Source organism: Furipterus horrens, unplaced genomic scaffold (genome assembly GCF_987537825.1).
Source record: "Furipterus horrens unplaced genomic scaffold, mFurHor1.1.pri manual_scaffold_9, whole genome shotgun sequence".
Classification (NCBI taxonomy): Eukaryota; Metazoa; Chordata; class Mammalia; order Chiroptera; family Furipteridae; genus Furipterus; species Furipterus horrens.
Genome location: NW_028327179.1, coordinates 97,404,605 through 97,476,693, shown reverse-complemented (window position 1 = coordinate 97,476,693; position 72,089 = coordinate 97,404,605).

The window sequence follows — 72,089 nt, the reverse complement described above, 5'->3', positions numbered from 1 at the left end:
GTAGGAAACTGGCTCAACCTTGGCCTTGGGAAGAGACATTCACTAGGAATTTTTCATTGACAGTTTACTCAAAAGAATATTTAAAAATAGAAATGTCTGTGTATCTTGAGTTAGAAAAATCACTGCTCACTGACAAATAAAGACTCAAGAGTAAAACCAAGCGTCAGAATTGAAGAATTATAGATAATACTTTTGGTGGGCGGGACTACACAACAGTCACAATTCAAAGTATTGCTTATTGCTAGTTATTATTATAATGTTGATATTACAGTCATTAATATTGAATAAAAGAGTGGTATATACAGTATACATACATGACTACTCAAACAATCATGAGTGTCAAAATACTGACATAGGCAATGACATGAATGATCTCACAGACATGCTGGGTAGAAGTGTCTGACGGACATGTGCTTACAAGGATGAATGCAAGGGTTTTACTTCAATATGCAATTCTTTTTCTTCCTTAATAACTTATGGAGTCAGGTGAGAGAGAAATGGATCACAGTGAAGAAAGCTAGACTTGCATGACAGCTGGAAAAACACAGATGGACCATTGGAAAAGGTGGATATAGAAACAATGGCTGATTAACATCCTTTTCCTATTTAACCTCAAACTAAGAACCCAAATAAAGCCAACTGCAACCTCTACCTTTTACCTGCGATATTATTGAGATTCTTTTAACACTGAAGGTCAAATGGCCCTCGATTTCTGAATAAATGTTCAACAATATTAATCAGAGTTCTCAACTATATTCAAAATTTAAACAAGCAGTTTTTACTTCTGGGAAATCTATCATTTTGCTCTATTTGTGAATAAAGATTTACCCACAAAAGTGATTCTCAACACATTATTTATATAGTGGAAAACAGAACAGGTAAGTTTCAAATAAGAGTGAAATGCTACATAAATTACTGTGTATCTAACTGATAGAATAATGCACACCAGTTAAATAGCTTTTAATAACCATTTTAATAGCACATTAAAATGTTTATGGTATGGTAATTAAGAGGGAAAAGCATAAAATTGACATCGAATTCTTATTTAACCTCACACATTTTCTGAACCAAGTTTTGTCTCAAATGAGTTTCAATAAAATCTGAAGCATGCCCTAAACTAGATAAAAAAATTAAAAAGGTACATGAAAATATATGGAAACCTCTACTTGAAATTACCGTGCTTAGTTTCATTTTTATCTTCACCCATTTAAGTTTTGTATAAAAATCTAACCACCAAATCTTATAAATGAATTATAATATTTCATTCAACCTTAAAACTATAACTCAGTATTTAAAGACATTATTTTAAAGTCAGTAAATTAGGAATTTTTGCACTATTAAGTACTTTTAGTGCCAAAACTAATTCTATCAGGATATATAGTATTTAAGATCAAGTAATTCTTAGAAATTAATAATTAACTATACTAAAATGGAAATAATAATAATAGTATTAATTCTCATCCGTGTCCTGTATTTCTACTTCCACCTCTTTTGTCTGAGCCTTATTATAAAAACTGTAAGGGGCGTGAGACTTTTTCCTGACATGCAAGCTGAAAAGTAAGCCTTCAGCAGTTTCACAGATGCCAGCCAATGCCATGACACGCCTGGGTCAGGGACACAGGGCTCCATCACCCACATTTACATTTGCATTGTTCCCCTGGTGACACACAGCAGCCGGAGTGAATGCTGCGTTGCCAGTGGGCTTTCATCGTAGCTGAGGAAGCCCCAGCCTCGGGAACTCCAGTTTGTTGTCATGGGCTGCAGGGAAGTCTGCTCAGCCCCCGCCTTGGAAGAGGCTGTTATCTTTATTATACAGGGCAGTACCCAAACCCAACTTCTTCTGCTCCGAAGAAAAATGCTATCGCTACCTCCCAAAGATGGTGCCATAGAAACATCCTTGACAAGATGACCCAGAACAAAAATGCCAGACAAATGCAACTTCAAGAAGAAAAGCATTATTATGGTTCAACCAAAATAGTGCAGAAAAATCAGGGATTTTTAAATATAATCAATAGAGTGTGAACGAGAATCAATGTACTATTAAATTTTATAAAAATAATAATTTGTGAAGGGGAGAATATGCTGAACATTATTGTGCCTCAGCTTCTATTAGGAGCAGAAAAGTGTTACCAATACATTTCTTTATCAAGAAGTCTTATGTTTAGATTTTTTTGGAGGTAATCACGCGAGGTACTAAGTGGCCATGAAAACTGCTTTAGATGCGATTTTCTAAGGACATGCCTGCAACTGATGCAGGACGCTCAGGCAGAGAAAAGAGCCTAATGCAGGTGCCTCCCCCAAAATATAATCAATTTGGGAACTGTGATAACTGATCCAACTTAAAAAAAAAAAAAAAAAAAAAAAGACAAAGGGAAAAAATACACCTACCCAAATCCTTAAAAGAGAAGACTAAAAGCCATCTTCTTCTTTTTCTTTTTGTAAATTATTTTTAAAAACCTTTTTTTATTGTTGTTCTATCACAGTTATTCCAATTATTTCTCCGGCCCCCTGCCCCCCCCCCCCCTTAGAGGCCCCTAAAAGCCATCTCTGATCCAGCCTTTCCCGATTCTCGAACATGGAGGTGACTTCTTTCTCACTGACAGCCATGGCGGTTTCCCCCTCTTGTTCCATCACGGCTTCTACTTGGAGTCTCATTTTTTATCAACGAAGCATCTCTCACAACAGACCAGAGGCTCAAAATTTTGGGGGCGCCGGGCGCAGGTGAGACCAGTCCCCCTTGGCCGCGCCCGCGTGCTGAGAGTGGCTGTGAACCCCACAGCGGTCACTGACCTAACATGATGTAGACCTCAGAGTGATGGACGTAAGAAAGAAAACATAGATAAATAAAAACAGAAGATTAAAAAGAAAACTAAAGGGAAGGGAGGAAGTCACATGGGAGTAAACGGAGCAGGTAGGCACCCACTCAAGTGCTTCTTAAAAATCATTGTCCTGGTCCCTCGAGACCACGGCTCTGTGGTTACAATCTGATGGTCATTGGCAAGGTCCCCAGAGCCACCTCCACCTTGGTCGTACACACACACCTGGAGCGACTGTGAGATAAAGCAATGAACTTGGTAACATCAGAGGCGTCCGAAAAGGACTTCTTAACAAATGATGAAAAATATGACTATTGTCCCCACACACAGTGGGTGAGTGGGTAAGTAAGGGGAGGTCCTCAGGCTAAAAAGGAGTGGGAGGAGGCTACTTAGGACTTTCCTGTGGACCAGTCCCCCAAGTTTTCTCATAAATAATATAATAATATAAATAATACAAGCCAATTGAGAGAGAAGCAAAATTTCTGATGGTCTGATGGAACCTCAGCAGAAGCAGACTTAATATTTACATTATAGTCTAGTACATATTTGCATACTTATGTAAATTGCGTTTAGATAACATTTAACTCGTCGTCGTCGGCAGCCGTCCGTCTCAAGAGACGATGGTGTAACTTCTTAAGAATCTATCTGCACCGCCGAGAATGGCTGTGCAGTCCGACTCGGGAGTGACACGGTATCTGTCTCCTCCCGTGTTGAATCGACATCTTGCGATGACGCTGGAGTGTCCTCTCCAGTGAAGCTGAAGCTACAGAGCCTGGGCAGGGTGATATGGAGGGTCTGCTCTTGCCCATGCAGCAGACCCCCCCTCTCTTCGCAGCTGAAGGGTCCAAGGGAAAGATGGAGTCAATACAGCTTGGCTTCAGGTGCGCCGCAGGAGTTGCCGGTGTTGACTACAACGTCAAACCGCCTTAGGGACTCCGGCTCCGGATTTTCTGTCGGGGGTTTACTCCCTTAGCCTTTCCCCTGAAGAGGTATGCCGCAAGGCAGCGGAGGTTTTTTGGAGTCAGAGTTTTCCTTCTATAACTATATATTATAAAATATAATAGATAATAAATATTTTATAATGTAAGCAAGGAAAAATCTATTGTCTTTTTGTCTGGGTTTTTTTTTGTTTTTTTGTTTTAAATAATTTATTTATTTGTTTATTTTTAGAGAGAGGGAAAAGGAAAAAGAGAGGGAGAGAAACATCACTGTGTGGTTGCCTTTCACTTGTGCCCCCAACTGGGGACCTGACATGCAACCTAGTCATGTGGCCTGACTGGGAATCAAACCAGCGATACTTGGCTCGCAGGACAATGCTCAATCCACTGAGCCACAGAAGCCAGGCCTTCCTCTGGGTTTTAATTGTACTTTTCTAAGCCTACCTTAGATACTATTTATACTGCACTGTAATTTACTCACATCTGGTCTTCCTGTATCTATTTAAGTTTCTCTAGAAAGTAAGATGCAGTCAAGCACACTGCCTTAAAAATTAGTCAAGTCCTCTGTTTAAAACCATTCTCTCCCCTTCAGTTAATATTAAATAGCTGCTTAACTTCTGAGAATTAACATGTTCAAATATAAAAGTTCAATATTTGCCGAGATAAATAAAAGTTGCAAAGCACATAATTTCGCACTCAATAGGTGCTACAAACAAAATATAATTTAAATAGCCATGGAAGTATATGGTACTTAGGCATAAAGCTGAAGACCAGGGTAACCCTGTATGAAAAAAAAAGTATAAAATCTAAAACATGAATAAGGTCCTAAGTAAATGGAGAGACAGCGTGTTCATAAACAGAAAAGCCAACATTATACTATATGTCCTCAAGTAATATTAAATTTGATCTTATTCCAGTAAAATCTCAAAAGGATTTTTTGTTGAGCATCACAAAGTAATGCTAAAATTTAATTGGAAGTTTAAATAAAATACCTGAAAGAGGAAGAAAAAAGCAGGAGGTAGGAGTATTGCCTTGCCATATTATATATTAAGAATTTTTACAAAGCCATGGTATTACTGATACAGGAAAAGACACCAAAACAGTGTGGAGAGCCCCAAAGCACACACATGCATAGAACATAGAAACCTAATTACATACCCACCTACCAGTGCAGGTACTGGCACCAATATATGTTGATCCCTCAATTGCTTGTAAATACAGAAAAATAAAGGTAAATAAATCCCCATCTCACACCACATAGCAGTCCCCTTCAACCTGGCATATGTAAACAGTAGGAGCGTAAGTACTGCTCCATCTTATGGAAACACAAATAGTTCAAACAGAAAAAAGTTCTAGATCATTAAAGTCAATGTCTATTCTTTCATAAAGATTCTGTGCCTGAGAATACATTTGCAGTAAAGGCATCATTTATGCTCCCCCTCCCTCTTTTTTTTTTTTTTTTTTGCTTTAATGTACAAGTCCTGGAGGAAAATCCTGTGGTACGAAGGGGAAGGGAGGAGAAAGAGAGGAAGAGGAGGAGAGGAGGGGACCAGGGAGAATAAATGAGAATCTAATAAATGCTGATGGTGTAGCCCTTTGTTTTATCCAGACCACAAAACCATGCTATGGATATATTTATCTTAGAGTTGGAATTTAGAAGTTCAATGATTGCCAAGGGGAAGCTTATTAACACGTTTATGTTACTTTCTAACAGAAACTAAATCTCATTTGGCTGATTTGACAAGGATTGACTTTGACTATTAGGTTATATGACCATCATTTCCCAAAAGCGAAATGAGTTCAACTATGGCTCCATGATTGTCACTCAAATATATTTAAAACATGAGCTAAGGTGATTGCTGGGGTTGAGGAGGGCGGTATAAGGAGGAATAAATGGTCATGGGAAAAATACAATTAAAAAAAGAAAAAAAAAGCATAAGATAAGACAAAAGCATTATTAAGACCAACATTGCACTGACAGGATATGTTGAAATTATTTCTGCTTTTATTTTATTCTAACACATGTGTAGTATATCAGGTTAAATAGGTTGCCTTTTGATTGAGAATGAATTAAAAGAAATAATAGTCTTTTGAAAAGTCTTAGTAAAGTCTTTTAGGTATAATTTCTAGAACCCGAATATGTGATTGATTTACATGACTAAGTAACAAATCTTTTTGAAATTTGGGTCATTTCCAATTCCTTGCTATCAATAAAACTGAAGGAGAAGTAATCAAGCTGTCAGCTGATAGAACATTAAAAATAGGTTTTATGAGAAAGCACTATGTTATTTGGAATATAATTTTAAAAGCATTTTAAAAACTAAGAAACAATGCTATCACAAAGCTTTTATTGTTTGTACCTCTTCATTTAAACACACATATTTTCTTATCATTTGCATCTATAATGAAGTAAAATCGAAAAAGTTCTCATCCTAGCAGTACGTAATAATCATCCAGGCGTACATGAACTCATTAAAAAACAAAAGCTTCCTCCATATTGTGAACAATCATTTCAAACTCATTTTTACTGCTTATCTTGAATTACGCAGAAAAAAATAAGCAAAGGTATATTTTCTTGATCCTTTTTGTACTCACACCTCACACTAAGTCAAGGAAAATGCAAACATTGTGTTCTGTGGCCTTACATTCATTTGTGTTTATAGCATCATGGGAAGCAAGGAGAAGTATCACAGGGGGAAAAACTAAGGCCATGTGCTATTTTTCAACTGTGTGTGAGTGATGCTGTAACGGGGTACAGAGCATGGGTCCCCTGAAAACAGGGAACAACCCTCAAATCCTGCCTTTCCGGCAGGATGGGAGGCAGTGGGAGGGGATGGTGCAGCATTGAAGACACAGTGCATAACAAAAGGCAAGTTAATAGCTGTGCCTTCCAGAAGGCAAGAGGGCTGTGGCCCAGGGCAAATTATGTAGTGACTCAGGGAATGTGCAGTGACTCCTGACAAAGCTGGAGAGGGGGGTGGGGAAGCTTCCTCCTGTGTCACTGGGGACTCTCGCCCTGACTAAAGATGGCAACCAAAAGAGGGTCGAAGATGCTGGGGAACCGACAAAAATGGCGGCCACGATGCACCATAGGAAGGGCCAGATATGAGATCACGAAGGCAGTTCCTGACCGAGCATTTAAATTAGGGCAGCCGAAGGTCCAGAGGAGAGCATCATGGGGTCTGCAGTAAGAAAGCAGGTCCCCCAGAAGGTGTGGAAGTCAGTAAGCCTGCCTGAAGAAGACAACGGCAAAGCTAGCGGCACTGCTGGGGACCTGCCAGGCCACCCGAAGACGTAAGAAATGCTCATGGCTAAACTGTGATGGGAATGCTAAGCCGCAGACTTCTGCTTTTCTGAAAGATGCAACCTCCGACTAGCGTATGCTAAAACTGGCCTGGTTTGGCAGGGGAGGCAGGACTGTGTGTTTTGGGAGGTCTTTAAAGAAAGCGGGACTTAATGGCAGAAATCCGCCCTTCTTCTAAAGCTGTATAACCTTTAAATAAACAACCCCTTTCCTTTTTCACCAAACTCCCGCCTTGGGAGTCATGTTTCTTGGCGGCAGACAAGCGAACTCCACAGCTGTTTCAGAACAGCACTTGGGGAGTTCCATAACAATGTCATCAAGGTATCATCAGCAAAGGTTGTTTCTGACTTCAATCCCCCTTCCCAAGGAGAGCACCTGGCAACGATCTACTAATAAGACACCTGTGAGAAACTCCTGGAACATGGAGGTGAGGCGGAAGCACCCGCCTGGGACCACAGAGACAGAGAAAAAAATACGTGAGAAGGGAAAAACTTGGACTCAGAGATGTACAATTGGCAGGCAGTGTGTAGTGATGTGGGGGGATGGCCATCTACAAGCCGAGGAGACAGCCTAGGGACACATCCCTCCCTGCCAGCCCTCAGGAGGCACCAACCTGCCAACACCTTCATCTCAGGCTGCTGGCCTCCAGGATTGTGAGGCCATGCACTTCTATTGTGCAAGCCAAAACCAAAACAAAACACACATATATTGTGTACACGAGTGTTTATATTATCTAGTTAACATCTCTATATGTGAGTTATATTATTTTAAAATATTCAATCTCTCACTGAATATTTATTTTGAATCAAGAGTGTAAGGGAGAAGAAAATAAAACAAAGATGCCCTATTCATCCTGCATGGGTTCAAGGACACCCGCTATCAGCATTGTGAGTTCACCAACACTGGCAGGATGGCTCTAACCCTTCCATGCCACAGGAGGACACTTGAGCAAATGGAATTAGCCATCAAAGGCTGAGAGAAATCTTTAGCTCATTACTCCATAATTTTTATAGAATAGTTGTACGTGGCTTAGCTAGCATTTAAGTTATTCAAAGGGGGGGAAGTGGGGAAAGACGGGGAAGGGTCTGGTCATGGCACTAATGTAAATGACCTGTGGATATGGACAACGGGGTGGGGACTGACTGTGGGAGGGTGGAGAGCTGGGTGGGGCAGGGGAGAGCAATGGGGAAAGATGGCACAGCTGTAATAGAACAATGAAAAAATGGGAAAAAAAGTTATTCAAAGGATTTAAATCACCTTTATATGATCTCTAGAGAACAAACATTATATCCTGTTATCTGCATGCATCCACATTAAGTAAAAAATTCTGTATCTAATTGGAGGAAAAAAAGTATTTTGATTATTCATATTACCATTTTCAAACTTTGTATAGCCACCCACTATAAATAGCTATAAATACTTTGTAAATTCTGACTGCAACTTTTCTCCTTTTTTCTAAGCCTGGATCAAATTTCCAGGACATATGGCATTTTAGGGTGCCTATTTAAGCACAGATTTTAATCTACATTTGGTACAAATAAAAGCGCTTTCCCACAAACTCCCTAAAAAATCCCTAATGATAATATGTATTATGTGTAGCTAAACTCGACAGTGTTTCTGTGGCTGTTATATAAAAGGTAGTTGTTATGCCATTCTTCAGATTTCAAAAAGCTCCTTAGAAGTTTATTTCGAATACCTCTGATTCTTCCTAACTGCTTGAGCATTGGTGCAGAGAGAGTTCTCTTCTCTTCAAACAACTCCAACATTGATTTTGAAATAAAAGGTTCCCTATAGGATTCAGAAGGTTTTACAGTGACCCAGTGTGAAGCAATAAACCTGAACTTTTAGGAATTGGTTTTATAACCTTGAAGTTGTCTGAGACATGCTCGCTTGTAACCTTGGTTTATGGACCCTGTTGACATAAAGCATTCAATTTGTTTCACCTTTTTTCTTTAGGTGACCAAGCTGACTCACCCTGAGAAACATGTTCGTCCAATTTAGTTGGATCCTATTGTGCCCAATACTCACAGGTCAACACACACAAGCAAACGCCTTTTAAATAACTGTGCCCTGACATCCAGACAGTTCCTCTTGGCCTCAGTGGCTTGAACAACTTAAGCACATAGGAAAATAATTACACAGGGGAACAATTTTTAACGTAATTCCTATTAAGTTCGATTTTTCAGCTGTTTTAGACTCAAGTAGCCATGCTGATTTCAAAACTGCAGTTAGTTTTCTTCCACCACGTCAAGTTTTTTTCTGTACAGCTTATCTTAATGCAACCATTCTAGGCTGGATAGAGCCTGTATCGAGGGAAGCACTAGTGCTCTCCTATTGGCTGAGAGCAAACCTCCCTAGAGTGCGGAGGGGGATGACCTTGGAGACCAGCGACAGGTTCATGCTTATCTAGGCTATTCAGTTACACATGAGACAGTGTGGTGAGAGGTTGTGTGCCGCTCTATAGAATGAATTATATTCCGAAGTGCAGTCTGAGTTCTTGTCTGTATACAAGGAGTTAGCAGAATTTATTTTTTTATTTATATCCATACTTATTTCCTTTCCTTCAGATCATGTCTGCCTCTGCTATTTCTTGTCATAAGTGCCTAAACAACCCTGATTCGTTTTGTTCTATCTGTGGCAGTTTCACCATTCCCAAAGGACAAACATTAGCACATTTGTCAGGCAAGCCTATTTTGCATATTTTAAAGTAAAACTTGGTGATAAGATAAGTCTTGGGCCCCTCACAAGGTGTGCAAGCAGTGTATGAAGAGTTTACAGATGTGGACAAAGGGAACACATGATAAATTGCCATTTGGTATACCTATGGTTTGGCGAGAGCCCAGAGATCATTCAAGTGACTGTTACTTTTATACAGTGAAAACATCAGGGTATAACAAGAAAAATAAATATAAAATAGAGTATCCTAGTCTACCATCAGCTACATGCCCCATGCCTCATCAGCTGAAATCCCAGTGCCAGTTTTCATTGAACTACCCTCTTTCACAAAACAGGAGTATGATGAAGAACTAAGTGACAGCAACGATGAAGATTTTGAAATTGAAGATGACTCAGTTCATAAGGGATTTCATCAGCATGAGTTGAATGATTTGGCATGAGATCTGGGACTATTCAAAAAGGCTTCACAACGCCTAGCATCAAGACTGCACGAGAAAAACTTGCTTGAAAAAGGAGCGAAGGCATCCTACTTTCAATCAAGAAAAAGTGCATTTATGCACTACTTTTGAAGTGATGGTGGCTTTGTGTATTCCCATAACATACATGGTTTAATGGAGGAATTGGGAATTCCAATCTATAATGCAACTGAATTGTGACTGTTCATCAATGGCTCAAAGTGGAGCTTGATGTACGTCCTCCTCCACAATGGCCATTTATTTGGTGCAGTCCCAATTGGCCATTCAGTTTGTTTTCGTGAAGAATATGAAGACATAAAGAGAGTCATTGATTTGTTGCAATATCACAAGCACAATTGGATCATCTGTGTTGACCTTAAAATGGTCTGCTTCCTTCTTGGTCAGCAATGCAAATATACCAAGTATCCCTGTTTTCTGTGTATGTGGGACAGCAGAGCTCATGAGAAACTTTGGGTGGAGTCAAACTGGCCTCCCAGATCTGACCTCAAATGTGGTGATCCAGACATTCTACATGAGCCACCTGTTGACAGAAAGAACATTATATTTCCAACTCTGCACATAAAACTGGGTCTCATGAAGCAATTTGTTAAAGCTTTGCCAACTGAAGGAGATTGTTTCAAGTATCTCATTTTGGCATTTCCTAGCCTGTCGTTTGAAAAGATAAAATACCTTAATATGTATGTTTGGTAGCAGAACTTGTACTACTTGTACACAATTTGACTTATAGTAACAATATATAGCCTTATATGAATAAAATAACTCTTAATAAACAGTATATTCAGGAAATTTTTCTTTATTTCCCTTTGTGTGTACATTTTACATAATATTTTGGAAAACGGAGGGTATCCTGTACCTTAAAAAGTTCACATGATAGAGAAAAACTGGGGTCATTTTTTTGATTCAGATACCAAAATTAGTCAAAAACAAGGGTCAAAAATTGTGTTCCCCGGTGTATCTAAACAATTGTCAAGAATATTATTAGCATTAAATTCATAGCTTCCGGCCAAGACGGAGGCCTAGACAGACATGATGCATCTCCCTCCACAACTAAGAAGGACTACAACTACCTCAAAACTAGAGACAACCAGAAGTTCCAGAAAATTGAGCTGCGTGGAAGTCCAGAAAACAAAGATATAAAGAAGAAATACTCACCCAGACAGGTAGGAGGGGCGGAGCTGGGGTGGAAAGGACTCGGTGTGGTGGCGGCAGTAGTGGTGGCAGCGGGAGGCTGCCAGAAAGCTCAGTCACACATTTTTAAAAGTCAGGAGGGACACCTGAGAAGCACTCCCAGCACCAGACCAGAAGATGCAGCTCATGGTCCCAGCACTGTGGAGAATAAAGCCTCATTGCTTCCAACTGTGCAGACCTGTGGGGGTTGGGGCAGAGGCAGTAACTGCCAGTCTCTCAGCAGAGTCTGCTTGTTTAAAGGGCTCCCATGATCCTAGAATGTCTGCAGACCCGCCCACTCTGGGAATGACAACCAGGGCAACAACTAGAGAGGAGCCAGTCCCATATGGAAGTGGGAGAAGTGCCTGGAAAAGGGGCAAGTGCTGGGCAAGCGGCATTGTTCCCTCTCGGAGCCCTCCCCCACATACAGTGCCACAACGTGGTGAAATGGGTCGCCCTGTACTGACAAGAAAACCTAAGGCTCCGCCCGTTACAATGTAACAGGTACAACAGCTCTACATAAGACACAGAGGCATCTTGAGCCTGTCAAGATGAGGAGACAGAGAAATATGGCCCAAAAGAGGGAACGGATCAAGGTTCCAGTGGCAGAACTAAGTGACCAGGAGATAGCCAACCTAACAGACACAGAGTTCAAAACACTGGTGATAAAGATGCTCACAGGCTTGACAGATATGCTTAAGTACTGCAAATGGATAAGGGAAGGAGTGAAGGCTATGCTAAATGAAACAAAGGAAAATCCACACAAAACTAACAGTGAAGGGAAGGAAACCAGGGTTCAAATCAATGATTTGGAACATAAGGAAAAAAAAAAACAGTCAACCAGTTAAGAATGAGGAAACAAGAATTAAAAATAATGAGGAGAGGCTTAGGAACCTCCAGGACAACTTTAAACATGCCAACATCCAAACCATAGGGGTGCCAGAAGGAAAAGAGGAAGAGCAAGACATTGAAAACTTATATGAGAAAATAATAAATGAAAACTCCCAATATTTGGTGAAGGAAGTAGACATACAAGTCCGGGAAGGACAGAGAGTCCCAAACAAGCTAGACCCAAAAAGGACCACACCAAGACACATCATAATTAAAATGCCAAAGATTAAAGATAAAAGCGAGAATCTTAAAAGTATCAAGAAAAAAGCAGAGCGTTACCTACAAAAAGGTGCCTATAGACTATCAGCTGATTTCTCAAAAGAAACTTTGCAGGCAAGAAGGGACTGAAAAAAGTATTCAAGGTGATGAAAAGCAAGGAATTTATTACTCTATCCAGCAAACAAACTCACAACTATCAACAACTGAATCTAAAAAATAAGAACTAAATCCAACTAAGCAAATCAGAATAGGAACAGAATCATAGGTATGGGGATCATTTGGAGGGTTATCAGCTGGGATTGGGGAGGGGGAGAAATGGGGAAATGGTGCAGAGATTAAGAAGCATAATTGGTAAGTACAAACTAGACAGGGGGAAGTTAAGAATAATATAGGAAAGTGTGAAGCCAAGGAACTTATATGCATGACCCATGGACATGGACTAAAGGGGGTGAGGTTGCTGGAGGGAAGGAGGGTACTGGGCAGAGGGGAGTAAAGTGGAAAAAAATTGAAACTACTGTAACAACATAATCAATAAAATATAAATTTTTTAAAAAAATTCATTGAGGAAAGTGTAACTATGAAACGTCCTTAAATATTTGCTAATATTGATATATTTTGTATTTAAATTATTTGTGCACTATTTGTGCCATGGTAGATAAAATTTATTTTAATGATAAAGGTTTTCTAAAAAGATGGTAAAAAAAAAAAAAAGTAATATTGCCCTCTACCATGGTCTTCACTTAATGCAAAATTTTATTTTAAAAACGTGATCATTTATAAAAATATCTAGTAACATCATTATATTAAACAAAAATATAATGAAATTGATAAAACAGGCATGTAAAACTTTATACATTTTCTCTACACAATATAGTATCAGTTAGAAAACATAATAAAAAAGATCTTTATTACATTATAAAAAGTTTGGGTGGTAGGCACACCATGCAATATACAGATCATGTATCATAAAAATGTACACTTGAAGCCTATATAATCTTATTAACCAATATCACTACCATAAATTTAATTTAAAAATAAATTATAATAAGATATTATCTTCATTTTTCTCAAAAAAGTAATAACTAAGAAAAATTAAAAAGCAGTGGGCAAGAACAAAAAGACCTGAATAGTTGGATGTGGTAAAATATTAGCTGTTTGTAATTAAAGTACATCTCCAACAAAATGTGTACCTATAAAAATAAAAAGTGAGTAATACCTCCCCCAAAAAAATGTTGCAAAGAAATATAAAAATATATTATAGGTAAGAAATTCTAGAAAAATACACTTAAAGACACAACATCATTCAGGATAAAGGAGAATCAAATGATAAGAGATCTCATTCTTGAGGACAATACAATTATCTCAAATAGAACAAAAATTGATACAAGCACTTTGACAAATTGTCAAATTCACCATCACACAGATTTCAGCACCAATTTCTTCAATTATAACTATACGCTCAACAAAAATATATTGAAGATAGGTAAGACCTGAACAACGTAATTAACAAGCTTTACCTACTAACCGCAGACAGGGCTCATTTCAGCTGCCCTCTCTATAGAAGGTGTATGTACCCCCAGCTGTTCTGACTGATGAAACGTAGGTTTCTATTGGTTCAATCAACGCAGCATTGGTTCTCAAATATTTGGCATATTAATATATAGAACACTGCACCCAATGTGCAAAGATTATATATCTACTAATAAATATACAGAAGATCTAAAAAATTATCACTTGTATTAGACTCTCAAATTTCATCACATTTCATAACATCCACTCACTAGTACCATCAGACCATGTTCTCTTACTACGATGCAATTAAATTAGTAATGAGTTTGAAAAGAAACATTGATAACTGTAAAAATAAAAATACACCTCTAGATGTGATACACACAAAGTGGAATATTATTCAGCAATAAAAAGAATGAATTCTTGCCATTTGGTACAGCATGGATGGACCTAGAGAGTATTATGCTAAGCGAAATAAGAGAAAGAGACTTGGTTTCCACTTATATAAGGAATCTAAAATAAAAAGAAATACATAAAATAGAAATAGACCATGGGTATATAAAACCAGCTGATGGTTGCCAAAAGGAAGCGGGGGTTAGAAGATGGGAATATTTTATAGCATTTTTAAAGTAATAAAAAATGAACACATCTAAATACCTTATCAATTCAAAAATAAATTAATGAAAATTTAATGAAAGAGCATTTTACATAAATGTGATAATTGCTGAATGAGGAAATCAGTCACAGAAAACACATGGAAGCAGCAGCCAACAGTCTTTGGAGATCAGATACAAATATCACTCATTCCAAAGGATGAGTGGAAACAGTTCAGGGAAAAGGGGGCTTGTATTTAAGACAAACATTGCATAATACCTTGCAAGATAATTGCTTTCTTTTTTTCTTACCTGTGTTTCCTGCTTTTTGTACATCCACAGGCAGTTACTCTATTGGGGCAGGTTATATTTTTAGGATTGAAATAAAAAGGAGTTTTTTGTTTGCTTGTTTTTATCTTTGACATTTGAAAAGAAGTTAGGGAAGCCCAATTTAAAAAAATAATTTTTTTTTAATAACTAGGTTTTAGATTCCATGACCTAGGCAGCTAAACATTCAAATGCATTCTTTTTCATTTTTTTAAGGCATATTCAAATGAAAAAATTCAATGCTCAGAAGACTTGTCACGTCTTTTTCTTTAAGCCATGACACAAATGGGAGACGTGGTGACCTGTCACTGAATTATCCAGAAGATGCCTAAGGCCTGGGCAAGTACAACACAAGGTATGTGGACCTTTACAACTGGATGTCTTAGCAAATACTGCTGACAAGACAAGAGAGGCCCACTCTTAAGGGACAGACACAGCAAGCCACAGCAGGTGCTTGGTGAGAAGACGAACCAGAGACTAGAGAGATGGAGGTACATCGGAGAGGCCACAACGAGCCTTGGTGACAACTGAGGACTCTACATCCCCTTCTAATGCTACAAGGTGATAAATATTTTCCCTCCAGTTTAGAGGGATTAAAAAAAGATTATTAAGAGGGGACATTATCTTAAATGCAACACTGATTGAGAAATTAATCTTAAGAGACTATTGTAACTTGAATGGCACAGTAACTTTCCTTTATTGAATTGAAATGAGAGCTTAGGAGCATGCTGATTACAATTATAAAAAAATAAGAAAATTGTAGTTCTACATGTCAGAGTAGTATTATGTAAATTTATAACACATGGTTCATGTAAAAAGTAAAAAGTCAATGTTTATGTGGAATCTGGCTATTTCAGTTTAACAGAATGTGGGATTTAGTTAACAAATGGGGAAAGAGAAGCTTAGGTAGGCTAATCAGAATATTATAAAATAAGAGATATGTGATGTTGCAGAGTGTGGATTTCATTCTTTGGATAATGTAAATATGATTGAGGATTTTTAAGTAGGGAAATCACTGCATTATTTCTGAAGTTTATTGAGATAATTTACATGAGCAAAATTCACTCCTTTTAGCATAGAGTTTTATGAGCTTGTTTCCAGTTTTTGTGATATAATAGATATAACTATAAACATATCTGTGAACATAAATTTCCACATCTCTTAATTAGACATCAAAGATTGGGATTGCTGGGTCATACGTCAATTATATGTTCATCGTAGCTGGCAATTGCCATTTTTCGTTCAAGCCAGTAATATATGAGTGCAGGGTGCACTGTATCCATGCTATGTAGGTGTGTTTTTGATTTGAGGTATTCTAAAGGCATGGAGAGGTACTTTATTATAGTTTTAATTTGCAGTTTCCTAATGAATAATGATATTGAGCACCCAACTTGTTCTTATTGTTCTTCCATATTTAGTTGGGATATTAGCATTATTAGTATAGATGCTATTATTATAAGCCATCCACATATCTCTTTGGTGAAGTATGTCCACATTGTGTATTTTATTGGGCTGTTTGTTTTTCTTATTTTTAGTGAAACATTTATGTTCCGGCTGCAAACCCTTTTTCATATTGGTCTTTAGCCTGTTACAGCCGTTTGGTAGTTTACAAATAGCTGAGAAATCCCAGCCCCCTACTTCCCTTCCTATATTCTTATGATTTGTTATAACTCTTATGAAGTTGTGTCTTGCAGAGAATCCGGCCTTTTTTCAGAGCTGTCTGTCCTGCAGAGAATCTGGCTGAGCAGCCGACTACGACCGAAGATAACCCCGTGAACCTTGTCCCTGTTGCTGCCCGATATCACATACAAACATACCTGCAGCTGCCCCACCCCTATTTCCTGCCTGGGTCGTCCCGCTGAAGGAAGAGACCCTATATAAACCCAACCCTAATTCCTTTCAGGGTCGGCGCCATTTTGGAGACTTGGTCTCGGCCCGGCCACCGGCAATAAACCTTTGCTTTCCTTACTCATTGCCTCAGAGTGATTAGTCTCGCATCTGGAGCTGTAACAAGCTGACATTGTCTCCCACTCTGTGACTTGTCTTTTCAGGTTATGTGTGTTTGAAAGATAAGCCTGGGTTCCATTTTTAGAATCAACTAGAATGGACAAGATTGGAGGCAGGAAGACTACGGTTGCCATTAACTGCAGAAGTTAAACTGGACATAATGATGTTGAAGAGAAAAAAATCAATAGAAGCTGCTAATTTGGGTTCTAGGAAGATGGAGAAGGAATAAAAGTATGAACTAGGGTTCTTCCTGAACTAAATGGAAAGAAAAGCTATTAATATAATAAACATATTAGAAAAAGGACCTTTTCGCATTTGTTTATTCCATTTTATTTTCATTTTTAGAATGCGAGAGACTATATGAGAATTTGTTTGCTAGTGTCTAAGTTTATATTTACCATGATGTTTGAGATGGACAGATTTTGACATGTGTCATGGTTATTGACTTCTCCTGGGATGTGAAAACTCTCTAGTCAATGAAATGTGAATTTCTTGATACCCATCCTTATTTGTGCATTTCACCTCATTGTGCCAGTTCCGGACAAGTATAATATTTACCACATAGGAAGTACTTTATGAGTAATAAAAACATGAATCTATGATTGATGTCACATGTGGATATGGTTCCATTTCTTGTACCCACGTCTTCACTGGTATTCTGGCATCTATCTTAGATCAGGCTAGTTCCATGTCCATCTCTTAGCCTGTTTCTTCAACTTGGCCTCAATCTACACAATCCTCACTCTTCTTTAATTCCAGTACCACTGGATCTATGTAGTGGCCCAAACTAATAACATATTGCTGCTCCTAAAGAGTCCTCTTACTGATATTGAATACAATTATAAATCTCAGATGAACTTTTAGGAGTTTCTGAATTTCACCACAATGAATTTTATCCTGTGACCAAGGTAACTCGCTTTACCGTGTGTCCAAATTAACTTGCTATGAACAAAATAGAAAGATTCAAAAGGGAATGAATAAATGAATACAATATTCCCTCATTCATCACAGGTACTACATTCCAGACCGCCCTACGAAGTAGGAACCTCACATTTATTCTACACTCGTAAACCTATGTAACTTTAACAACATACATATACAGTACCACAAAATCCCGCGATGTAGTGAAAAATCCGCGATAAATAATTAAATGTAATATTTTTAAAAATCCCACGATAAGTGAACCATGATATAGCAAGGGACTATTGTACTCTAAAAGTGCCTTACATGTTACCATGTGTTTTTCCCTTGTCAGAAAATAAGTCATTACATTTTATTCATCCCAAAAGAACTAATGTTCCAAGGAAACTGGAATAAGAATCATCACCTACCTTTCATGGACTGTCTGCATTTTAAGAGTTGGGTGAAATATATTTGCAATATTTTTACACCATATTACCAGGTAGTATAATTTTTCTTTGAATGTTACAAGTTTTAAGACCTGTAAATGAAGTTTAAATGAGTTTTGAAGACAAGAACATTCCCAAGTTCTTTCTTTGACCTATTTGGTCAAAAACTTAAACTACCATATTCAAGAAAATATGCCACAATCAAATCAGCCAAAGAACCTGAATGGAGATTAGAAACACAAACATACTTAACAAACAGCACAGATTTAAACAAATGTAAGCATCTTAGATTCAATGGATAATCACATTTTGTTCCACGCAGTCTAGTGTCGAGTCTAATCCAGATCAGAAAATGTTATTGACATAGTTAGCATTAAAAGAAAGAAGCATTAATATTCCATTGAATTGTCCCACGATTTTAACTCAATGGATTTGATAAATGTTTCCTGCTAAAACTGCAAAAATCGTGGTTACTGAGCTTTCCAGTCAGAATAAATTTTGTTCTTAAACCTACAGGCTCAGTGAAGCTTAGGGAAATCAAACAAAATCCTGTCTGCTTCATAAATTATAAGCGAAAACTGTGTGAAATGGAAGCTGTATGTACTTCTGGATGATCTGAGGTGGCCATGTGAAATGCCCATGCAATCAGATGTGGAAAACCAAGCAGTTTTCTTTTCATAAATGAGGTGGGCTCTCTCGGAGTAAGGACAATGGAAAATAAAAACGTACTTCCTTCTTCTTCTTCTATTCAAACTCATCTTGACAAGGAAACTGTAAGGACGAATACAAGAGAACAGTGGTACATCTGTCTTTAGGCCCGGTTACATGCATCATTTCAGAGGAGGAAAACTAAAACCAACATGTGCTGACAGAACATCAAAGTCATGGGTGAAGCTATCTTGTACAAACCTCTTCCACACAGTCGGCTCCAGTACTTTCAAAGCCCCTCTGCATTACATCATTACATTTTTTAGTTCATAAAGATGTAATGACTCTTGTCCTTAATATTCTAGGATACACTGTAAGTAACGTGAAAGCCAGATGGTTTTATATTCTGATATATTACCAGTCTCTGGAACTACGTCTGGTACAGAGAAGGTGCTGAATAATCATTATGATATGTGCATAACTGAATTTTATCTCTGATTAAGGAACCTTAAAGGTAAATGCCTTAATATTTTATTATATATCAAAAGAATATCACTAATTATTTAATATGCTAGGGTAAATTTTCTGGCATTATTTTTATGTTGCAAAGAAAAAAACTCAGTTACCAGGCAGTGAAATATCCATTACCACCTGATGCAATCAGAATATTAACCCCAAAATATATTCGCTTACTAGGTTACCCAAACCCGTAACACATGTAGTTATGGAAGTACTATTTTTTTTTAAATCAAAAGTGGTTCAGGTCTTCAAAAGATTATAATTTTCTCCAATAAATTTAACAAGTAAATATAAGATTGAATTAAAGCTGATTATTGAGCACAATTTGTTCCTGGTGCTAATTCCTACTAAAAGGTCTAGTCTAAATGACAGAAATAATAAACTATTTCATGAATAATTAATTAACATTTTAATAAAGCCATAGACATGAAATAGCATTTCATGGGCAAGAATGGCTGAAAAGCCATGATTCAGAATTTGTACAGATTAATTAATTGTTGAAAATGATTAATTTATGTAGATTCATTTGTGCTGATTCCTCTCTTTGGAAGAAGACTCAGAAGGACTGAGCAAACTTGTAAAGATAAATAAGGTAGGAACACAATACGGTGTTGATAAGTTTGGAAAATTAGATGTTACACAATGTTGCCAGGACGTAAGATTAGAAGCAGAGGCAGTGAGAACCTGGCCTGGCATCTAGGCAGTAGTAAGATGATGTGGGAGTTCTATATCTCATTACAAAGTATGGATTTTCAATATGTATGTTCCTTTTTCAAAAACTTGAAATACAAGAGCATTACGTACTCCATTAGAAGGAGAAGAATGCCACTGGAAATATTTGTGTGAAAGGCGAGCAAGGGAAGTTGGATGGGAAGCACTAATGTTCAACCTGCTGATGTACAGATCGACATTGCTAAAAGGCTGATTAAAGCAGGCCCGTTGACAAGGAGACACTTGAGTACTGACCGAGAAGAAGTGAGGGGGTTTCTTATGCGAATGGGTGGTGAAATCACGTGGCAGACACAAAGGGCATCAAGTGACAAGTACAAAGAACACAAGTTCGAAGTCCCCGAGGCGAGCATGTGCCTGGTGTGTGTCTGTCTGCGGCGAGGGCTTGGCCAGGAAAACGTTATTTTCTACTAAAAAAGAAAATAAGGCTCCTTGAAGAAATGGCTGGCTCCAGGGTGGAGGCAGGTAAAACAAAAACACAAGATGAGCCTGGAGCACCTTGAGCTAGAAAAGAAAATGGTTTTGCAAAGAAGGCAGGAGACACATTAAAAGGACATGGAAGCCAACTTGAATGAACTCTCCCCTGGCCAAATGTGGACAAATTGAGATTAAAGATAAATCGTTGTAGAAATAAATTACAATCAAGTTTTAAAAACTAGGTCACCAAGGGTCCATTTGAATATGTTAAACTGAATATATTGAATGTCTTTAAATTACAAGATGTTTACATAGTTTCAATGTAGTTTCATACAAAGTGCTATTGACCGACAGATCAGTAAGAAGTCTGACAAATGATTAATTACCATAACCAGTAAGGAACCAAATCACAATCCTGTGCCCTTGATGGGAAGCAGTGATGATAATAAGAGTGCTCCTTTCGTGATCAAAGCAGCACCACTTGAAACACTTCTTGAGAAATAAGCCGGTACAAGTGGAAGAAATTTCTATAAAAATAACAGATATATACATACAATTGTCCAGGTTATGAAAGTCAAAGACTGAACTGATCCAGATTGAAGAAAATGTTCGGCGGTGCTTGTCATTCGGAATGGGGTGCGTTTGCTATGAAGGGCATTGTGGGGCTAGGGGCAGACTTTGACTGGGTCTGAGGAGGAGAAGTTAATACCGTACCCCAGTCAATTTCCTGATTTCCATGGTCATACTGTGGTTACACAGGAGAGTGTTTGCAGGAAACACACATTAAAGGTTTTGAGGGGATAATGCATGGTATCAGCAACTTTCTATCAACGGCTCGGGGAAAAATTATTTTATTATACTTGCAGCTTCGTGGTAAGTTCAAGATTCTTTCCAGTAAAAATAAAAACTTAAAAAATGGTAGGAAGGAAATAGAAACAATGAGTATAGATACGTTTCAAAGAAGTAATCACCAGCATATCAAAATTAGGACAACCATATTTGGGAGGTAGTGATAATTTCATTCATGCTGTTGGGAGAGAGGCTTCAAGGACCTTGAGAGAGATTCCTGGATTGAATGATATAAATTTTGAAATACGTGGCAATATAGTTTGAGAAATACGGAGTGAATTATATTAATTTTATTGATTATACTAACTTGTCAGGAAAAAAATCATTCATTTATTCATTTTCTAAGGTCGGTATAAATAAAAAGACAGGAGTAGGTAATTCTAGATCTGAGTCATTTTTCTCGTTTTGAATCCTGGCTTCACTATCTACTAAATATAACCTATGACAAGTGACATAACCTGTCTGTGTCTCAGTAAAATGGGAATAGCAATCAATAGCTTGGGCCTTTGTAAAGATTAAATCAGTTAATACATGCAAATCTTTTAGGTTCTGTAACTTGGATAGCGTAAGCCTCTGTGTTTAGCCTAACTATAGTTCTTACAATGTTCACAACTAACAAAAATTCTCATCTTGCAATTAGTGAACCAATTTTAAAATATGCTTTGTAGTAAAACAATATCGGTGCATTTTGTAAAAATAAATTGGTTACATTTTTATGTCTATCTGAAAACCCTTTGAGAAATCAAGCGTGATTTCTCTATAGAAATGTAGCTAATAGGTTTTGTTTGCTTAAATTGAAAAGGAGCAAGCATATGGTATTATTGGGGGATTTTTTTTCCCAACAATTTCAGTAGACTTCTACTAAAGGACTTTTTCATTTTGGAGATCATGTTTGTATCTTCAAGTTAGCACAAGTTTATGATAATTTTCTTCAGATTTATTTCACCAGCATATCAGAGGTAGTTTTAATATTAGAAAATTGAGAGGAATGCAAAATTAATTTGAATGAGCAAGAGCTGAGAATTAGAATATATCATACATTTATGGTGATTTATTTTGTGTTCCACTTATTCTGGCTTAATTTTAAATATATATGTATGCATATGGCTGGTAAAATAATCACTTTAATTTCAGCTGTATTTCCTAAATTTTCATTATTACTTGAAAGTATAATCATCATTTATTCAGTTAAAGTACATTTGAAATTTGTATTTGAATAGGACAAATTTCAGAATTATCACATTTTCTTCTATATTTTAATATTAATATTAGTATAAAATGAGTATTCATATTTTAACTTTATTTCCATATAACATCAACTATATATAATATTCTAAGTAAATATTTTTTGAAAATCTATTTTAAACTAGGATAATTGATTGCAATTAATAGCAATTTATGCAGTTCTGATTTTAAAAAACAAGAATGTACATTAACTTTTACATAGACAATATGTAAAATAAATAAGTTGTCTTCAAAAAGTGCTTTAAAGTACATATGTGTTAATTTAATCCTTTAAAATATTTTCTCAAAAATATCTTGGAATGTAGGGGTTGTGCTTCCAGCAAAGATATATCAGTAGAACCTACACTTACCCTCCTGCCTTAAAACAACAACAAACCCAGACAAAAACATATGAAATGGTAGTTTTCAAGACAATGGACATCAGGCAGTGAAGGGCACTGATCCCTAAGAGGTAGAAAAGAAATGAGGTAAAATCTATTACTCCCACCCTCTGATTTTTAGATCATTTCTGCTAGTGGTGAATTCTTTCAGCTTTTGTAAGTCTGAAAAACTTCAGGCTCTCAAGCCCTGGCTGCTGTGGCTTAGTGGATTGGGCATTGGCCTGTGAGCCAGGTGTCGCTGGTTTGATTCCCACTCAGGGCACATGACTAGGTTGCATGTCAGGTCCCCAGTTGGGGGCGTGAGTGAGAGTCAACCACACAGTGATGTTTCTCTCCCTCTCTTTCTCCTTTCGCCTCTCTCTAAAAACAAACAAAATAAATTAATTAATTTTTAAAAAAACAAACTTCAAGCTCTCGTTTGTGAAATAATTTGTTTTTGGATATAGAATTATATGTTGAGACTGTTTTTCTTTCAGTAACTTAGTCCTTTGGGCAGAAAAAAAAATGATACCAGACAGAATTATGTATTGTCACAAAGAATAGAAATCACTGAAAATGGTACCTATGTGGTTAAATGTTTCCTATCATTGATTTCATTAATGTGACTATATAAGCAAATTTTATGATAATATGTGTTCTACAATATAAATAAAAATAAAATGTATGAAAACGGCCCTGGCTGTGCTGACTCAGTTGGATGGAGTGTTGTCCTGTGCACCCAAAGGTGATGGGTTTGTTTCTTGGGCAGGGCCTTTGCCTAGGTTGCTGGTTGGGTCCCTGGTTGGGGTGCCTACAAGAGGCAGCTGATGGGTGTTCCTGTCTCACATATATGTTTCTCTCCCTCTCTCTCTCACCCCTCCCCCTCTCTCTAAAATCAATAAGCATGTCCTTGGGTGAGGATAAAAAATTTTTTTTAAGGTATGAAAATTATCACAGTAATTGGGAAGACAGAAGTGAAATTGTGAGTCTGGTGTGGGGTAGAGTCTGAAGTTTATTTTTGTTTCTATTGTATATCCATGCCATTTTCCCTTGTAGTCTATCAACTGGGCGAATTGATTTATTTTCAGATATTAATCCAGTCTAATGATCTTGACAGCCTAATGCCACTGGTCACAACACATTATCCTGTTTCATGTATTGCTGGAATTGTTTTGCTAATGTTTTGTTGAGAACTTTCACATCTGTCACCTATCATTTTCTTGTAATTCTTTGTCAGACTTCGGTATCAGGGTTATTCTGGCTTTTGAAAATAGTTTGGCAACTTCGTCCTCCTCTTCTACTTTCTTGAGTTTCAGTAGGATTGGGATTCTTCTGTTGAATGTTTAACACCAGTCACCAGTGAACATATACAGACTTAAAGTGGCAAGCACTTACTATTTCATACAAGCGTCTCCACAGGCCTATGTAACTACATGGGATCAGGAAGACGACACCCAAGCAACAAACCTAAAGAACGTGTTCCAACTCCCCCTCCCCTAGAGGGCACATCTCTAGGGAGTCTGTATAGCTACTAGCGACATTCTACTTTGCTTTTCCATTTGCTTTTCTTCCTTTCATATAGCTCTGAGCTTAGGGAATAGGCTCTTTTTCTAGTTAGGGAGAGTAAGCCCATCTTGCTGGCATCGAAACGTCAGCTACCTTTCACCATAGTGAAGCTCAATGCAGCTCCAAGGGGCAGATGCACTGGGGCCGCTCTGGGCGCTGAGGACCACGTGGGATTCTGATGCGCTCACTGCAGCTGCCTCACCCAGTAGGCAAGTTCTCTGTGGGTTTGGACAGGCTTGTTCAGAATCTCCATCCAAAAGGGGTCTTTCCTTTGCCAGGGGTAGAATGTTTTCCTAGGATTAGGATAATCTCCATCGGTAGCCTTAGAGCAAAATGACAATGTTACTGAGTAGCATTGTCCTTTATGCTCAGGCTACTATTTTGCTGAAAATAACAAAGTCTCAAAAACAGGAAGAACCTATACACATACATATACACTCTAAAGGACCTTCCGCAACATGGATGGACCTTGAGTATATTATCAGACAGGGAAAGACAATTACTGCATGATAGCATATATATGTGGAATCTAATTTAAAAGCCAAACTGTTAAAAATAGAAAATAAAAAATGGCAGTTGCCAGGGGATGGGGAGAGGAAATAAACCACCAGCCATTTAAGGACACAAATGTGACTATGTGGACAACCATGTTGGATTGCCATCACCAGAGTTGCTACGGGCTATAACTTAGTGATTCCAGTCACTAAAAGGAAAGGATCATTATGTAACGTGGCAATTATATTACAATATAAAAATATATCAGATGAACACACTGGACACCTTAACTTCATGCAATGTTTTATGCCAAACGCATTTCACTTTAAAAAATTGAGAAGAAAAAATGTTGCATGGTGTAAGATGTGGGGGCGGGGGCGGGACAGAGAGAACCAGAGAGACAGGGAGAGAGAAGCAGAACTACTACTCTGGAATCAGTTTAATGTTTTAAATTTTCTTACATTGGGCGTGCATGTTATGAGTTAAATTTATTTGCATGTAATGTAACTTTGCTTTGCTTGTGTGCACATGCCTTGTTGTTTGTCATGTTCTTTAACACGTTAGTGGTAAACATGAAATCAACTGCTACCTGAATAAAAATTTGGTATGCCAGTGATAATTCTTTATGGTATCTAAAGATAACTTTCTCACTTTTGAGGGGTTTCTACATCCATCATATTTCTTCCCATTTTTAATAAGTCATTTTACTTCTGTTTAACTCAATGACTAATAACACCAGTTCAATGTGTAGTAGTTTTCACAGTGAGACAGAGGCTATTTTTCTTAACTTTAGAGTGAGTGACAGATTCTTCTCCATTAGAATGATATCTGAGATAGTTTAGTAAATATCTATGAAAATATCTATGCCTATTTGTTTTAAAATCAAGGATACTGAATTTTAAAATGTTTGTCAGTATCTCAAGTTATAATCGTAATTTTTTTTTTCTTCTTAGAAATCACTGGTGTTATTTTTATGGAGAGAAAAGTATTAATTCTAACTATGGACACAATCCACTGTAATTTATATTTCCATAATGAACAATTGATACATTAAAATGTAATAACTTTAGTTTTCTCTTATTTTGAAAGATATTTAAGGGTATTTTCTATAATAGTGGAAGTGGTGATATACATTTCATATAGTAAGACATGTTTCTGATTTTTCAAAGAACGTTTTCCCCCCAGATATCTGTCCTGTAGATGGCTCAAGAAGGCCTGACCATGTCCCATTTGGGGAACACACCATCATGCTCTGGGACTGCCAAAGCGTGTTGGTATTGATGGAATATAAATTTGGTTCTGCTCTTGTGTAAATGCATACATGTGCACAGTTCACTTAATTGCTCTAAGGTGCAGTTTCCTCGCTTATTAACTAGACAAGCAAATATACTATGTCATTATTATAGTTACTAGTATTATCATTTATGTCAGCAATGTCTAGCCTTTCTCATCTCCTGACTCACGTGAATTACTAAAATTCTGTGGCACACCAAAAAAAATATCTTTTGCCCATCTGATTAAAAATAGGTTATGATTTTTATTCATGAACATTGGATGGCTATTATTGTTTTGTGTTGGCTGTGGTCATTTTTTAAATTTGACAATCTAAGGAAATTGAGGTCAGTGTCCCTGACTAAATAGTCAGGTACAGCGCGTTTCAAAAATTTTTGCGGCGCACCGGCTGAAAAATCATTGATTTATGTCATCACTCTGAGTCTGCCTTCAAGTATTCAAATGTGTGCTCCGCATTTTTTTTTAAGTTTCCTTAGGAACTTGTAGAACTGACTTTTGATGGAAAGTGCTTTCACGAAAACTGGCAAACTGTGTCTAAATGGAAAGTTCACAGTTCCAACATCTGGCTTTGTTTGTGTTTCTCTGAGCTGAGCCAGAGGATTCAACCACCCAGAGGGGCTGCTTGCCTCCTCAGCAGAACAGCAGGTGCAAAGGCAGAGAGACCCAGGTGGGGGCGGGGGCGGGGGGGCGGAGTGGAGAGACTTTGCAAACACCATCGATACCCAGGGAAACAAAATTAGAGAACAGAGCCTAGAGAAATGAAGAAACGTGAAACAGGTAAGATTGTGCAAAATACTAATCTATCCTGATCGATATTGATATGTACATTGAGAGGCTCTAGGACTATTGAGAAATCATGGAATTACACCATTGTAGTTTTTCTTCAAAACTTCCAAAATCACACACACATACTTATACAGTCTTTTTTTCTCTCTTTTTAAACTCATCTGTCATATGTTATGTATCATTGTAAGCCACTGTCCTCTGACACCAAATAGCAATTACCTAATGTTTGAAAATCTTAAGAGTATGTTACTCATGAGTATGATGATAACCACAGATATAAGAAATCTGCTAAAAATATGGAAGAAGGTACAATATGGCCTAATTTGCATTGCTCATGGAGGAATAAAAAGTCATTTCTTTGTATTTGAATGTAAGTAGACAAATATAGGTTTGAGAATTTTTTAATGTTTTTTTTTTTAATTTGCCCTCAGAATAGGAGATTAACTTAAGACAAGGTAATGGAGCTTATTCCAATTTTTTTTAAACTTCACACATGGAAAATGATGACTCAACACCTGTCTCTCAAGAAGAAAAAAATACTTATTTTTAGATGAATTAGAATAATAAATAGCGGCACCAACTGTGTGTTCCTTCTAGGTTCCCATGCTTAAGTCCAGGACAAGTCTTTAATTTGCTAATAAACGTGGTGGGCCATGGATATTGGCACCTTTTGGTTCCCACTGTAGTTGTTTGGGCAGAGGCAGAAGCCAAGGACTTCGGTTTTAGCTCAATAAATACCTTATAAAATCAAGCCGGCCGTAATCTCAGAGCAATCTCCCAAGACCAGGAATCCATTCTTGTTTGACACTGTATCTACCCTTCATTACTCCCTCTGCTCCAAGTTTGTTAAAATAAGGGACGTGATTTGATGTCTGTATGGGCTTCCTTACCCCTCAGTGCAAGTCATTACAAGCAGCTCCTCCCTAATTCGTGTTAACTCATTTTAAATTGCTGAGACAACATGTACTAATCAGTGCATTAGTGATGTTTAATACAGCAATTATTTTTGCCCACTCAAATTTTTATGACAGAAGGAAATGGGTATTTGCTCATGTGCCTTTTCTCCTGTTCCAGAGTGTTCCTTGGCAACTTACTAAAACCTTCTTCAAAATTGAAGGAGAAATACTCTTTCAGACAGATGAAAATGGAGAAAATTCATTGCCAGTAGATTTGCAATGAAAGAAATGTTCAGGGAAAATCTTCAGGCAAATGTATTACAATACCTGGCAGAAACAAAGATCTACACAAAAATATGGACATTAACCAAAAATGACAGAAGAAGAGGAAAATGAACCAAAGAGCAGATACCAAAAATAGGAAGCAGTTATCAAGATGGCATTTTAATTTAACTTTCTGAATAATATTGAATACAAACAATCCATTTGGACCCATCAAAATATAGAGATTACCAAGTCAGAGGAAAAAGGAAGACCTGATTTTAGCTTGTTTACAAGAACCTCACTTTAAAAATAAAGGCATACATTGATTAAGAGAAAACCAATAGAAAAGACAGAATATGCAAACCAAAAAAAAAAGAGAGAGAGAGAGAAAAAAAGTTATATTATTTTCAGACAAATTCAACTTCAGAACAAGGAACTTACCTGGAGTAAAAAGGGATATTACACAATAAAAAAAGGGTGAGCCCTCCAAGAATCATAAAAACTTTAACTATTCAATATGTACAGACTAGTCATAGGGCTTCAAAATATATGTAGCAAAATGTGACCTCCCTCTCAGTAATTGGTTGTGTGTGTGTGTGTGTGTCTGCCAATGAAGATTTATTTGATTTCTGCCTTTCCAATAGTTCTTCTCTATGCAACATGTATATATTATGTGAATCTGTTCTTAGAGGGATAGGTGTACCCTCTAACAATCATATGAAGTGGGAAAGCCACATCTCATATCTATTAAGGGCAGATACCCTACCCATGTATTAATTAGCAGTTATTAAAAAACAATTCTTTAATTTGAAAGAAAAGCACGTTTCTTTCAATTTACTTCATCAAAATCATTATGTAGCAAATAATGTTCTTTTTTTAAAGATTTTATTTATTTATTTTTAGAGGAGAGGAGAAGGGAGGGAGAAAGAGAGGGAGAGAAACATCAATGTGTGGTTGCCTCTTGCATCCCCCCTACTAGGAACCTGGCCTGCAACCCAGGCCTGTGCCCTGACTGGGAATCGAACTGGCGACCCTTTGGTTCGCAGGTGCAAACAATGCTTATAAGGACGTTGCTAAGTTTTCCTCATGGAACACTTGGTGGTATCTGAAGAAAACATCACAGAAGCTATACTAATGCTAAAATCGAAGAATTGCCTATCTTCCAGGTCCCTTTAAACTACTGAACTGACATCAGCAATGTGTTCACGTAAGATATGTAAGGCTTCCTTAGCTGTGTTTAATAACATGTCCTGCAAGACAAGAACACTGTCACTTTATTTTTCTTAACTGTGCTCACCATAAGGAACGGAGGCAAAATAGTAGATTAGGCTGTCTTATTTCAAAACTTCACTGATGACTCATTATTTTAAGAGTCGTTTGTTTTTGCTTTTTGGAAACAGCCTACCAAGACAGTACGTGTGTCATGACAGTATGATTTCTTCTGCTTCAGAACAAAGCTGCAAACAAAGGTGGAAGATCCTTTGGAACTTATTTGTAACTAAAATTTACTAAGGACAATCGTGTCCAACCCAATTTTAAGAAAAGGAAGACCTCATGATATTTTAGAGATCTGTTTTCTATATAGAGAGAAGGGTTTGCCTGTGAAAGCAGAACTATAGAACGGTTAAAGAATGTGCGAATTCATAAAACCCATCTACGGGCGTCTCCAAGGTCTGTGCTTCAAAAAAGAGTACGGGGCAGTCGATTAAGACGAGAAAAGTGAGGCATATGACTAGCAAATGTGATTGCCCACATGTACTATGTAAGTTTCTGCTCATTCCCGTGAGAGATGAGCATGTCTGACTGGCACCACTAGATACATGGATGGGAAGCACTACTCCATATGAGCTCTTGAGGGGGATAATGCAGAATGATTTTCCCCAGCCCGGGGAAGTTCTGAATTCGCTGCTACTGGAAATGAGGGAATAGTGCTAAGAGGTTTTAAGATAAGAAACGAAGTTAAAGCAACACATAATTACCATTGCTTTAAAAACTAAAAGGCATCTGTGATTCCAACTCGGCCTCTCTTTTAATATGCCCATGTGGTTCACCCATTCTCCTCCAGTCTACACAAAGCTCATGCTCCAAAGATTCGGTGATTCACAATATCGTTATACCTCGGTGTGCAAACACCTCTCCACTTGTCTACGCTCAGCTTAAGTTTCACACCCCTTCCCCGCCCCTCCGTCCTTTGGATATAATCGACAGTTTCGCACTCAGTGGCTGTACACTTCTAATGAAACACTCAGGACAGTCTGCCACACTCATTTATTCAGGGATTAAAAGCTGTCCTGTTTTCAAACTTAAGCTCTTGGAAGTGCAGGATTCTTTTATGTGTGTATTTCCTGGTTCTGCAGCAAAATGTGACATATACTACATACTTAACTAATATCTGTGAAAGGCAAATGGATGCGTGGACCGTTGCTTGGAACAGAGAGGCATTATGAGGCAGAATACAAGATCTCAGAGTCGGAGGCAAGTACCAACAGCCTCAAGTTCATTGCCAGATGGAGGGGTTGGCATTTACGATCCGCAGAGCTCTAAAAATTTATGTCTATGTGTTTTTTCTATATATGACTATACATATGCACCTGGTAATTTTAACTTACAAATTGGAAAAAAAAGTTTTAAGATCACCATTTAAGTATATAAAATCAACAAATAAATGAAAATATTGGGCATTTTTGCATTTATACCACAAATTCTGTCTTATGTAAAAATTAAATTTTATCCTGTTCAATAAACTCCTCTTTTACGCAGAAAAAACTAATACCTATAAAATAACTTGTTATTTTTACCTGCACCTGTGAAGATGTCTAGTTTTATGAGTTAAATAATCATAGTGCTATTTAAATAGTATTATTTCTGTAAATAGAGTAAAGGTAATGTTTAAACTTAATGATACTATTTTATTTCATGCTATTAGAAAGGTTTACATTTCACAACATGGGGCTTCCCAAGATATGACTATCAATCTCTCGCACATAACGTTGAAATCCATGAGAAATCCATGAGATTACTGCATATTCTATTTTTAACCAGTGTCGTATGTCTTACCAAAAACCCAAAAGATATTATGCATGCATTATACAGTATTCGTTTATAAACGGAAAAGGAAATGCTCAGACCTCGCTTTTTATGCTTATACGCATGTCGGGGTGAGTGATGGGGAGTACGCAGGCTGCTGGGGAGGTCACGTGCCGTCCCCTGGGTACCAACAGCGCACCGTGCGCCGGCCTGCTCGGCTGTGGCTACCGGGTGACTCCAGTCAATGCAAAGCTGTGCCTGGAGTGACAAAAGGTTTCTTTTGATTTTTTTCGTACCTAAATGTTAACACATTCAGTTATTTTAGGAGCAGTGTCAGCAACACTGTGACCCTCTGAGAAATATGAAAATGGGCCCAATACTCCTGGTTCGTTTGTTGGCTGGTTTTTTGCCTTGTATTTTCTAGCCTTCCCTCCATATAAATTAGCCAGTGCTTATGATAAATTTTGAAAATTTTGGCTAAACAGTATACTGAAAACAATGCTTTTGTTATGTTTAGTGAAGGGCTTAGCTTCTGTTATTTTAAAAGTTATCTTTTCCAGGGGTACCGTGGCATTTTCTAAAATACAATAGCCTCTTTGTCATTTAGAAATTATGTTAATAAGTGATTAATAACAGAATACCTGACATAGAAATAACTTTTATTTAAAATTGTATTTATAACGACAAAAATGACATACAAATTATGAATCAACACTTCTAAGTACTTTATATCTTTTTCATAATTTAATCTTCATTACCAGCCCTATGCGCTATGTACTGTTATCACCTTCGTTTTATCTGTGAGGAAACTGAGGCACAGAGAAGCTAAATTACTTGTAGTAGACCACCCAGGGCGCCCTCGCCATCCACCCTCTCACTGAAACAGGAGATATCAAAGCTTGAGAAGCAAATAGGGGCTTCCTTCTTAAACTTAAAAACTTCCCCAAGGTTTGTTTTATGGGTCATCTTGATTTTACAATAACCTTTTATTTCGCACCTAGAACTAGCTTTATTAGTCGGTGTATGATGAGGTTTTGGTTAGGCCCAGGTGATGGCTGATTTCACGTGACAAGCTGGCTGGGCGCTGGTGCCCAGGTGTTTGTGGGCACACGAGTCTGGATGCTGCCGTGAAAGAGCTCTGCAGATCGGACTAACACTTACCCTCCAGCTGACCGTAAGTAAGGAGGATTACCCTCTGTGATGGACGCAGGCCTCATCCGGTCACCTGGAGGCTCCTGAGAGGAAGCAATGAGTCTTCCTGGGGAGAAGGAGTTCTGCCTCAAGACTAACACGTAACACAGGAAACTGATGAACACAAACAAATGAGCAAAACAGAACCAGAGGCATGGAAACCAGGAGCAGACTGACAGTGGCCAGGGGGGAGTGGGCGGGGGCCGGGGAGAAGGAGAGAAAGAAGGGAAGGGTCTAGTCAAGGAACTAGTATGCATGACCCATGGACGTGGACAATGGGGTGGGGACAGACCATGGGAGCGGGGGTCGGCAGGGTGGCAGGGAGCAATGGGGGGAAATGTGGGACACCTGTAATATTACAATAAATAAATAAATAACACGCGAAGCCTTCCCAATTTTCCAGCCTGCAGCCCTCACAACGGTATAAGCTAATTGTTTAAAATTCTCCTTCTTTCTCCCTGTCTCCCTCTGTCGGGGGAGGGACCCTTTTCTCCTCATCTTCTGCATGTGACTCTTTATAAAGGTGATGAGAAAAGGAAGAAATTATTGGCACCAAATGTGACTACGCTCTAGACTTTTCTCATGTCCCCTCCTCCTTCCTTTGGTCTCCTCCTCATCTCTCCGAGGAAGCCTTCTGTTTTTCTCCTTGTGGCTTATCTTTTACCTCTACACAGGTAGCATTTTCTTAAGAGTTGAGCGTTTTATTACAGAAAAAATAACCTAGGATGAAAAGGATAAGCTCAGCTGCCTCGATTGGCCCTTTAATATCGTTTTACTAGTTCTGCTGGCTCCGGCTGCTTAAATAAATGTAGCTCCCTTCACAGGTACCATTCCAAATGTTCATGCCTTTCTTTTCGGTGCCGCGCCATGGAGGGAGATTTTAAATCTAGTAAAGAAAAACTTAAAATCCCTTCTTAATCATGTGAGTCCACTCGGCGTGCATTAATTTCAGGGGTCAGTGGCATTAGTGTTCTCAGAGGGACTGACAAGTTCTAATTTCCATAACTGAGCCATCTTAGAAACTCGTCTGAGCAGAGTTACTGTTATATCCACCCATGGTAATGTAGGTATTTTAAGCCATTAAATTCGTGTTGTAGATAAAGTAGGAAAAAACCCCATGACTTAGACATATTGCCACTCTCTTAAGAACAGCTAATATCTTTTCAATTATTGGTCCATAATTTTGGCTAAATATTGCAAATGAAACCAAAGAAAATGTTGTCTTGAGCTGTTACGAGGAATAGATCAGTCAAGGTTGATTAGGAAGTGTATTCTGTCTTCTTTTTAATCAGGTCTAAAAGGGACTGATGATCTTGCATGGCTGTTAGAAGAGCTGGAAGAAAAGACGGCCAGGAAAGGTGCCGCTGAAGATGAGGGTAGCTGCTGCCCCAGGCCGGACCCACACACGTGTAGATCTTGGCCCGAAGCACAGGAGTGGGGGTGGACGGAGAGCTTGTGGGGAAACCTGCAATGGTCCTCACAAACGCAGACCAGAAGCCCAGGGACGGTCCGAGAAGCCACTGCATTCGCCATGTGGATGTTTGGGAAGTAAACAGCAAAGTGGGCAAACTGAATAAGTCTCCGGGTTCACCCCTCCCGACTCAGGCCCCTGCTAGTCCAGGTATTACACTCGCAACCTGCCAGCGATCACGTTATTTGTCCCGCTTCTCCCTTCCGCATCCAGCCAAGGCCCAGGATCCGAACTCTCTAACCAAGAACTACACAGGGAGGAAGGCCCAGGTGTCGATGGAGCTGTTGTCATAGTGACCACACAGAGTCACCTGCAAAGAATCTAGTGAAGAAGAACCCAAGAGAAGCAGATGTGAGAAACGCGGTCACCCTGGGGAGAAAGGGAAAGAGCAGGAATCGGCATCTCATGCGAGTTCAGCGAAAGTTGGGTTCTGGGACCAGATAGATCTTGTTGGTCCCCTCTGGGACATTTCTCTCTTGTTGTATAATGTACATGGGCATTTCTGGTACTTGCCACCAACAGTGACCAAGGAAATCTGGCTACAATATGTTAATTTTCTATCATGCAATTAACATCACTGTCTCCCTTGGAAAATGAACTCATAAATCAGCATAAACTGTAAATGCGCAGACTGTAGAGACAGAATATATGGATGAAAATTCCAGCTCTGCCACTTATTAGCAGGGTGACCCAATTGAGACAATAGTATTGCAAGGTATTAAGAGTATCAAATGGTTTGCTATTTGTGTAGTCCTTAGAAGAGTTCCAGGTTAAGTTGTATGTGTGTGTATTTTTGAACTAATAACAATAGAATCAGAGATAGGCCATAAACTCATTTAGAAAAATCCTATCACTGAACATACCAGAGACCAAGATCCTTACCACAAGTATTACAGAGAAGTCAACCAAAAATTAACAAAAAGAGGGAGACCTCCTAGTCACTATCTATAATTCTGCTTTTCCATATTGATATATGAGTGGACATCATTTATAGATATGCCATTGAAAGAGACATCAATCCGTAAGTTTTCTTCCCTTATTTAATCTATGCGAGGTAGCAGTTCCATATGCTCTCCAAACCACAAAATGGATCTCAACATTGAAACTCTGGGCACTTAAGAAAAGAGATACCAGACATAGCCAAAAAAATTATGAAAACTACTCAGCAGAGAGGGGAAAAAATGATAACAGTGAAGAGAGAAGATAGGAATTTAAGACCAAGAAGTTGACCAGGTGGAAAGAGGTGGAGGACAGACCACCAACTAAACAGCTCTTGTTAGGAGCACAGAAAGTGCACCCATTGCTGATAAGAATGTACAGCATAGTTACAGGTAGGGTTACACAGGTGGGGTGGGAGGTGTAGCAGTTTTATTCTGCGTTCTTTGCCTTCACAACGAACTGAGAATATTGTCACAGCTATCTGTCCAAGTTCCTTATTTTCTTTGTGATCTGTGACATTTCATAAAGTCTTGCTTAACATTGTATTGGATACCAGCTAGAAAGAGATGTTTGTAAACAGATCCTGTTATGCTGATGGACTGCTCATGTCCCCCACTGATCCTGAAACTCAATAGCCAGACAGTGAGAGGAAACAATGAGGTGGTATCTACCTACAAATTAAAACTTGCCCAGAGATGCAGGAGAAGAGAGGCAAGAGCTCCACTGACTTAGAAATGTTGGCAGAGTAAGGAAAGTCAATGCATAACCCAGACGCACTTAGGCCCTGTTGAGGACTCACTTCAGAAGGCCTGGAGATTGGCACCACCAGCCAAGCATCCTTCCTCCGTAAGATTTTTTTTTTTTTAAATTCAACTCACTCTGACCTCCTATCTCTGACACCTTCATCAAAATGAGAATCGCGACCACACTAGACGTAAATAAGAGTCACATGTGGTGTTTTATCTTCTCTTTGTGGTAATGGAACGTTGTAATACTGGAGATGTCTTCCTGAGCTTCCTCAGCTGACTAATCATGTAATAAAACTATAATTCCCTCACCTCCTCAGTCCATCTGTGCCTCCTGCATTTTACGACCTGAAGTGTAACAGTTCTTACTTTCCTAGTGTATTATAATTTAGGCAGCCTGTTCAATAAGTTTTATGTTATTCTCTCAATATTGATAATAATTATGTTTCTCAAATCTAGAAGGAAAAAAGGAACTTGCCTTCCACACAATGCAAAAAAGTCAGTTAATCCTAATTTATAATTCAGTTAGTTATTTTTAATAATTTATCTTAGCAATGCTATTTGATATTGTTGAATAGAACAGTGCTACCAAGGTTTATACCATCATTCAATAATTTAAACCAAAGTTTAGTACATTTCCGCTGCTGTATACAAAGCATTTGGAAGTGAGTTTGAGCCATGTTGCAAGGTTTCGTCTTGAAAACGAGGACGCTAGAACAGTTAGGGCAAGTTAGATCACAATTAATAATGTGGCAGAGTGCAAGAATGGCCATCATTCTCCGCCACTCCCCAGAAAACTCTCCTTCGTTCTGTGATTTTACAATTTTTTCTATCAGGAAATGGTATTTCATTTTCTGCCCCTTGAATCCCGGCTGGCTGTGTGACTTCCTCTGATAAGAAGTGATGGCAGATATAACAGTGTATAAGTTCCAGGCCTCAACAATCTAAGTCCCTGAAGACAGGGATGTGCTCTCTCTTTGATTCACCACCATATTCCAAGAGTATAAAACAATGCCTGGAGCGCAATGAGGACTTATTGTTTGCTTAATAAATAAATGAATGCACACAATATAAAAGCCAGTAGAAAGTGAAAATTGTTTTTATCATTTAATTATCCACATATTCAATATTACACTACTCACACATAAATAAATATACAAAACATATTGAAGGAAATTCTAAATAATGCCATCTTGTGATTAGTAAAGATATAATTGATTGATTTTATAACATGCCGCTCGTTTTTTTTTTTTTTTTTTTTTTTGTAAAATAAAATAGCCAGTATAAACATCTTCAAGAAGGTTCATCTGAGCAAAGACTTGTAGATCGTGAAGGTGTTAGCCATATGGGTATCCAGGAGAACATGACAAGTACGGGAAGAGGGCAGTGCAAAGGCCCTGTGGTCAGAGCCAGCATAATATAATCAGGGAATATTATGAAGGCCCAATCGCTGGAGTTGAGTGAATGAAGGGGGAAGAACTATTGGACCCTCTCTCAATTTTTAATCTTATATCTTTTCAGGACATTAAAAAATACATTTGACTGTAAAGGAATCAAAGCTATACATTTTCTTTAAAATTATTTAATATTCAATTTTGTTTGAATGCCCTCTACAGCTTAAAAAATACCTTTTTTTTTTGTTTTGTTTTTTTGAAAGAACATACTTCTGATTATTTTCCCTAAGTGGTTTTTCCAAGTTTGTTTTTGTGGTTTGTATTTGGTAGTGGCTCCCATTTCCCCCTGGTCACAGAAGAACAGCAGAGCTGTCTTTTGCTCTTCCGTCCCCTTAATCCTTCTCATCTATTTATTCACCAAGCTTTATTTGTCTTTTCTCTAAAAATTATCTTTCTGGTCTCATTCCAAATTCTTTTGCTCAAGCTCTTGCCCCCTATAACTATATTGTATTAGCCTTCCTGTGGCCTCCCAGCTTCTGGTTCTGGATTTTTTAATTGTTTTCCACTTTCACATTAATTGTGGTGACTGTAAGTTACCCCGCTGAACTGATCCAGAAGGATAAACCTGTAACCGGTGGGTGGAACTGCTGCAGTTCTTGGTTCTCACCAGCCACCAGCCCCTCCTGTCTGTCCCATATGAATTGGGTAGTAATTTAGCCCTGGCTGGAAGGGGGGCTCACCGTATGCTCACATGCACCAGCCTGGTTCTTTCAGTGACCTCTTAATATTTTCAGGCTAAAGTACATTTAGTGCTGCCTGAAGCAGCAGCAGGAGTAATGAGAATCCAGACTAATGCCTCCTGTGAGAGATGCAGTCGTGAAGGTAAGAACGCTCTCGGGGTGGGAGCTTGAAGGACGCGTGGGGTTGGGGAGTGAAGCGCTGAGGCAGCGCCCCCAAAGGTGCTAAGGTCATCTTTCAGGGAAACCAAGGGAGGAAGGCGCCTGGAGTGTCAGAGCAAAAGACAATACCTTTTTCCAACAAAGGTTGGGTTACACTTGATTTTATGACTAAAATATGTAAACCATTCCATTGCTTAAAATGTCAGAAAAAAAAAATCCATTTTATAAAAAGGAAAGTCAAGGAGGAAAAAGGTATAACTGTGTCCTCACTATATTCCATTTAACTGAAGTTGGATTAAACATCTGAAGAAAAAGTAGGAGTGGACTGAAGAACACAATTTAGGCATCAACAGATGTACATGTAACATATAGGAAGGAGAAGAAAAAATACATATATCCTTTCATTTCATAGCCACATAATTCAATTGGAAAGTAGTAACACACCACTTACTTCCTTCAATTATTTCTATTAAAACAAAGATTTGTGGATACCTGGTCAGGGCATTTGTCCCAATCTTACTTTTGCAAGCAACGTTCCCTTCATGTGAACATGAAACAATAAATGAAGGCGCTCCAGAAGAAACGGAAGTCCATTGCAAAAACCCAACTGTCAGCATTTGTTAAAATTAAGAATGAGGACGGTGATATATCAGGAAAACTATTGCTAAGAGAAATGTCCCAGATTTTACTGCCTATGTTTTCTTCTAGGATTTTTATGGTTTCGAGTCTAACCTTTAAGTCTTTAAATCCATTCTGAGTTTATTCCTGTGTGTGGTGTAAGAAGGTGGTCTGGTTTCATTACTTTTGCACATTTTGGTCCATGTTTCCCAGCATTATCTATTGAATAGACTATCTTTAATCCAGTGTATGTTTCCACTTCCTTTGTCAAATAGTAATTGACCATAAAGGCTTGGGTTTATTTCTGGGCTCTCTATTCTCTTCCATTGATCTATATGTCTATAGTATCTTCTTGGGCAAAGGAAACTAAGAAAAAGAAATGTAGCCCTGGCTGGTGTGGCTCAGTGGATTGAGCACCAGCCTGCGAACCAGAGTCACTGGTTTGACTCCCAGTTGGGGCACATGCCTGGGTTGTGGGCCAGGTCTCCAGGTGGGGGCACATGAGAGACAACCACACATTGATGTTCTCTCCCTCCCATCCCCTCTCTAAAAAATACATAAATAAATAAACCTAAAAAAGAAGATAAAGTAAACAAATGGATATATCAAACTAAATTTTTTGTGCAGCAAAGAAAACCATCAACAAAATGAAACAACAACTCCCTCAATGGGGGGATATACTTGCCAATGATACATCTGATAAATGGTTAATACCCAAAATTTATAATGAACTTATTAAACTCAACACCAAAAAAAAAGAAAATCCAATTAGAAAATGGGCAAAGGACTTAAATGGACACTTCTCCAGAGAGGACATACAGATGACCAATAAACATATGAAAAGATGCTCAACATCAGTGATCACCAGAGAAATACAAATTAAAACCAAAACGAGATATCACCTCACACCTGTCAGAATGGTTACCATCAGTATATCTCTGAACAACATGTATTGTTGGTGAGAGAGCGGAGAAAGAGGAACCCTGGTGCACTGCTGGTGGGAAGGCAGACTGGTGCAGCCTCTGTGGGAAGCAGTGTGGAAATACCCCCAAAAATAAAATATGGAACCGCTTATAACCCGGCGATTCCAAAGAAACTCAAAGCATTAATTCGAAATAATATATTCACCCACATGTTTATTGCAGCAATATTTACACTAGCCAAGATTTGGGAACAGCCCAAGTGCCCATCAGGAGTTGAGTGGATTTTAAAAAAAGCTGTGGTACCTTTACACAATGGAATACTACTCAGCTGTAAAAAATGAAGGGAATTTTACCCTTTGTGACAGCGCGGATGGACCTGGAGAGCATTGCGCTAAGTGAAATAAGCCAGTCAGAGAAAGACAAGCACTGCATGATTTCACTTATATGTGGAATCCAATGAGCAATATAAATTGGTAGAAGGCTGACTGACAGCTGTCAGAGATGGGAAGTTAAGGGGCTTGGTGAAAAACGTGACAAGATTAAGCAAAAAACAAACAAAAGATAAAACCAACTCGTGGTCACAGAAAACAGTGTGGTGATTACTAGAGGGAGGGGGTGGGAGAGGAAGGAGGTGGTAAGGGGCGGTACATGGTGGTGGAGGAGACCTGACCTGGGATGAACACACAATACAGTATAGAGATGGCATATTATAGAATTGTACACCTGAAACCTATATAATTGCATTAACTAATGTCGCCCCAACAGATTCAATAAGAATAGGAATGACAAAGGCTAAAAATGTTTCTGCAGAAGCCTAATTTTGGAAAATACCAAATGCCCACATAAGCTCTGTTCTTTTTCCTATCTGACCAGTGTTTTCAAAATTGAGTTCCTATTTTAAATTCAGTATGACACGCATATTCATTAGAAGTAACCTAAGTCTCTTCAACAGGAGTTAAGGATATAGTGTGTATCTTTCACTTCTTTAATTATTAACTTGTTAATTATCAACTTGTTAATAATTATACATTGAAAGTCTATATGCATTTAAAGGATTTTTTTAATTAGTATACAAATTATGTGCAGAAATATTAAGTTATTTACTATATTATGAAATAAAATACTTTTTAAAAAGATTATTGAACTACATTTTAAATGATTCTTTGGAGCCTGTGGCCTGAGTCTCCCCTTATCTCCCTCAGGTGTCCAGGGGGAATTTGCAACAGAAGGCACGGAGTAAATATATGTTTGGTAGCAAACCCATCCCAGACTCTTCTGAGGCGAGCAGAACTCTATGGTGGGCCCATGCCCTCACTCTCTGGGGTTACATCCATAATTAGGTTACATTACATGGTAAAAAGTATTTTTTTCTTTTTATTGAATTTATTGGGGTGACACTGGTTAACAAACTCATATGCAATGAAAGAATTTTGTGGATGTAATTAAAGGTACTAATCAGTTGACCCTAGGGTCAGGAGATTATCTGGGTGAACCAAGTCTAATCAGGTAAGTCCTTTAAAATAAGTTTTTTTGTTTTGTTTTGTTGTTTTGCAGGGAGGGGTGCCTGATAATAAAAGGGGAAGTCAGAGGTCAGAGTGATCCAAGTCTGAGAAGGCTACTCTATTATTACTGTTGTATTTAGTATTTCTATTTTATACTTGAGATACCTATCTATATCTACATACAATTGGTGTAATACCTACAGCAACTACTAAAAATGCTATACAAGGGGACACATTCAGAAACAGTATTGATAGATAAAAATAGAATTCTTAATTGCTCTATTCTACCACTCTTCCTACACGGGTGCACTTCTCCGTTCATGCTCCGCCCACAGTTCTGCAATGACCTTCTCATGGAGGAGCTTCACAAGAGCAGTCAGCGGGATGAACTATCATCCCATCGCGTCATTCGATCCCAGGATCACAGCCAATATCCGGGGTCTCTCGCCAGCACTACCCATTCTGGATTTCTCTCAACTTACCCTCACGTCAGTTGTCTGCCTTATGGTGTGACCCAGATCATCGCCCTGAGCTGTCTGTGACCCTGTAACTATAACCCTCAGACTTAGTTCCTTCACTTGTCCACTTAGAGTCACCATCATGCCATGGAGTAGCAAGAGCAACTGTTTGGTTTTTGTTCCCTGTCCCCATGTGTAATGGTAGCTGTCAGGGCTCATCATTTTTACACAGTAGGGACTGCAGGCAGAGCTTGTCATTCAACAAAACCCTAGCGTATAGTCCCTGATAAGAGGTCACCCTCTTTGGGGACGGGTCATGTAACCAATGAAGAACCCAGAATCCCAGAGGTGGGAAGCACCTAGTTCCCTCCTTTGGGATACCATGAGTTATAAATGGAAACATTCCTGCTTCCGCAGATTGGTTCCAATGTTTTTGAGGTCTTCCCACTGTCCTATATAAATCTTATACTTTTACTTAAAGTCCACTTAAGAAAAGAAGAAAATACAGATTGTCCCTGATTTAAGATGGGTTCAACTTACAATTTTTTGACTTTACAGTGGTGGGAAGACAAAACACATTGATCTTCTGCAAGCTTGCCGTCCGCAGTATGACGTTCTCACAATGCCAGGCAGCCCCCAGCGTCATGAGATCACGAGAGGAAATGATGGACAGTCCACAGGGCACTGTGTGGCCCGTGGTTCTTAGATTCGTATTGTCCTGAGCACCTCTCAGGTAGGCTAGGTTAAGCGATGGTATTCTGCTGGATAAGTGTATGAAATGCATGTCTGAGTTTGATCACTGCAGCTTACAATGGGTTTACAGGCCATTACTCCATCGTAAGTTAAGGAGCATCCGTGTTCCACAGTAGGTGTGACCATTTCAATTCTTACAAATGTTGAAATAGCACAGTACAGCGTCATAGCCCCAGTAAATGTAGCACAGACGTCCCTGCACTCCACAAATAGTAACTCGGAACCATTTCCCACCGCATCATGCTCTAGGGCTCAGAACAGACTCCTGAGGACACATTACAATCCAGCAATTGTATACTGAGCTCTCTCCTCGGGCTCGTACTCAAAACCTAGACCAGTCTTTGTTTGGGAAGTTTTCAAATTACTAATTAGCTTTGCTTATTAAAAAAATACATTAAGAAAGAAAGGTCCAAGGGTCGTCGGCGGCGGCGGCGGCAGCCGTCCGTCTCAAGAGACGATGGTGTAGCTTCTTAAGAGTCTATCTGCACCGCCGAGAATGGCTGCGCAGTCCGACTCGGGAGTGACACGGCATCTGTCTCCTCCCGTGTTGAATCGACATCTTACGATGACGCTGGAGTGTCCTCTCCAGTGAAGCTGAAGCTACAGAGCCTGGGCAGGGTGATATGGAGGGTCTGCTGTTGCCCATGCAGCAGACCCCCCCTCTCTTCGCAGCTGAAGGGTCCAAGGGAAAGACGGAGTCAATACAGCTTGGCTTCAGGTGCGCCGCAGGAGTTGCCGGTGTTGACTACAACGTCAAACCGCCTTAGGGACTCCGGCTGCGGATTTTCTGTCGGGGTTTACTCCCTTAGCCTTTCCCCTGAAGAGGTATGCCGCAAGGCAGCGGAGGTTTTTTGGAGTCAGAGTTTTCCTTCTCTGATGTGCCCTGACTGGAAGATCGAACCAGCGACACTTAGCTCGCAGGCCGACGCTCAATCCACTGAGCTAAACCAGCCAGGGCCAAGGGTAGGCAGACACTAAATCGTATGAATATTAAAAAGAAACAACTTAATGGCAATTGAATCTTACACAATTTAAAATAAGCTAGAATATTGGTCATTGTATTTCATTTGCTAATTAATCTTCTATCCATTGTTTCAACAGAGCTAGAGAATGTTAAATTTCTTTTCACAGCAGATTAGTGGCCTCAAATTCCTTAAGCTTTTTCGGTTGTTCAAGTACTCTATTGTTTCTGCTTGATTTTTAGGGAACAGAATTGACCACTAGCTAAATGAAAATCTAAATGCAAAAAAAAATAAAATCTCTCGAAAAATACACTTCAATCTATTTTAAATTCAGCACTTAACTTTGTTTAATGCTGTTGTTTAGACGAGAATGTGATGAGCAGAACCATCTTTGTTTCCTTTCTGTTGCTTCCCACAATCCTGTAGTAGGTGGTAATTTCTCCTTTTCCCCTGAGGCTGTACAGCAAAAAGAAACGCTGACAATTTCCTTGAAATATTTGTATTAAATCCATTTTTTTCCATTGCATCTGTCATGTATCTGCCTCAAGGAATGGAACTGCACCTCTCTAGAAATCCTTTGCTTTAAGCCAGCCTTGTCAGGTGATGAGTGGAGCAGACCCCAAGAAAAACGATAGCAGCTTAACCTTTAGTTTCTGCACCTATACAACCAGCTTGTGGGTCATATACAGATACACACTCACACAGCTGCACGTATGTATGTGTGTAGCTGTATCTGTGGAATCTATCTTTTTTTTTTTTAACATCTTGTATTTTTTCTATGGGATAAATGACCTCATGAGATGCTACAATATTATTTACAATGTGCAAAATTTCTTACCTGTGATACCCACAATACAAAGAATGAGCTAAAGACATAGATTACTAGGTAGATTTTAAGCTATAAAATGCCACACCGACTAGATGATAAGTAATTCACATGTAAGACTAATAATGTTTTAGTGGTGTAGCAACAGGATTGATGAGACAGGTCAAATTTACCTGAAATTATAACAATAAAAACTGCTCATCACATATGAAAGTATCAGTAAGAATCTGGATTCTGAAGAACTTAAAAATCTAAGTCCCTCAAGACAGGGATATTTGTTTGCTCTGTGATTCACCACTGTATTCCAAGAGTATGAAACAATGCCTGGGGCACAGTGAGGACTTAATATTTGTTTCATGAATAAATGAATACACACAAAGTGAAAGTAAAAAGTGAAAATTATTTTTATCATTAAATTATATGTGTATCCATATTATACTACTCCCACACATGCAAAAAAAATACACAAAACATAATATTGAAGGAAATTCTAAACAATGCCAACTCATAATTAGTATTTAATATGTAATTGGTTGACTTTGTAAAGTGTCACTCATTGTTAATGCCCCTAGATCTTAGGTCTCTTTATTAACTCTTAAAACTGTCTCAAAAGGGTTTAATACCCAGTAAATCAATTCTGCAAAGGTAGGATGCAGCCACAGCAAGCCGCCCCGTGTTTAGTTCATGGAGGCCGCCAAGTGTGCCTGCCTTCTCTGTCTGAGAGATCAAAACTCAGGTGGCAGCTTATATCACCAATGGAATTTAGAGAAGTAAAGAAAAAAGGATCAGGGGGAAAAGGGCCCAACTTATATTTGACTGACAGAAAACTATACATGGTAGTGCATTCTCACATGTAGCTGTAACTAAATCTCACATAAATACTATAAACTTGTTTTTCAATTACAGTTGACACTCAACATCACTCTGTATTGGGTTCAGATGTACAGCATAGTGGTTAGACAATTATTACTTTACAGAGAGGCTCCCTCAATATTCCCAGTGCCCACCCGGCCCCAAACATAGTTATTATGTTGTAGACTATATTCCCTACATTGCAACTTATTATCTCTGTGACTATTCTGTAACTACCAAAATAAATATTTTATTTTATTCCTCTTTTAACTTTTCAAATCCCTCAATAAAGTGATGCTCATAGATATTGAATTTTATCCATAGAAAAATATATACATATGAAATTCAGTATCCATGAATGGTTCACTCCATTATTCAGCCATATTGCCCGACAGTAACACTAAGAATAGTATTGCCCACAGCTGATTTACTGTCAAAACAAGTTAATAAAAGCGGTATTAAGCTTTAAAAATTCTCCTGAATGTTTAAATAGCTGATACAGTTCATTCTTTTAAAAAGATTTTTAAAATTTATTTTAGAGAGAGGGGAAGGGAGGGACAAAAAGGAGGAGAGAAACATTGACGTGAGAGAGAGACATCAGTTGGCACCCCGATCGGGGACCAAACCCACAACTCAGGCAAGTGCCCTGACCAGGAATCAAACTGACATCTTTTCACTTTGCAGAACGACGTCCAACCAACTGAGCCACACTGGCCAGGGTTGACATGTCTCATTCTTGCTACAAGTTACAATATTATACAAAATAATAGATAAATAAATACCAAACAGATACCTGACATCAGTTCATCCCTGCAAGAAGCTATAATATTCAGGGATGGTGGGGAATGACATATTAGGTACATTTAAATTTTAGGAATCATGCAAAAATACAGCTAGAAAGTGCTAAATTGAATATAATTAAATGCCAGAACAAATCCTAGGAATAACAGCTCCTAAGACTGGCTGGAAGGAAGTTAAGTACCAGCTCCCTGCTGTTGTAAGAGGAAGCCTCTTGGAGGAGGTGGCTCACTTTGGCAAGCATGTTACAACTTGAAAAAATAGAGGCAGCACTGTAATCCCTCCCTACACACCCACCAAAGAGTAAAGAAGAATTCTGAGCTGGGCAAACCACTCTCTCCCGGAGCCCAGACTTTCTGAAACCCTATGAAAAGCATCCAACCTCTAGTGCTCCCTGGGATGAGGCACCTGTCCTGTGATGTAGAATTCAGGATAGGCAGAGGCAGGGCAGTGACATTGGTGGGTCCTCACCCCAGCATGTAAACAGGGACTCTCTCCCAACAAAAGAAGTGGAGAGCTTTATGTTAGCAATGTTTTCATAAAGACATATGTGTGTCTCACATATGACGATGTGCATTGCAAGATCTCTGCAAATGCTATCTCTAAAAGGCCAAATTATGGATCACATCCATATTAGAGAGGGCAGTAAGCAATTACACTAACTAACATCTCTTATAATTCAATTATAATACTTTCGAAGTAGAACTTGATTTATATGTATAATTCTGAATTTGGGTTCTTGTGATTAAAACAATGATCAATAAATTCAAATAGGCTTGTGTAGTGAAAATGTAGCTTCACAGTAAGTTGTTACTAAGCAAATACATAAGTAAAATTAATTCTTGTATTTTAATCAAGAGTATTTGACATTCATTCTTCCCTGTGCCTATTCATCACTCATTTTTAAAAATGTTTTTAAAATATGCTTATTGATTTGAGAGAGAGAGGAAGGGAGAGGAGAGGAGAAGAGAGAGAAAGAGAGCCATCAATGCGAGAGAGAAACATCAATCCGTTCCCTTCTATAGGTGCCCTGACTGGAATTGAACCCGCAGCCTTTCGGTGTATAGGATGATGCTCCAACCAACTGAGCCACACCGACCAGAGCTCATCACTCATTCTTGACTCCTACTAATGAAGTTGTCTATTTTTCCACTGATCTTCAATATATAATCTCATTTTTCTCTGCAAGAGCATTTACTAAATGAACAACAATCAGTAATACGTATTAAAGGTAATTTTTAACAGTGATCACCCATCATCTCTTATGTAATCAATCAGTACACATGTGTTTTTGCTTTGTAGAATTTTCTTCTCTCCATAGTAATCACTTTAACTGGGAAGTTTTAGCCCAATTTACTGTCATATCAAAGGCTGCACCATTTGGTTTTAACTTTATGTCTGTTCTGCCTTTGTCTCTGTCTCCTTTTGTCCCTGATTTGTAATATGATTCTAAATTACATGTAAAAACTTCCATTTGCACAGGCGCGGTTCTCTGGGAAGTGGACGCCAAGATGATGGCAGGAGCGTTAACGGGTGATCGAGGATAACACCGGCAGAAGCACAGAGGACGCAGCAGAACTGGGCAGGACAAGCACCGGTCACGACGAAGACCTGCCGAAGTCTGTCTTAGCCCACAGGCGGCCCCCGAGTAAACACTGCCCAATGAGGGAGTCCCACACGAGGGGCAAATGGCTAGCGGTTCAACTGCCTTGCTCAGACACTGGCTGCAGTCCACCCAGAAAAGCAAACCCTGAGCTTCTGCCTTGCTCAGTCATTGGCAGTGCCAAAGCCAAGTGACATCTCAGCTGGTGACACGGGGGCAAAGAGCTGTTCACAGCTAGAGGCTGTCCGCTCACCCTGCCCTTCCCACAGCTGTTCTAATAGCAACATAAACATTTCCATAGATTTTCATAACCTTTCATTTGTCAACAAAAAAAGCCGTCCATAAAATACATATTTCAATAACATTTGTAAAATAATCTTTTCATTTTTCTTAAGTCATTCAGAGTAGCTTATTTTTCATTTTAGTTCATATGTGCATCTTTCAGAAAATGACTTTTCTATTATTTCTTTTAAAATGAAGCATTTTAGATTGATATGAACAAGAAGGTGAGACAGAGAAAATCCATGCATTTGAGATCTTTTGGGCAGTACGTTGCCTTTAATTGTAGGGAAAAAAATGAAACTATTTTATTACATTAGTCAGGAGGGAAGGAAATGTGATCAAAATTGACATTTTTGTGAGTGATGATTATAATAGAGTTTCCCATTCTTCCTACTGGGAATGCCATCCCAAAGTGGTGTGATCATTTCAAGTAAGCTCGAAAGCTGAACAATTTTTCAAAGGCAACCATGCTGCTAACGCTAGCTCTTGCTGTTTCCTCTGAATGGGCAATAATATTCTCTGTAGAGCTAGTCCTTGAAAATTAGATGTCTTTCATTGAAAATATGCAAGTCTGTCACAATGCTAGGCTTTTTATTGGGAACTCTGCTAATCAAATGAAATGGCCTCCCCATCTCCCCCAAGCACAAAAATTAGGCCACTAAACTAATAGAGCGAGGCTAAATTTAATCTCTGATAAAGTAACTCAGTAACTACTGAAAAAGGAATTAATTTACTTACAAAGAATAGAAAAAAATATATACTGCATTTTGAACACTGACATGCTAAATATTATCTTGAAGCAATTTAAAAAATAAAATACATGAAAATGCCTGTGGGAATAAATATTATGCAGTATATTATAGGAAAATTATAAGGGGTGTTTTAAGGGACATTCCTCGCTGGGAGTCACCACTATATAGAAAGCACGGTTCAAAACGCCTTCATAAATCCTATTTAGCAAAAATTACAGAGTGGAAGAGGCAATAATATGAGATGTCAATACACAATAGGATTGGAAGAAGCCTGGAGACCACAAACAATTGTATACATGAAGAAGTCAAAGAATCGCAGATCAGTTATCTCTAGGCGCCATGCGTTCTTACGGAGAAGAGTGCCGGCTCTGTTACTAAACTCTGTTGCTTTTCACTGCTCTGTTTATATATATTTGTGTCAAAATCACACTGTATAAATTAGCGATGCTTTAGAGTAGGTCTTACCCTGGCTGGTTTGGCTCAGTGGATTGAGCGTCGGCCTGCGAGCTAAGTGTCGCTGGTTCGATCTTCCAGTCAGGGCACATCAGAGAAGGAAAACTCTGACTCCAAAAAAACCTCCGCTGCCTTGCGGCATACCTCTTCAGGGGAAAGGCTAAGGGAGTAAACCCCGACAGAAAATCCGGAGCCGGAGTCCCTAAGGCGGTTTGACGTTGGAGTCAACACCGGCAACTCCTGCGGCGCACCTGAAGCCAAGCTGTATTGACTCCGTCTTTCCCTTGGACCCTTCAGCTGCGAAGAGAGGGGGGGTCTGCTGCATGGGCAACAGCAGACCCTCCATATCACCCTGCCCAGGCTCTGTAGCTTCAGCTTCACTGGAGAGGACACTCCAGCGTCATCGCAAGATGTCGATTCAACACGGGAGGAGACAGATACCGTGTCACTCCCGAGTCGGACTGCACAGCCATTCTCGGCGGTGCAGATAGACTCTTAAGAAGCTACACCATCGTCTCTCGAGACGGACGGCTGCCGACGACGAGAGTAGGTCTTGATATGTGGTAGAGTAAACCTTTCTTCAGGATTGTCAAAGAGGACATACAGAGGGCTCGATATCACTAATCACCAGAAAAATGTAAATTAAAACCACAATGATATATCACCTCACACATGTCACAACGGCCACCATCAATAAATCATCAAAGAAGAAGTGCTGGCAAGGAGGTGGAGAAAAGGGAACCCTCGTGCGCTGTTGGGGGGAATGCAGACTGGTGCAGCTGCTGTGGAAAGCAGGATGGAGTTTCCTCAAAAGATTTAAAATAGAAGTGCCTTCTGACGCAGTGATCCCACTTGTGGGAATATATCCTAAGAACCTTGACGCGCAAATTCAAAAGAATATATGCATCCCTATGTCCGCAGCAGTGTTATTTCTAATAGCCAAGATCTGAAAGCCTTACAAGTGCTCATCCATAGATGAGTGGATAAAAAATACTGACTCAGCCATAACAAAGAAGGAAATCTCACCTTTTGTGGCAGCATGGATAGATCTGGAGAGTATCATGCTACATGAAATAAGCCGGCTCGTGAAAGACAAATGCCGTATCATCTCACTTACATGTGAAATGTAATGAGCAAAATATACTAGCAAACAGAATAGAAACAGACTCATAGAGACAGAGAAGAGACTGACAGCTGTCAAGAGGGGAAGGGGTTGAGGGACTGGGTGAAAGAGGTAAAGAGAATAAGGAAAAAAACACCTCCTAGACACAGATAACAGTATGGCGATTACCAGAGAGAAACCGGGGGGGGGGGGGGGGGGCGTGAGAGTAGGTAGAAAAGGGAAATAATATGATTGACGTGTTTCCACATGGATTTTGGAATTAGTGTTTCAATTGCCAAAAAGATCAGCCTACGCTTTCATTGGAATTTTATTAAATTTATAGATAAGTTTGGGGAGAATCAGTATCTTTATATTTTGTAGGCTTCCAAACCATAAACATAGCATATCTTGTATAGATATTATTTTCTTCAATTTACAGTTTCAGAGTTCTGTGTTCTAAATTTTAAGATTTATTCCTCCACATTCAAATTTTCATATTATTCTAAATGGTATCGCCACAGACAAATAGAAAAATATTTGCAAAACGTACAACTAATAAGGGTTTTATTTTATGTAATACATGAAAACTCCTATGAATCAAAAAATGCAGCCGAGCCAATGGAAAAAATAAACAAGAACAGGAGATGTATAAAAGGATATTCCCATGGCCAACAAGCATATGAGAAAGTATTCAACTTCATTAGTCTTAATGTAAATAAAAATTAAAAGTAAAACCAGAAGTGTGGTTTTAAAATTTAAATGTGTTTTGCCAGGATGGCTGGAGGCCAGACACACAGCAGCATGTGTTTGCAAATACGAAGACCCCCAGGAACTCAAATACACTTCTGGCCAGAGTGTAATTTACACAGCCCCTTTGGAGAATTACTTGGCATAACACAGGAGGTGGAATGTAAACATATGGTTCATTAGCATCCCACTTCCCAGGGGTCAAGGAGCGCAGCTCTAGCCCAAGCCCACAAAGAGGACTATATGAATTTCAAAGGACCATCTTTTAGGGTTTGTCTCCTGGGACCACCCTCATATCTAGACTCCAGCTGGGACAAAGGCCACACAGTCATTTGAATATAAAAAATTTATATGAAAACATATTAATTACAAACAACCTACTAAGGGACAATAAAATTTTATAACAAGTCCATAGGAAAGGGGCTACCTTCCCAAGGCCGAGATCAAGCCTTCCCGGAGAACATATGACCATAGCTGACTGAAGCTGGAGAAAGTTACTGACTGGCCAGGGCTAGACCAATATATTGGACTGGCAAAAGGTCCATATGTCCATATGGTTTTTTTCCATAAAATAAAAGACATATTTTTAAATTTTCACCAATATCTTTATTGTAAAGTATTAATTGGTGATTGTCTAACCACTATTCATTCTGTACACCTAACACTAATACGAACTTTGGTATAATTATACCAAACATAAACTAACTGAAAAATAAAAAAATAGGACTACTGCAATGGCATAAAAAAAGGTCAAAGATACTATTAGAAGTGCAACAGAAGTCAGAGAGCAATTCACTTTTAAATGAAAGGGGTTAGTAAAACTGTCAAACTCTAAAAAAACAAGGAGAAATTTGGACTGAGGAGATGCTTATGGTTCGGGTCAGAAATAAATCACTGATGTCTCCAAAGAGCATATTTCAGTGTCAGCTGTGAATTCTGGCTAGACTTCAGGTGATTAAGGGCAAAATCCTGAAGACGAGATACAAGGAAAAATGGTAGATGACACAGAACTAACGTTTAACACGCACCTCTTAGATGACATGCTGTATAGACCCTGTTTAATCTTCCATCCTATAATAATAGTTATCATTATTCCCAGTTTACAGCGAACGCTAAATGTTATGCGGTTGGTACATTTAAAAAAAAAAAACAGGATTTAAACACAGATTGACTGAATGCCTGCCGGCAGGGATAAACAAATCAAATAAAAGTAAGGCTTATTTTTAACATACAGCTGGCTGCGACTATTTGAATCTGCAAGTGATGGATTTCATGGAAAAAACTAGTAACAGCCTCTATGACAAGAAATGTATATTCTTCTGATAAAAATAGTAGCCATCTAAGTAGTAAAAGATGTGTCTGAAGTTGATGGCAGATGATACACAACAGGGAGGAAGTAGCTCATACTCATTAAAATCGAGGCCTTTGCTGTTTGCTGAGTATATATTGGTCTCTTATGATCTGTGCAACCTCAGGAAAATCACCATCAGCGTTATGACTTCTCCATGTGTAAATGTTGTCAATTTAGTTATTTTGAAGATGAAATAAATTAATATACAGAAGGCACTTAGAACAGTGACTGGCATGTAGGAGTGCGCTCTCTATAATATATATTAACTATCCTAACATATGCATATATTAGCTATTGTTAATATAACAGGGGGGTACAGCAAGGACATGTCATAAAATATTATTCATTTTTTACAAAGGGAACTCAGTGAAGCTACTTTAGGAATCTGTTCAGAGATCATGTATATTTACATATTACAGGTGCGTAGGAAATAGAAGAATCATGATATGCTCTATGACAGATTAAAGGAAGAAACAATAATCTTAAACTTCAAAGTATATTCTAGATGGCCTCAGTATTCTTGCCAATTAAAACAGAGTACAAACCTCCCTTTCTTCCTCAGGCCCACCCTGGCCTTCATTCAGAGCTGGGTCAGCACGCCTCCTCTTTGGCATTTATAGAGAAACGTCCATATTTGAGTTAGCTCTTGCTGCATAAAAATGGCCCCCAAACCGAACAGCTATAACCACATGGGGGCCAGGAATCAGGGAGAAGTTTGAGTCATCTGACTCCGGGTCACTCACAATGAGGGTGGCTACGTCGAGCAGATAAAATATAAGATCCCAAGTGAAATTTTTATTTCAGATATACAAGTCATTTTTAGTGTATGTCCCAAGGATTGTATTCTTAACCTCAAAAATGTCATTCGTTTATCTGACTTCAACTACAACTGAGCATTGTTTCACGTGGCCTTTACAAGACTTCAACCGCCTTACAGTTCAGGGAAGGTACTGTGTCCGAGGCCACTCCCAAGATTGTTAGTGGGGTTTGATTCCTAGTGGAGTATTGTAGTTCCTCGTGAGCTGCTTGGCCACCGGCCTCTTCAGTGCCTCGCCGTAAGACCTCACGATAGAGCATCTCACTACACGGCAGCTAGCTTTTATCAGAGCAGGCCATCAAGAAGGCAAGAGAGTTCCACAAGGAGAGGACCAGCCAGATCAATGTCTTTGTTCACCTAACCATAAAGGATGGCACACCATGGCATTGGGCACGTTCTGTTGGCTAGAAGCAATGACCGAGGTCCATCCCGCGCTGAAGGGAAGTGGGTTACACAGCGGATGCCACCAGTAGGCGGGGACTCACTGGGGCCATGTCCGAGCTGCCTACCCCACCGCTCGTCCGTCTCCCTCTTCATCCATCCTTTCCCTTCCTCATCATCTATTAGTCTCCTCCCGTCTACACTGCCGCAGTCACAGCATCACACCGAGGCCTTGGACACATTGTCCTGTTCTAGGGTTTTTAAATCTGCTCTCCTTCCGTCAAAACTGGCCTGGCAGTCTCCCTGGCTAACTCCTTCACTTCATTAAAATTTTCTCATAAATATCTTCTCGTTGAGGCCTGAACAAACCTAACCACTCAATTAGAAAAACAAAAACAAACAAAAAAAACGGTAGCCCTTCCTCACCTCTGAAACCTAAATGCCTCCATATCATGTTATTTCATATACAGCAATAGCACATTCTAGCCTATCCTTTCATGTACTTCCATTCCTGTCCCGTTCACTGTCTGTCTTCTAGTAATACAAGCTTCATGAAGGCAAGAACGTTTGTTTGGTTCATTAATGTTTCTCAAAGGCCTAGCAGTATCTAGCCCTTGGGATGTATTTTATCAGTATTTGTTAAAGGATGAATAAATACATATTACATTTCTTTTCTATCGTATGAGACCTCAGGCACGCTAAGGTTAGACTCTGGAACTTCAATTATTTGTATCTTCCTTTACACTTAGCACAATGACATGAAAATGTCTACATCCGAATACAAAATCTTATTCAAGATGATCTCTGTGTAATGACCTAAACTTGCAAGTATTTTATATCATTTCTTCTTCCTGTAATGATCCTACTGACTTTATAGTTAGTTTATCAAAGTGGTTCTATAATGAGAAAATTTGGGCTATCAAGTGTTTTTAGCATATAAGCTATCAAGTAGAAAAAAACAATTTAGAAAGCCATTATAAAGTGAATGAATAAAATCTGAAATTCAAAGTCATGGGTTATGACTTCAATTATGTAGGAAAGGCATTCTTTTGATTTATACTTAATTTCTGGTATATTATCTAAGGCCTGCCTTTGGTTATATCAGAGCACTTAGTTCAGGCACTACTTTGATTACAATGCGTAACATTTCTCCATAAGAAAAAGAACAAGCTTTGGCTAAGAAAGGAAAAATCACCAGCTAGAAATAAGCCTAAATGATGAAATAAAGGTATTCTGCAGAGGATGTCTCTCTCTCTCTCTCTCTCTCTCTCTCTCTCTCTCTCTCTCTCTCTCTCTCTCTCCCCCCACATGCACACATATACTCTCCCTCTTTCCTCATGATAAAGAGCAACATGTAGGATTTTGCTGATGCAAATACCTTAATTTTGTATCTTAACTATACCTCGCGGAATACCCAATTTTACATCAGAATTGCGGTTTAATAAGATTCTTCTGCCTCCTCATTCTGTTCCCTTATTCAGCTTCTTCTTCATGTCAATATTCTAGTGGTTTCATCTCAAACATATCCTGCAGTCATATAATTTCAATTGTTATTATCGAATCCTTCAAAGATAACATTAATTGTGCACTTTACCGTTAAATGACACAAATATAGGAAGAATAGCAAAAAAAAAAAAAAAAAAAAAAAACAAAAAAGGCAAAGCATGTTCTTGCCTTAGTTAATGTTTGGGTTTTTTTAAATTTTGTCTGTCATGTTTTGTTCATTGCTATGTATCATATTTAGACATAATTAAAATACTTATTTTGTATTATTCATCTGAATGTTCTGGTATCTGAAATCTCTTAAGGAATAATTCAGTGTGAGTGTGCGTGTGCACATGTGTACATGTGTGTGGCATTACATGTTACCCATACAAGAACCAGAAGTATATATGGCTAAGTTTCTTTATAACATGGGAATAAGTTACGCATTATTTCACTTTATTTATTTACTTATGTAAAATATTTTTCCCACAAAGAGGGAACTTTATTTCTAATTCTCTAAGAAGAGAGTAATCTTTCATTCTCAATCCTTTCTGGTACTCTTTCTGAGTTTTCTCTGTGTATGTGTTAATAATTGAACATATATGGACTCAAGAAAAATATAGCAAAAATGTGTAGGCAATAACTTTTTCATCCTTCAATTTCTTAGAATTTCCTGTCTTTCCAAAGAAAGTAAAAGACTGAACATGATCTGTGCACGTATCAATATTAATAATAGATCATATAAAATATGTACATCAAAAATATAATTTATCATCATTGCAAAATATACAAGTCTCAGAAAATAAAAGCGCATGTACAGACACATACCCCCTAAACACTTTGATTAAAACTGCCCTACTTACTATGAAAATATTCTCTCATTGAAGTCAATTGGAACAGTTCTACTCAAAAATTTCCAGTGTCAATTTCAGTCACTTAAAACAGACACTTCATTATTTCTAACATCATCCCTAGAATTAAAGTTTATAACAGAAGAAGCTGACGAAATTAAGAATGAATACTATTCTCAAACACAAAATAAGACCTACTTTAAACATGGGAATGAATGCAATGCATGAGTAAATGTAAGAATATGTAAATTATTTAACTTCAATAATTGCAATTTATGTACATGGGTTACATAGTAAACTTCTAGAAACTTTCTGTAGTCTTAACTAAACTAATATCAAATGAAATAAAAATGTAAGGACAAGCAGTATATTGGTACTATGTAACCTCAATATAAAGATCTATAGTTACATCAAATAAGTACTCAAAAATTATTTTTATACATTACTTAAAAACATTTTTGGGAAAAGAAGAAGTTGAGTGAGAAAGAGGACGAGGAAGAAAGGACACAATATGAGCATTGGCCTCAGCATGGATTTGATGTTTTTAAGGACAAAGTCTCCCTTGTGTGTCAGCTCATGCTGGATTCCTCTCGGCTTAAGGTACCCGATCTTAGTAAAAATAGGATATTGCTTTACCTCTCTTTAACAATTCCTGGAACATACACACTAAAATAGATCTGACAAATCTGTTGATATTCAATAGCCAGATTGAAAATTAAGTCATTTTTGGAAAATAATCTGAGCTCCTTGAAAGACATAAAATATATTAAAGATTGCCAACTGGTCTATCCAAGATTTCAGTAACAAGTAGAAGCTTTTAAGTTTCCTTTAACTTCACTTTTAATGCTAAAATCACGAACTATTCTTTAAACTGTGTCTTATGGATAAACAAAAGTCAAATACTTCCAAATGAAACAGATGTGTTCATATTCAGCTAGACTGATTCATCTATTTCTTAGTAATTATAGTTTTTATGCTCTATGTAGAATAAACAGCAAGTATTATCAAATATCAAAGAAACGACTGAGCAAAATCAGCTTTTATAGCTGAAAGAATATTAAAATCTAACCAGAACTTATCTGACACCAGAAAACTCTGAGGCTCCAAGGAACTGAGACATGAATACTGCCACGTGGTAAGAGACAGAAAAGAAGTGCCTTGGTTTCTACCAGGCTCTCTCCACTCAGTTAATAAATAACAAGTGCCTACTAGGGAGTGAGCTCTATGCAGGGGGACACCAAAATGGTTCTGTACTCAAAATACTCACAGTTTAGGGGGTAAGTAGGCTTATTCACAAATAAGTAGGGTGAAGTGTGCTGATTGTTTCATGTATGCATGTTTGAGGTATCACTTTAAAAGATGTTTAAAAATTATTTGAATAACATAGGATGGGAAACTCCAACTGAATGGAAATTCAAATTTATCAGTTCAAACATGTATCACTTTTGTCTGGAGGGTGGAGATGATGTCTTGGATGCCTTTGTAGAGGCTTTATCCATAAATTCTGCCGCAAAAGAAGAGTCATTAATTGACAAACGGGAAGACACTCCAATAGGAGAGACAGCATGGGAAAGGGATACTCGCTCTAGCACTAGTCATACTCAGGAAATGTTATATGAGGGAGGCTAAGAGGGAGAGAGGATGGGGGCCAAAATACCAGGTTGGCCGACAAGTTCATTTGGTTTTCCCCCAGAAGATGGCCCTTAGTTGTCTTTCACTTCATCTAAAACAATTTTGTTAGATTTTATTGTGACAGCTGTCATCTCAGCATTCATTAAAAAAACAGAAGTTAATCAAAATTGGCTAGTTTTCTTGTGTAGCCATTTTAATATTGAAGATGGAAGAAAATATGCAATATTTCCAGCATATTATGCTTTATTATTTCAAGGAAGGTGAAAATACACAACTGAAATGCAAAATGAATAAATAAGGATTTGTGCAGTGTATGGAGAAGGAGATGTGACTGATTGAACATGACCAAAGTGGTGTGCGAAGTTTTGTGCTAGAACTTTCTCTCTGGACCATGCTCCACGCTGGGGTAGACCAGTTGAAGTTGAGAGCGATCAAATTGAGACACTGAGAATAATCAACGTTCTACCACGCGGGAGATAGCTGAATGACTCAAAATACCCAAATCAATAGTTATTGGTGAAAATAAAAAAAAAAAAAATGTGTTTTATTTTATGGAAACACTGAAAGGACTTTCTGGTCAACCACAGTATAAAGGTTCTTGAATGTGATGAAGAGTCTATCATTCATTTTGTACATTGTGGAAGGTCACCACAGTTCTACACAGAAGAATATGGTGATCAGGCTTATAATTTAGGGGGAAAAAGCTTTAGTAACAGGAAGGGGAACTGGTTTGGAAACATATTAGGACACATCACCTAGTTATGAGTAGATACTGCAAGGTAGTTCTCTATTATGGCAATAACAATGAGATATAAGAAACCATTGTTTTTCTAAATGAGAGGGGAGAGTCACAGTTTCGTATTGACTGACCAGATCAACACCACATAGAAACAGAGCAGGCAGGTAAGTTTTGACAGAAAATGTATACATTATACATTTAACGTTGCATATGTGCTGTTTGAAAACTCTAGGTCACATTCACTTGGGAAAGCCCGGATAGGAAGCTAAATATAGATATCTAGACCACAGGAGAGATGTCTGAGCTCCAGGAACATATTCAGAAGTTAGAATAGAAATAGAGATGAAAATCCCATCAAGAAAGGACGATGGGAAGGAGCTACGAGAGACAATGAGAGAAGAGAAACTACAGCTACATCTTAAAAGATGTTTAAAAATTATTTGAATAACATAGGATGGAAAATTTCAATTGAATGGAAACTCAAATTCATTAAAATCCACATTATCTTTCCCAAATTCAAACATATGACTAAATCTGCCATCTTGTCTTTCATTATATCTAATTTTAAAGCTAACCAAGGGGGAAATTAAGGAATTATGCTATGCACCTGGAAAACAGAAATTAAATCAGTGCCATATTTTTAGATGTTGGCTTACCTATTTTATTTTTTAATTAAGCTTATTAGGAATAGTTCCCACTTTGTATTTCTTTCAAGAAATGTCCTTCTAGGACAACAGAAAAAAATTTTTTATGAAAAAGAAAAAAATAACTGTTAGAAAAGGAAAACTGCTAGTATCAGAATGCCTTAAGCAGTCTAACACGCCACCCAACAAAAATAAAAAGTTTATTTGCATCAAAATGCAGTTTATCATTATTCGTTTACTACAAGATATCTTTTTTGGTAGGGCACTTGTCAAAAGCTCATTAAAATGCATGAGCAAATAGAACAAGATTGTCACATCAGATATTCTCTCCTCTATGAGCACACTAAATGAATAACTTCAAGCAGAAATACATTTCTGTCATAGTTTCATTATATATCCATAAATACTCTCAGGTTAAAAACAACTTTTCTATCCCTGGAGCATACCCTAATTGGAGTCACATACAAATCAACTTCTAATGGTAACATTTGCTTAACTTTTCTCTGTAAGTTTTTCTTTAATTAGTCGTGGTACAAATAATCACCTACCCCCTACTGATCTTCAGAAGCAGTCTTACAAAATTAATCTGATAATTTCATACAAGAAGACTAAGAAATTAAAGAGATTGCCTAATACTGAGTATTATCAGTGGTTAAGATAATGATAACAGGGACTTTTACTTGTTTGAAAACTATTGAAATTTGTCGTGCAGAGAGTTGGCTTATAGGAGTTCTGACACTGAACTTACTGTCATTACATGTGGAAGAACCTACCACCAGGTTCATCTGATCTGTAAGGTCAGCCTCAAGGAGCATCTGATGAGAGTCTAGGCCTGTGGTTTATATACCTGAATGCCATACTTTCCCACGAGATTTTTAACATAAAATGAGAGAAGAAAATACAGTCTTCTTGCTTTGCTCTGCTGTCTTCCCATCGCCTAGCAGGTTACTACTATGTCTGGTAGGACTGAACCCACACGCACCCCACACTGAATGCAGGGACAAATGACCCTCTACAGCCCGTGTGGCATCCTGAGGGACGCAGGCGTCGCTCTGGGCCACAATTACTCATGTGTCAAGCAAGGAGGTTGGATTTTCAAAAAGCGTCATCCTACATGCAGACCTTTAATTATGACTCCAGCTGTAAATTCTTGGCTAGTTAAAAATTTAATAGACAACTTTAAAGAAAATTAGTCTAAATTGCCTTCTCCACAGGAAATACAAATCTGTAAAGAGTTAGAAGAAAAAAATGCCCCGTAAAAGAGAAATAAGTGTACCATTTATGCCATAATATTTCTTATCTTTGCCTTATTTTCAAAACTTGGCAAGTACAGAAATACTACACCTCCTGCCAGTACCTAAACAAAATCACTGTACAAAAGGCTGGTCTATTTGCAACTGAGGGTAACCAAAAGTTTTGCTTTTTGGGGATATTGATTTTAAGCTGGTTATTAGGAAACAAAAGACTTAGAACCTTTGACCTTCCCCCCTTCTCCAAGAGATTTGAGTGGAAAAACCTGCTTCAGGAAGCGAACCGCAACATAATCAATCACCTAAGCATTAGACAGGAAGACTCAAAGCAGAAGATAAATGCACACTTGCATTCACAATACATTCAAATGGCCATTACGTTTATGACGAAATGGTTCACCTTGCTACCAAAAGAGAAATATAAATTACAGCTCCCTGAGACCATTATCACCTATCAGATTAGCCAACTCCATAAATTCGACCGTGCACACAATTGCAAAAAGCTGTGGCAGACAGGCACCTCAATCACTGCGGGCGGGGCTGCAAACTAACCCAGTCTTCAGGCAGAGGAATTGGGCAAAATTAATCGCATCTTGACCCTTTGATCCAAAAGTCCCACTTCAAGAAATTCATGCTAAAAATACCCTGCTAAAACCGTGAAATGCGACACGCACAGAATGCTGTTTATACTAGCAAAGACAAGAAGCAACCCAGATGTCTTTCCATCAATAATTCCTTGAATATATTTATAACATGTAGAATTAACCAAATGTAAAACAAATCACTATTCTGCAGCCTTCAAAATGAGTGAAAAACATCTCTGTATACAGCAGCGGAGATCACCCCATAATCGAGTGTTTATTTAAAAAACAAAGTGGAGGGCCGCTCCAGTTTCTGGCCGAGCACGTGACAAGCTTGGGAGCCACCACAAACAAGTCAACCGCTGGACAGGGAGAAAAGCCAACACTCTCCCTGGAGACGTAAGGGACGCGGGGTCCTGGGGCTAACTGCTTCCCCCAACATCCAAGGGGCGTGTGAACAGAGACGCATGACTTACCAGAACAGGACGTCTGCAGGGACCCGAGCTGCAAGAGGCAAATTGCTGGAGGCTCAAGTGCAGACAAACCTGAGACAGGAACCTCGGTCGCCGGGGGCAGTTTGGAAACACGCAGGAACATTCAGTTGCTAACAAGACCCGCCCTGGGGAGACACTAAGCAGAGCCTAACCTGCTGGGGTTTTGATCACAGACGAAATGACTTGCAGGAGGGAAAAAACCCAATCCCAGCTGTCTCCAGTCTGTCACTTGGAGGGAGGGGAATATCACACCACCTGTCCTGCCTGAAGGGGAGAAGAAAAAACGAGAAACACCTGTGAAGTTCGCAGACCGGGAACCAGGCTCCTAAAAGACAGACGAAACCGCAGGACCCTAACCCTGACCTCATTTTATCGCACTGTGCCTTCGTGCGTGCGCCTCACAGATGCGTTTTAGAAACTGAAGACCAGACCCTCCTCCAGCAACGAGGTCAGCGCGCGCTTTATTGTAAGACTCTCTGTATTGAGAGGTTTGGGACGGGAACCCACAATATCTACCATGTTTGCCTGTGTGGGAGGCTTTCCCTCCCGGACACCTCATCCCCACAGCTAAAGGGCGAGAGGAAAACTTGATACAACGTAAGATGATAAAACAAACAGGGTGAATTGTTCATAGGACGATTTAGGGTGTGCCTCTACAGGTAATTACAGTCAACCACGTAAAACTTTTCTATATGCTTCACATTTTTCATAATAATGTATTGGAGGGAAAAAGTATGACCCAAGGTCATAACTATATTGCCCTATTTTTGCAGCTGGGAGATTTTTAATTTTTCTTTTTACCTCTGGGTTCATAATACACCTTGAATTTTTGTGTAAGGTACAAAGAGCCAAGACTTACTATTTTTACGGTACAGATACCCAGTGAATCTGACACCATTTACTGACACTGCCATTTATTCTCATCAAACTGCCATTGTGCCTTGTGCTAAATCAGGTCTCCATGTGTGAGGGCGTCTATTTCTGGATTCTCTCCCCCATTCCATTGTGTCCATTGTTCTGGTCGTCTGTCCTTGTCCCTGTGGTCATGCTGTCGTCATTCCTTTCACCTTAAAACTCTTGAAATATGGTCATGTAAGTTTTTACCATTTTTTTCCAAGATTGCCTTGATTTTTATTAGGTCCCTTGCATTTCAAATGAATTTTAAAATACACCTGCCGTCTCCACCAAAAGACCTTGCTGGGATTATGACCGGAACTGTATGGACTCAATACATTGCATTGTTTTACAATAATAGCCAATGTTAGGTTATATCATAGTAAGTGTATTAAATATATATTTAATGTCTATTTTATTTTAACCCTCATGCCCTTAGAAGATTGGTATAGGTTACAAAAGTGGGGATCTTTGAGATTAAGCATTTTTTCCACGGTTACACTAATGATGATGTTTATAAGTAAAATAATAATGGTGTCACGGATAGTATTTCTTCATTCTTAAAAATAGTGCTATAAATTTTGGAGAAAAAAATACAATTGATTATTCTTTACCATATAATTATATTACTATGTAGCGGGGAAGAGGGATTTGGGTGAGACTTTCAAATCTAAGTGAATATGTAGATTTGAGTGTTAACACTCTTAGTTTAGCTGGAGAAATTCTCAAATAAGTGTGCCCAGTGCTAATTTTAGCAGCTTCAGAGAATTTCCTGGAAGTTGAAATTTCCCAGTTGTCAGGACTTAATTTTAATCCCTCTGACTTTGGACCCTAAGCCTGGATATGTTTCTGGTTTTGTTGAGGAGCAGTAAGACCCCAGAGCATCACTTGAGAGTGAAAGTGGGATTTCCACAAATGGATTGTTATCGAGACTGACGCTATTTGGAAAACAGAAATTGGTTCTAAGGGCTAGGAAGGGACCGCATAGTTTTTGTTAAGTTTTTTCATTTTGAATCATATTTAATGCTATTAAAATATATTTTAATTTGTTCCCCACCCCACCTAAGTTATCATATTTTTCATATTCTAGGCTCTTCATATTTGTACCTGTTTTATATTTTGGATAATTAAAATTTTTGTTTATTTCATTACCTGTATTACTTTTCTTTCAATTTCTGTCCCTCCTAACATTTCATTTCTTCTTCTCATTTTATTTCATTTGTTTTATAAGATATTCACATTTTTAAAAAAAACCCTAGGTGAAAACCATACAGAAAATAAACTGATAAGTTTGAGTACATAAACATTCATATGTGAAAAAAATCATAAAAATGTAAAAGGCAACACATAATTATCTTAATAAAAACCTCGTAAATTAAAAAAAAGATAAACTTAATTGTGTGTAATATGATAACCAATATATTATAAGATGTTCATAGAAAAATTGCAAAACATGAAAAGAAATTTCATGCCGAGCTTTGTCCGGAGCCCAGGGCTCAGACCCTGTTTGAACTTGGCTTTGTTAGCTCTAGTCCACACAACTCAGTGAACACAGACATGCATTTTTAAATGTGCTATAAAACAACAATGGTAACAGTCAACACACTTGAAAATTTGAGGAAAACAGATGGGATTGTATTAAATGAGAGCCCAAAGCAGATGGGGTGGAAGAAAGGAAAAAGGAAGCAGGGTATATATACACACATATATACATACATATAAAAGGCAATAGAGACTAAAGCAATTTCAGAGCCGGAGGAATACCTGGGGTATTTAGGATGAAAATGAAGAACACCTGAGACCGTTGTCCCTCTCCTCTTGAAAATAACCAATAAGCATATGAAACCATGTCAGATTTTAATCCTAATTGGAGAAAGCAAAAGTAAAACTAGATTTCAGCTCTCATCTTTTAAATTGTTGACACTGAAAAGAATATATTTAACAATGTTAGGGAACACATGGGTACATAAACACTTATTCTTAGAATCATGTAAACTGGCACGGAATTTCAGAGAGCAATTTGGTTACATGGATCCAAATTAAAGTGTCTTGTGTCCTTTAGCTTAGCAAGTCAGCTTCTTGAATTTAACTTTATAGATATACTTAAAGAAGTTTGCAAAGAAATAGACACAAGCTTATTACTGTGAATGGTATACAACAGCAAAAAAAAAAATCTTTAAGCATAACGTGTACAATAGTGGAAGAGTTAAACGAATCATGGTTAAACCACATAATAAAGTATGTTTTCTGATAGATGGGTCAAGTTTAATTGTGGAATGTTGTCATTTCCAGACAGCCATGCGATTTTACTTTTCAGGAATGTATCTGCAAACATTTATACAATTCTGACATACATGGATACTGGGCTTTGAACAATCTAAGTAATGACATTGGAACAATTCTATTTCGTCTCTCTCTGAAATGACAGAACTTCTTATAATAACAATAGAAATACTAACAGCATGTATTGAATTATGCCAGGTTCATGTTCCTGTTCCCATTATTAATTCATATACCCTTATATTAATCTTCTGGTGTTGGTACCTACATCCCCCTGGCTGGTTTGGCTCAGTGGATTGAGCGTCGGCCTGCGAGCTAAGTGTCGCTGGTTCGATCTTCCAGTCAGGGCACATCAGAGAAGGAAAACTCTGACTCCAAAAAACCTCCGCTGCCTTGCGGCATACCTCTTCAGGGGAAAGGCTAAGGGAGTAAACCCCGACAGAAAATCCGGAGCCGGAGTCCCTAAGGCGGTTTGACGTTGTAGTCAACACCGGCAACTCCTGCGGCGCACCTGAAGCCAAGCTGTATTGACTCCGTCTTTCCCTTGGACCCTTCAGCTGCGAAGAGAGGGGGGGTCTGCTGCATGGGCAACAGCAGACCCTCCATATCACCCTGCCCAGGCTCTGTAGCTTCAGCGTCATCGCATGATGTCGATTCAACACGGGAGGAGACAGATACCGTGTCACTCCCGAGTCGGACTGCACAGCCATTCTCGGCGGTGCAGATAGACTCTCAAGAAGCTACACCATCGTCTCTCGAGACGGACGGCTGCCGACGACGACGACGGACGACGACGACGGTACCTACATCCTCGGTTGTCCTATGAAAAAAAGAAAAAGAGCCATTCAGTCTAATTTTTGCATTCATCAGATGCAATTGTATTAAGAGAGAAAGAAAAGCAGATGGAAGTACAGGAAAAAAGTCCAGAATCAGCAGCATAGATAGGATGGTTCTTGAGACACTCCAGGCTCTGAATCAACAACTCTAAAAAGCAGCAGGAAAGCCCACCAGCAACCTGAATAAAACGAGTAAAATACAGCTAATGCACAAAGGGAACAAGGCCAAATTGTTGGAATCCAGTGGGTAAATATGGAATAATTGTTGGTGTAAATAAAATAAGTTTGTTAGAAATCTGGAGACTCCATCTTCCCCGAGTCTAAAATAAATAACAAGAATTATCCAGAACTGCTGATATGATTTACCAGAACAATCTTATGTTACTTCTAAACCAAAGGTGCTGATGTGACTCTTTCATTTTTCTTTTCCTTTTCCTCTTGAATGCACGATATTGTTTTATTCATTTCTGACTGGCAGAAAGAAATTTCAATAAATTATGATTGCCACTTTATGAATTTTCAGAACATCTGAGTAATGTAAAATGATATATTACAACCGAGAAAATCTTTCAACTACCGTGGAGACATTTCCAATATGTTTAGAGAGTAGATGAAAAATGATATTTCAAAGACTTTGCACTATGAAAAATCCTTCAGAAAATGACTGCTCAAGTGAAAATTTCTCTCTCCATAACTAAGATAATTTTCTTTAGGGGTCATATAGAGGAAAACATAAGCTGGGAAAAACCTGTGTGCGATGTTAATGTATGCCCTTTTATAGTAGTGTTTAATCCCAATAGAAGCTGGAGCAAGGAAAAATGGTCTTTCCCTTCTCTTTACGGTAATGTGTGTTGGCTACAGTTATTTATGTCTGTGAGTGTTCAAAAGGGAAATAGAGGAGACAGAGTGAACCTCAAGCTCTCTGCCCTATTGTATGGAACCCACTGAGAGCTGACTATCTTGTGTGACCACGTTTAGAGACAGAGTTCAGACCAGCTGCAGCATCATGCTGTATTTTCTGAACTAAGTGGGTACGAGACAGCCCCACAAGTCCCTCCCGGACAAACTACAGAGCATGCCACAGTGGCAGATTTTGGTAGTTCCCTGACTTTATTATTAACTAGTTTTTGAAATATTGTAAATAGGGGTCATTTGTGATTATAGTTAATTTATTTTAAAAACATTCAAAAAAATCTATACTGTATCAATGATAGAGAACTAATCTTCAAATGAATTTAAACTTCAACAAATATGATAAAAATGTGCTTAGGGAATGTTAGTTTTTAATTTCTCATGAATAGAGTTCTCAAAATAATTTTTTTAATTTTTCTTTTTAACAAGGCTATTTTATTTTATTTTTATTTTTTATTTTATTTCTCTGTTTTTAGAGAGAGAGGAAAGGAGAAGGAGAGGGAGAGAAACATCAATGTGCGGTTGCCTCTCACGCACCCTCAACTGGGGACCTGACGTGCAACCTAGTCATGTGCCCTGACTGGGAGTTGAACCAGCGACACTTGGTTTGCAGGCTGATGCTCAACCCACTGAGCCACAGCAGCCAGGGCTCAAAATAAAAATTTTATATGTGTTGTAGGCTCTTCAAAATCTTTCTATAAATTATTATGCTATTATGCTCTATTTTCTTATATTACAAATACCAACTTCTTGTATGAAGTCATGAAACTAGAATTTTAATCTTTCAAAATTCTGAAAATAGGAAAACTTAAAGTCAAGGAAAAATAAATGAAGAAATATGGTTACTATTATTTAGCTCTTTGTGTACTGACTTAGTCCATAGTTTAACAAATCACCTGACAACAGCAATTTATGTGTCAAACACCGAGTTTTGAGTATGCAAAGAGCAGGCAATACATACGTACAGCAGCATAGAGTTTCCCCGCCCCCTGGAGTTAGCCCTTATGCTGTCTATGATAATTGTCTTTTTCAATATGAGTTTCAAGAAATGTGCTTAAATATACGCCACTGGGCTTCTAAAATAGTGTACATGCTCACAATATACAAAATTCTTGGGAGACAGACGAATTCACTTGGCTATATTTTCCAAGTTTTTACCTTATAAATTCCCTCCAAGCAAAGACATGTCTAATTCTTTGCAAGAGGACATTGCAAATAAAACAAGATAATGCCTGTTGTGACTTTATTTTATCCTCAAATTTGCAATGAAATACTGACTTTTTTCTTAGTTTTAAAGCAATACAATTATTTTTACAAAGAGAATTGCTCCTCATGAAGCTCATTAAAAGTTATTTGAGCGATCCTTAAATATTTTATGTAAATAAATGGTATAAATGATGGAAATTCCTGGAATTTAATAAATTAAGCAATAAGAGTCCCAGATTCTTAAAGCACATACAGCATATGGTTCATTAAGCATTAGAGAATATTTAGAAACAGTGTTAAAATTTTTGACGGTGGAAAACAAGTCTTTGATATGCTTTCACGACAAGGTAAATGACATAAATGTATTTTGAGAAATAAATATTGGTTGGAATGTGTCACGTGGTCATTTTGAGAAATGAGTTTTCTAGCTATATGTATAAATTAAATGTAGTAAGGTAAAGAGAATCATAGGCCAGAACTTAAAAAATAATTCTAGTAGTAGCGTATAGAATAAAAATAATGCTCTTTTCCTCCGCCCCTTTTGTGAGATTGAAAAACATCTCATGAGACCAAAAGGCTGTCTGAGTGCCCAGGGAATGAAAACCCTGAATCAAAGAATATTGCCATTGGAAGGGATGATCTCTATCTAACTTGTTAAGGAGGTAAAAAAGTAAATCATTTATTTTAAAGGGTGGAGCTTTTGGATATGGAAAATATAATTTTAATAAAGTGATTATTTGTGCGATCTTTTACAGGCAGTTACCCATAAACCAGAGAGAAACCGCCCAGCGCGTGTCGAATCCTGGGGAAGCGCACAGTTCCAGTCCCCCCTGCTCTGGAGCAGCGCTGGCGCCAGGCAGGTCAAGTCCACGCGCGCTGGCGCAACGGAGTGCGGAGGTTAGCGGGGCTCCAAGGAAGGGTCTGCTTTTTCCGGAGCCGTCAGACCCGCGTTTTTTCACTATTTTGCCTTCCATTAGCATCAGCGGGAGGACTTCATTTTGCCTTAGTAAGTCTTGGGTGTGACCTGAGCACTGGGCGTTGGAAGGATCCCCGGGTTATTGCAACCTGCAGTCAGGTTCGAGAACAGCGCTGCACTTCCCTGGATTCCTCCCACAGAGCGGGGGGGTGGGGGGTGGTGTGTGTGTGTGTGTGTGTGTGTGTGTGTGTGTGTGTGTGTGTGTGTGTGTGTGTGTGTGTGTGTGTGTGTGTGTGTGTGTGTGTCACACTCTTGTCACTCCTCCCGGGAAAGCATTCCAGCAGCCCCTGCAATGCTGGTGCTTCTCCAAGGACTCCCAATCCTAGGAGCCCTGCAATGGGGAGCTGCCCTGAAGACCAGATTGCTTTCCGTTTCTGAGGTTGGCAGGAAATGTGAGCTCAGCAAACCCTGTCTGTTGCTGCTAACCCTCAGGAGAAGCAATGGCTGAGCCCTGACCACATGCCATCTGGATACGGGTCTGGAGACGCTAGCAAAATGATACAGGATGGCAAACCAAACAAACGGACAAATAAACAGAAAGAAACCCTGCATCTAAGAAGATCAATAACCTGAAGGAGAAAATTAAGCTGAACCTCTAGAAGAAAGGGTGCCCTTTTACTTAGAATTGAACAAAAAGTCAGAATTAAGCCTAAAATGGAATACCTCTCAGAAATACGTGATTAGAGCCCAAATGCAATACTCTACAGATTTTTTAAAACACTTTAAGTAAATGTCTATAGGTGAACTGTAAAGAGCGATGTCACTGCTGAGAACATAGTAGGGCGTTGGGGTGGGGGAGAGAAATCATGAGGGGAAAATTGTAACACCTGAAGAAAGTCACAGCCCAAGATGGACATAAAAATAGTTTCCAAAGGTAATCCCTGAACAACAGGGTAATGATTAACAGTGAAAGCTGAACACTTTGCTGAACTGCAGAATGCTTTGCTCTGGCAGACTGAAAGCGATTCCTGAGTAACAATGAATGGCGGAGGCTCACCAACACTGACATACTCTGGCTAAGTTCCAGACTTGCAAGGATAAAGCAGAAACAATGACAGCTTTCCCAGCACGTGTAGAAATGCTTTTCTACTTACAATGGAAATAGAGTCCAACGTTCCTCAGACTTTTCATACGCAGCATATGGAACTAGGAAGCAATGGAAGACGTGAGAGGATGCTTCAAAAACTTACAAATCCTATAGTCACCCACAAACTAATTCACCTCTTCAGGTAATTAGAAAGATACATGTGCCTTGGCGAGCCCTAACCCCCTGGGCTGACAGTCTTTTCAGATCGGACCTTTAAGTAAGCAATTATGGTTAAATGAGGTCATAAGGGTAAGGCCCTACTCTAATAAAACCAGAGTGTTCTCATCTTTTCATGTTCATTCTCTCTCTCTCGCTGTCTGTCTGTCTCCCTCTCTCTCTCTCTCTCTCTCTCTCCCTTTCCCTCTCCCCTATTTCCTTCCCTCCTTCCCTCCCTCCCTCCAATGCCATGGAAAGGCACAGCAAGAAGGTAACCATTTAAAAGCCATGAAGAGACAAACTGCCAGGAACAAATCATTGGCACTTAGATCTTAGACTTCTAGCCTCCAAAACTATGAGAAAATGCCTCTTGTTTAAGTCACCCAGTCTGTGGTACTTTGTTAGGGCAGCCCTAGCAGACTGATACACCCACCACCCTGCTGCTAAAACAAGGATCTGCAAACTTTTTCTGCAAAAGGATAAATCCTAAATGTTTTCAGGTGTGTGGGTCGTAAGACAGTGTCAATGAGTCAAGACGGCTGTTACACTTTGGACGTAGTCATAGATACCTAAATCAACAGGTAAAGTGTGTTTCAATAAATTTTTATTTAGAAAAACAGTACGTAAAGTCTGGAGTTTGCAAAACCCTGCTCTAGACTATCTTTTGGTAACAATAGCTTGAGACAATAAATCTCAAGAATTTGCTTTCGGCAGACCCCTGAAAACCAGCTCTTAATAATCCCAAGAAAACTTGAGGATTTTCTTACCAATAAAGTGTGTGTGTGTGCAAGACCCAGAGTCCGAGACCTTGCACAGTGGCCTTCCTGTGGTCTTCTCTGCAGCAGCTTGTCTTCCCTACCTGCTTTTTTCCACGTGACTTCTATCCCTAATTGACCTAAAATTATCCAAACAATGACTACTAATCCATAAGTACAATTCCTCTCTCTTCTGAGAAACATCCTTCAGCAGCTGTATGCAAAATAAGCTACATTTTGCCTGCTTCCCTATTTCTAAAGCCCTATACATTTTTTTTGCCTGCCTTCCCAATTTAAAATTCTCTTTCAGAGCCTTCTCATGCCTGAAACACTGCTCCCCCTGCCGCCCCCAACTGAAAGGGCTTTAAAAGGCTTATTCTGGCTGTGTTCTAGTGACAGCAACTTCCACACACATTTTGGTGGAAATATTAGTCCGAGACATCCTCAAGTACATTTTTTTTTAAGTTGACTTAATTTTCTTGGAAAATAATTTCTTGTTACAGACTCCTAGTTCCTCGTGTCAAAATCCTAACCTTCTTCATCACTCTCAAATGCTTGTACCTATAACCGGGGCTTGGAACAGCCAGGCAGAGGCAGACAAGCATAAAAAATATGGGATTGAGAGATACTGAATTTTTGTTCCTGGAGGTTAATTATGCCTATCATACATGCCTAATCCATCAGATGCCTTCCCATAAGTCAGCCTGAACCATACTGCTCCCTCAATAAATATTTATTGAATGTGTGAATCGGAAGCACAATTTAATATTTTAAATGATGTAAGATCTGTAGTCCAGGGAAAAAAGTCGCATTGCACCTTGAAATAACTCAAGCGTAATCGCTGCTGAAAATAGGAATTCTTAACACACACAGCATTACTGTCAACCATGGACGCTTCTGAGAGAAAGGATAGCTTATATGTAGAGAGACTGTCAGACACCTTTCCGTAAATGTTTACAAATCAATGCTCTTATTATTACTATCAACGCTGCAATGAATAACCTTTCGTATATTTCTTATCGGCCGTGGGCAGGCAGGCATAGTTTCCAGTTCTTTGCTTTCTCCCTGTAATTGCATTAGACACCCAGCGCCCTCCCCACGTGACTGTGCAGTGCTTCCTGGTAGGTATAATACACTTCACCACCCTGACGACTTTGGTCTTAGTCATGTGACTTCTTTGTCTAATAGAATCGTGGGCAGAAGTCACGGTTTGCTCATTTCAAGCAGAGGCTCTAAGAAATCCTCTGTGGCCCTCACTGGTGTGGACCAGAGGGTTGGGCATTGTCCCCCAAAGCAAAAGGGTGCTGGTTCCATTCCTGGTGAGGGCACATGCCTGGGTTACAGGTTTGGTCCCCAACTGGGGCACATGTAAGAGTCAACTGACCGATGTTTCTCTCTTAGATCGATGTTCCTCTCCATATTTCTCGCTCCCTTCCCCTCTAAGTAATTAAAATCTTTTTTAAAAAAAGGAAAGAAAGAAATCCTCTGTGCCCACTAAACTCCACTTGTTCATGCCCCTCTCCAGTGAGACCAAGCTGTCCCAGATAGTGGGCACGCCTTCAGCCTGGGTCCCGGAAGGAGAAGGCACCAAAGACCAGAGCTGACCTGTGGCTCTCATGAAATCTGAGCACTAAACACACGTGTTGATTGTAAGCCACTGAGATTTTAAGGTTGCTCATCATTGCCGCAAAACCTGACTAGCAGAGTTAGGTTTCAGTCCCAGAACTGGGGTTTCTGGGTCAAAGTGTAAACGCAATTTTTATTTTGATACATAGTGCCAAAGTTCATGTCATAAGATGATGTTGCACTCCAACAACACACCAGCATGGCTCTTTCCCGACAGCCTGTGCAACAGATTGTCTCAAACTTTTGGATTTTTGCTCATCTGAGAAGTGAGGAGTTATATCTTAGTGTCATTTGTATTTTCATTTCTCCAGTGAAGACTGGGCTTGTTTTCCTCTTCATCGATTATGGCCCCTGTATTTCAGAGAACTCTCTATTAATACCTTTGCCCATTTCCCTTTCGGTTTCATAGCATTTTCTTCCCAATTTCTACATGTTCTCTTTGTAGTTAGCTTAGTCCTTTGCAGTTTGATCAACAAATACTTTCTGTATTAGTCCATTGT